General features: G+C 45.1%; 3 protein-coding genes and 2 pseudogenes across 4 annotated transcripts; 4 read left to right on the top strand and 1 right to left on the bottom strand.

Moving 5' to 3' along the window:
• Positions 1 to 5,606: 5,606 nt before the first annotated feature.
• Positions 5,607 to 13,786, top strand: LOC123132262 (disease resistance protein RGA5-like; annotated as a pseudogene).
• Positions 13,787 to 16,196: 2,410 nt separating this feature from the next.
• On the top strand, positions 16,197 to 21,496 carry LOC123129488 (disease resistance protein RGA5-like; annotated as a pseudogene).
• A 3,962-nt stretch (positions 21,497 to 25,458) lies between these two features.
• LOC123132261 (disease resistance protein RGA5) lies at positions 25,459 to 29,126 on the top strand. The gene is made up of 2 exons (XM_044552048.1): positions 25,459 to 26,679; positions 27,035 to 29,126. Exons 1-2 carry the CDS (start codon positions 25,880 to 25,882, stop codon positions 28,968 to 28,970), a joined length of 2,736 nt encoding a protein of 911 aa, XP_044407983.1. The 5' UTR covers positions 25,459 to 25,879; the 3' UTR covers positions 28,971 to 29,126.
• An 883-nt stretch (positions 29,127 to 30,009) lies between these two features.
• LOC123132259 (disease resistance protein RGA5) lies at positions 30,010 to 44,603 on the top strand. 2 transcript variants are annotated; one of them, XR_006464601.1, is made up of 4 exons: positions 30,011 to 30,899; positions 31,000 to 31,389; positions 41,072 to 42,963; positions 43,087 to 44,603. XR_006464601.1 is itself a non-coding variant. In XM_044552046.1 (3 exons), the coding sequence occupies exons 1-3, from the start codon at positions 30,493 to 30,495 to the stop codon at positions 42,801 to 42,803; spliced, it is 2,529 nt and encodes an 842-aa protein (XP_044407981.1). In that variant the 5' UTR covers positions 30,010 to 30,492; the 3' UTR covers positions 42,804 to 44,603. The 2 variants fall into 2 exon arrangements, 1 of the variants encoding a protein (XP_044407981.1); XM_044552046.1 differs by having other exon boundaries at positions 30,010 to 30,899; positions 41,072 to 44,603.
• A 1,827-nt stretch (positions 44,604 to 46,430) lies between these two features.
• LOC123132260 (probable protein phosphatase 2C 10) lies at positions 46,431 to 49,538 on the bottom strand. The gene is made up of 8 exons (XM_044552047.1): positions 49,264 to 49,538; positions 48,299 to 48,426; positions 48,092 to 48,190; positions 47,843 to 48,001; positions 47,573 to 47,659; positions 47,390 to 47,481; positions 47,069 to 47,143; positions 46,431 to 46,981 (listed from the first exon to the last, which is right to left on the bottom strand). Exons 1-8 carry the CDS (start codon positions 49,458 to 49,460, stop codon positions 46,772 to 46,774), a joined length of 1,047 nt encoding a protein of 348 aa, XP_044407982.1. The 5' UTR covers positions 49,461 to 49,538; the 3' UTR covers positions 46,431 to 46,771.
• Between the last annotated feature and the right edge of the window lie 13,372 nt (positions 49,539 to 62,910).

The raw sequence follows: 62,910 nt of genomic DNA, 5'->3' as shown, positions 1-62,910 counted from the left end.
TAGTGGCGTATGGCGTGAGTGTGTGGGTCTTGGCTGAGTGCCAAACTTTGTATAAATAGTCATCTGATTCAGTAATGGAACAGAGGCTGTGAGGGCTGGGCAAAGATGTAGCATTTGTGTCACCAAGGGAGAGAGCTCTCGGCAAAACTGGTGCTGGTTTCTTCCTTGGCGTGTGTGTGTGTGTGTGTAGAGTTTCACCCTGCGTGTGTGTCTTCTTGTCTGAGAGAAACGAAGAGATAGATAGAGAGAGAGAGAGAGAGTTGTGCGAGGCAGCTCGAGGTAGAAGAAGAAGCGGCGCTGCGATGGAGAGGCGGCGCCAACACCTTCAACCTCCTCGCTCGCTGACGTCTCCCTCCTCTCCTCTCTCTTGCGACGTTGTCGCCACCACAACGCCAGCTGGACTCCTCCCAGTACCAACATCCACCGCTGCCTCGCTATTCTACCCCGCCCGCCGCGGCGAAACCCTACCTAACTCTTTCTCCACGTCATTGATACCACCATCGTCAGCCTCCTTCCATGCCTCCCGCGCCCTTTTGTCACACATCCAAAGATATATGGATTAGATGATTGAAACTAAGCAGGAGCATCTCGTCGCATCTGTCACACACCGAGTTCCAATCATCGAGGTTTATGTGGTCTTGTGTGGTGAGCAGAGCGGTTGGATTGATTTCCTTGCCGTTGTTCTACGCCCTCCACTGCATGGGCGGGCAACAATGGCAATGCGTATGTAAGGCAAGGAAATGGATGCATCATGCATGTGTGTATGCATATTCACTTGCTTGCTCTTTCCTTGCTGTCATAGAATAGAGCAGCGGGAGAGGCTTTTTTACTGCCAATTCTTTCAAAACTTGCATATTTTGGAAACTTAAATATGGTTGCCTATTTATTTGATGTGATCTATCTTTTGTTTTTTCTCCTAAAGATATATATGTTTTGTTTGACACTTTGACTGACCAAAGCGAGTGTGCTTTTCGAAAAGGGGGGAACAAATAGAAGCACGTAAATCGGATCTGAGCCACCTACTATATATATTGCCACTAATGGAGGAAGAGAAGAAGAATTGTTGCCTCTAATGGCACGACGCACACGAACGGGTGCCCACCTCTTCCTTTTTTTTTTTGAATATTTCTTCTTTTTTGGGAGTGTCAAAGTGACATAAGTTATGTGATAATGCATGGAAAAATCATATAGAGGCATGTATGAACCAACTACACAAGCATGTCAGAGCTCATGCGGCGTGGAATTTAGGATCAATCATTCATTTTCATAGTTAATGGTTGATGCACACACAACTTTGGTGACATAGTTGGTAGTTGATGGTTGACTATCCTATGGGTGAACCTAACCCATTCGTAATTCCCTCTGTAAAGAAATATAAGAGCGTTTAGATCACAGTGATCTAAACGCTCTTATATTTCTTTACAGAGGGAGTACATATTATTTTTTGATAATAGATCAATGTTTGCGCTTGTGCTTCATTTTCATTAAATCAATCTTTGCTCATGGTATTATTCATATTCATCTGATTATTGGAGTTGGGAATTAGATTAGGGACAGTGGAAGAACTGCGGGCGGGATCATGTGCAGATGGCTTGGGGATATATGTTTGCCTTATATTTTTAGTTACTCTTATTTGCTTATGCATGTCCTTCTACGGATCAGTTTTGGATGTTTGACTTCTGGAAGTTCCCGGCTGCACATCCCAACCTCAACTGAAGTCTCACCATTGAGGATGTTCAGGTGCTTGTTGTTCTTCAATTACTGTTGCTCTTTAGATTCATGTCTTAGATATTCTTAGGACATAAATCTTATGGAGTTTAATGATCATTCATTTCAACAAATATATGTGATATTTCCGTGTAAAAGGCTACCTTCCAAAATTATGGTGATTTGATGTTTCTTTCAACATTATTTTGTTTATAATCTGAATCTGAAGCTAACTATACATCCTTAAATTGTTGCCAGTTAAGAAGTAGAAATTTAGTTAGTCCATGTTGGAACCCTAGCCTTGCCCTAGCTCACCTCTCTCTCTGTGTGTGTGCACCTCACTCTCCCGCTCTGGCAATAACCTAGAAGAAGGAGGAAGAAGAAGAACACGATGGACACGGCGAGAGTTTCTGGCGCACGAACGCCACCGCACGAACGGTATTTTACCCAAGCAACAAACTCGCCCACACATGTTACAACAATCACCGTGTCGATCTTATACCCGGGCCAACACTAGGCCATGACCCGCACATTAATTTACCCACTACTCCACCTGGTCTGGCCTGCTCCGCGTGCCCACGACGCGCTCCCGCTCGCGCTCGCCATGCTGAGCCCGCAATAGACCTGCACGATCACCTCGCCCAGATCGCCAACAGCATGGCCTACACACACACACGTACGGTGTCCACCCACACGGGCACCCCCGTGCACCACACGCACATGCACACACACAAACACCTACGTCGCAGACCCGACGCGCCCAACACGCACCCACACACACGCCCAACGCGTCTAACCCGTGGCCGCGGCTTATTTGGCCAACACTCACCCCCTAAGCTGCAACTCGAAGGATTCCAGGCTCGAGGTCGTCGCCGATCTCCACCAGGAGCGCGTGCTCCGCCGCCGGCGCCTTTCGCAGCTTGGGGCACTCGCACTTGAAATGGTCGCGCTCGCTGTAGCTGTAGCAACGTCCGCACCGCTAGCCTCCGCCGCCCAATGTGTCGTACTGCCCGCGCCATCATCGTTGTGGTCGAGGCCGCCTCCGCCATGCCGACACTGCCGAGCTGCCCACTGCGCCACAGTCAGCATGAGCTCCTCATCGTCGCGCCTACCCCCGTCCTGCCTGCGACGCCGGGTCCGTTCGTCGAATGCTTTGAGCCGCCCCAAAGCCTCCTCGTACGCCATCTCTTCTACATTGCAAAATTGTTCAATTCTAGCGAAGGCGGGGTAGAGGCGGTCCGGGAACGTGTCCAACATCTTCTTCACGAGCGCAGCGTAGTCGAGCACGGGCCCCAGACATGCATAGCGTGTCGTCATGGTGCCAAGCTTCCCGCGTAGGCTGTCCAAGTCATCGTCATCCGCCATCCGCAGCCGCTCGAACTCGCCGTGGAGCGACGCGAGCCGGGCCGCCCGCACCCGATCAGCGATGACGAAGTGCACCTTGAGGGAGTCCCATACCTCCTTCGCGGTGGGCTTCGTCGACACCGGCAGCAGCACTTCCGCCAACAGCACCCCGAGAAGCATTGCCCGCGCCGTCTTGCTCTTGTCGGCGTCGATCGTCGTGCCCTCCGTCGGAACGACCACCCCCACAGCTCCTAGGCACCAAGAAAAGCTTCCGCCTTGATCGCCTAGGAGGTGTAGTTCGTCGTGGTCAGTAGTGGGACCGGCAGTGAGAACGAGCCACCACCGCCATCGTGCGGTACGAGTGCCATGGCCGCCGGCGTTCACCTTCGAAACCGGGCTCTGATGCCAATTGTTGGAACCCTAGCCTTGCCCTAGCTCACCACTCTCTTTATCTGTGCACCTCACTCTCCCGCTCTAGCATGAACCGAGAAGAAGGGGGGGGGGGAAGAAGAACACGGTGGACACGGCGAGAGTTTCAGGAGCACGAACGCAACCGCAAGAACGGTATTTTTCCCAAGCAACAAACTCGTCCCACACATGTTACAACGATCACCGTGGCGATCTTATACCCGGGCCAGTGCTCGGCCACGACCCCGCTAGGTCCGGCCCGCTCCGCGCGCCCACGACGCACTCCCGCTCGCGCTCGCCATATTAAGCCCGCAACAGACCTGCGCGGTCACCCCGCCCAGGTCGCCAACATCATGGCCTAGGCACACACATGGGCACCCCGGGCACCACACGCACGCACACACGTGGACCTACACCGCGGACCCGACAGGCCGAGCGCGCACCCACACATGCGCCCGACGCGTCCGACCCATGATTGCGGCTTATTTGGCCAACAGTCCATCTACCGAGTATGGAACTCGGCAAACGCATGGCTGAGTTTATTTGGCTTTACCGAGTTCCCAAGAAACTCTACTCGGCAATTTTAATAGTGAAAACTATCACATGATCCGCCCTAATTGTACGGGCAAATAATATGTATGCATGGTCTATAATGAAATTTACAACAGAGATTCACTCGCTCATGATTCTACCTAACACGGTCTACTATGCGGGGAGGCGTTTTGGCTAAAAAAAATCTGAAATTTTTCATAGATGTTTGTGTTAGTGTCGCAAGCATGCTTGACAATTTTCATGCAAAACGGAGCAGCAGCGTTTCGTCATGTGTTGATTTTAATTAATGGATAATAACAATGCACATGCTTTCATGATGCAATCCATTTTAAGAACTAAAAAAAGGCATTCAAGTGTTATTATCATTTGTAATGCATTGCAGAATAAAGAGTTCAATGTTTGTGTACCACCTTCTTTATTTTGTGCATCAGGTGTATAGGGTCGAATTACATTTTTTTTATCAAAGTACATTGCAAGCGAATTAGATTCCAATTACTTTTTTATTTGTTATTGCCGATCTTTCTATGTATGTAAAATTTTATACATGCAACAAATACAAATTTTCAAATGCCCGTGGCAACGCACGGGCAGTCTACTAGTGTTTATATTTCTTGAGGCGAACTTGAGGTTTTTCTTGTACATTAAGAAAAAAAGATTAAAGGGCATGCCCACTTAAATTATATAGAATTAACAATGTGTTTTTCACAAATAAAATAATGTTTTTGATGGCTTAGAAAAACAAATGAATTATAAAAAGAGGTAGGAGTGCGCTAGATTTTCCACAATAGAAAGTACAAATAATTCCTTAGAAAATAGTCCTGTAGAATTTAATTCCATGAATCAAACAATCAACTTAAGAAATATTCTTAAGGATTCTGATCCTCCAAAAAGAATCAAGGAGCCCTAAACATATCCGAGCCTTGCATCCTCGTTCTGAAAGAACTGACGGGTAACCGCAGGTTAGCCATGCACGTTTAGTTTGTAAATTAGGATATTACTCCATCCGTTCTCAAATATAAATCTTTTTAGAGATTCCAACAAATGTCTACATAGAGAGCAAAATAAGTGAATCTATACTCTAAAATATGTCTACATATATCTATATATTGTAGTCCATTTGAAATGTCTAAAAAGACTTATACTTTCTCTTTCCCGGTTTATAGGGCTTATCTTAAAAATTTCGGTTTCCCATTTTATAAATCTCAATATGATTGTTCCTCATCCCATGCTCAGATTTTAAGATGCATTAATTCATTGCATGCAAGGATTATGAGAAACTTGACAAATGCATTTACTTCATGTATGCATGCCTTGCAATTAATGTATTGGTAAACACAATTCTTTGGGGAAAAGAGCGCATTAATTGAGTGTTTTTACAAATCACGAAAATTATTTCACCACTCATCATCTATCTTGATTGGTGAGATTTTTAAATTGAATCTTATAAATCGGAAAGAAGGTACTAGTAGTAGGTAGGAGTATTTAGGAACGGAGGGTAATCATGGGACGGGGGGCATGTCAGTCATTTCGGTATCCATTTGCACGCGCTGTTGACTTGACGTGACTCCCTCCGGTCGTCGGCTCGTCACCCTCAAATCACTACTCCTACTGCACTGCTAGTCTGCTACTGCTTGCCCGCGCGCCATCGCGTAGTCCACCACCGGCCGCGGATACGCCGCAGCCAATCCACCTCCGTTCGCAGATCCAGCACAGCCACCTCCGGGGACCTGCCCACCCCGCCTCGCCTCCCGGCATTACAAGCAGCCACCTCCCGAGCTCAGCATCGCCCACTGGACTTCGCCGCCGCGCCATCGGCTGCTCCGACCGACACCACTGCACCGTCTCGCTTACCTGCAGCACGCGAGTGTAGGAGTTCGTCAGCCCCAGATCTCACCACTGCTACTTCTTGCCCTCCTCCGCCTTGACTCGCGACGACCGCCTCCTCCCTTGCCGGCCCATATCCGGCACGGCCATCCACCTCCCGCCGCAGATCCGGCACGGCCATCCACCTCCCGCCGTAGATCCGGCACGGCCATCCACATCCCGGCACCCGACCTAGCCGACTGATCTCAAGGCATCACGAGCAGCTCCCGTCTCCACCTCTGGAGCTCCGCCTCGGCTGTTCGACTTCGCCGCCACGCTGCCGGCTCTCCTCAAATCTCCGTCAAGCTGACCTGCAGCAGGGGACCGTAGCTGTCGAGCCAACAGCGGAAGGAGGATTTGGTCGGGATGCCGGTGAGCGCGACGATGGGGGTAATGAAGCCCCTCCTCGGCAAGCTCGCCACCCTGGCGGGCGACGAGTACAGTAAGCTCAAAGGGGTGAGGAAGCAGGCGTCCTTCCTCGAGAAGGAACTGAGCGCCATGAACGCTGCCCTTGAGAAGATGGAGCTTATGGATGAGCTCGACCCGGTGGCCAAAGACTGGAGAGACCGCGTCAGAGAGATGTCCTACGACATGGATAACTGCATTGATGACTTCATCCGCCAATTTGGAGGTGCTCCTGCCAAGGCAGGCTTCATCAAAGAGACCGTTCGACATCTCAAGACGTTGGGACAGCGTCATCGGATTGCTGACCGGATGGAGGAACTCAAGGTTCTTGCACTAGAGGCAAATGAACGGCGCATCAGGTGCACATTCTCCCCCTTTTCTCAAGAAAAATATGCAGATACTGTACATTGTATATTTTGTAGAGTATATAACACACCTAGAATTACAAAGGCATATCTGTGCTATATGTTGTATCTGATCTGTGGTTGTTCATTATCGAAAGAAAAATTGTTTCTTTTCGGTTTTAGCCTTGGTGGCATTTGTTACTCATGTGTGAGATGTTGGATCTTAAAACTTTGCAATAATAGAAGGCACAGAGGACGGGAGTTTCACAATCTTTTAGAAAAAAGGAAAAAAAAAGAAGAATTTTGCTTGCCTACTACTGTCTCTAAAGGACTTAAGTGTGACTTTCTTCCTGGACATCCTCTTTCAGGTACAAGATCGATGAGTGCAATTCTAGTTCTAGTTTTGTGGCTATCGATCCTCGCATGTCGGCGATATATGTGGATGCAGCTGGTCTTGTAGGTACTGATGGCCCAAGGAAAGAGCTTGTCAATTTGTTAACTGATACCGAGAAGAAGCTCAAGGTGGTGTCCATTGTTGGATTCGGTGGTCTGGGTAAAACTACACTTGCAAAACAGGTGTATGATGAAATCAAAGGGCGGTTCAACTGTATGGCGTTTCTTCCCATATCTCAAAAACCTAATATGACATGGATTCTCAACCGTCTACAATTAAAACTTGGGATGCATGGTTCTTCTAGTGCTTGTGAGTTGCAAGACCTCATTGAGGACCTCAGAAAACATCTCACAAATAACAGGTATTAATTTACTTCAATAACCACCCATGCACTTGCATTGGCATGTTATGTTGAATTTGAACAATTGTGTGATTTAATCAATGCTCATTTAAAAAAAAATCAGTGCTCATTTATAAGCTTGTAGGATGCATGATCTAGGATAATCACAAAAAACTGTTCTGATTAGGTAGAAGCATTGTATGTATTTAAATTTCAAAGTTCTGATTTTTGGTAGTCAGTCGGCTCGGGACTCTGGAAACAGCCTCTTACAGAAATGTAGGGAAAGGCTGCGTGCAATAGACCCAAAGTGGTCGGACCCTTCGCCGGACCCTGCGCAAGCGGGAGCTACATGCACCGGGCTGCCCTTTTTTTTAGTCGGCTGGGGACTAGTGATTAGAGAGTTAGTCGAACCGCACAAGCCCACAATCCCTGTACTCATTATTTTTTAAAGAGAACCTATACTCATATATTTTATAGTAGAAATCGAAAAAAGTAATATGAGAGAAGGACTACTACTTGTTCAACCCACAACTTCCCCACCTTCCAGAAAGCCTTGCAACCTTGCCCATTTCATCGCTTCTTTGAACATGGATTGTATTGCAAAGTAGAGGCATATTTATTGGTTTTTTATGTATGGCCAAGAGACGATACATTCTATAAGACATTGTATGAAGGTATTATACTGTCTATGTACTCCTGCAGAATTGAACATACATTCTAAAATCAGTATAGAACTAATCATCAAACACAATATCACAACTTTCCCATCTAACTAACATAGCATTTAATAGAAAGTTGCTTCTATACCCATACTGTAATTGTTATGCGTAATGATGAGTGATGACGACCATTACCCTGCTTGGCCGGGCTGGCCTTCACTGATCTGCCTACATAACGAACCTCACTTCTTAGGCCTTTGGTGTGGGTTGCCGGGGTGGTATTGGTTGCATGATTGTGTTTTGGGGTGTGGGGCAGTGGTCGTGAAGCGGTCCTTGAAGGCATGTGCTCCTCCTCTTCACCATTCTTGGTTGGAGCTGTGGAAGGCGAGTCCCCTGTCGCTGTGATTGGTGTTTGGCGGAGTCTGCCGACTTGCTTTGGTTCTGGACTGGCCAAAGATCTGCCTACACGGGTCCTTTCCCCTGTCTTGCTCTTTCATTGGTTTGGTCGTGAGCTCTCTCCAGCATTAGTGTGGCTGCTGGCGAGCACTAGTGGGTAGTGGCCATAGTGGCACATCCGGCCTCGGGTCCTTTGTTCCCATGCTGTGCTAGGTCTAGGTTAGCTAGGATTCGTCGTTGGTCATTCAATGAGGTTGGTCGTTGTCCTTTTAATTTTGTTGTTATAAATTGGCCATTCGCTAATCTTTGAGCTTTCTTGATGAAAATGTGGTTTAAGTCAATTAGTGAAGTGACTTAAGAAATGTCTCTACATGATTTTTTGTGGCAGTTTACAAAATGTTACAAAAAGGGACTAAACATTGCTCATTCCATTTTCTTTACCCCGAATGTATCCAATAGTATGACCACACTTTCAACATTTTCCAAAGGAAAGAAAATGTCTTTACAGCACGATGTGGCAGTCTGTAGACACATATTAAGAAGTTTTTAGATGCCTCCGTGTGAGGTATTTGTTCTATTGTTTGGGCCCATGACAAATCTTGCATTTTTTTGGCTATAACACCAAATTTGTAGTATTAACATCAGACTTTTGTCAATGCATCTTAGTTCCACAACACATTGAGACTTTGTCAATGTGGATTTTTGGTGTGTGTATGTGTAATTACTTAGAAGGTGTGCTGATGCCAAAAAAAATGACTTGCACAATACTATGAGCAGACATATTGTACAAAACCGACAAGAGGTTGTAGCTGCACTGCTCAAAAATTAAATTGCATATTTCTTTTCTGTATGGCGCATATGTGCATATTGTTGGTTGTTCCATAACATTTTTCTGATGCACAAGCTCTTACTGTGCGGATGCGGAAAACGTCTTACCTCGTTGTGAGGGGATGACCTACATGTTTATAGGCAGGGGCGCACATCCCTGATAGGGCATACATTGTTGAGATTCTGTAGGAGAGATTACATCTTGGAGGAGAAGGGATAAGAGTATGGTTACAAGAGATAGGAGCTAACACTCCTAGCTAACAACCTGGCCGCGCTAATTACCTCGGCCAATCTCCTCTGTCACGTTATCAAGTGTTTAACACTTACATGATGCCAATCAACATGAATGCGGTTATAATGTTGCTCTATATAAACTGCAAGTTTTTTTTCTCGAATATGCATTAGAACTGTGTATCATTGCATTAAGGAGAAAAAAAGGTTACAAGGAAATCCCGACACATGCCACTCTACCCAAAACTAGAAAAGAAAAAACCCGCGCCTGTTACAAAAAACAACGACCAAAGTAACCAAAAAAAATGAATGACCATTAGGTGGTAGAAGCCAAAAGTTGCGCCATGTCCCTAGTTCTGGCCAAGCAGTAGAGGTGTCCTTCCTCCGAAATCCTACTAACCATTAGGTTGACACTCGATGTGGCTCCATTAAGCACACAATCATTCCGATGCTTCCACAACATCCAGGCCCCCAAAGTGATCAGCGAGTTGAGCCCCTGTTTGAAGATACCAGAAGGCAAAGAATTGATTCTCAATCACTAATCACACAACACATTATCGTCGGTGTGTGGCGAGAAGTCCGGTAGACCAGAGCGACGAGCACACACCAAACTTGTCTAGAGAAGACAAAGTTCGTCAAAATGTGTTGGATCGTTTCTAGCTCTTGATCACACATGGGGCTTTGACTCGGGTGGGGCAATCCCTTTGTGCCAATCTGTCGCTGTCCAGCATCTATTGTCCGCTGCCAGCCAGAGGAAAAACTTACACTTCTTTGGAGCCCAAGACTTCCAAATAAGCTTATTGCATACTTGCATTGCATCTTTCTTTTTTTGGCATGCATATTTGCATCTTACGTACCCAGCTGTGTTTTGTACAGTGAAACAGGGGACAGTTTTGTAGCTTGGCCGTTGAAGTCAATAATCATGTATTGTGAACTACTCCCTCTGTTCCTAAATATAGGTCTTTTTAGAGATTTCAATATGGACTACATATGGATGTATATAGACATAGTTTAGAGTGTAGATTCACTCATTTTGCTCCGTATGTAGTCCATATTGGAATCTCTAGAAAGACTTATATTTAGGAATGGAGGAAGTAAGTACTAATTTAGCCTTAGGAATAAGGATTCAGTTATTATCAAAACGAAAGACATAGAAATACAACAGCATATATCTATTGTAATATGCTTAGATGCTTGTCCGTGCAATCGACTGGTACAGGTCTACAGGAAGACCATCCATTATGATCCATGCATGCTTTCTTTCTTGCTTGCTTAATTCCCTGATTTTCTCTTGTGAACGGCTGATGCAATTTTCTTTAATTGCAAGGATCGTACATTTTACAATTAATGTGAAGTTAATTAGTCCTTTTGCTTAGAAGATAGAAATACAATAGCATATATTTTGTGCCTGAGAATTTAGTGAGCGAAATTAACTTGGATGTTATTGTCTTATTGAGATTATCTGATGGTGCCATTTAGTTTTGAGAAATATGTGAGCCTGCTAATCTAACCCTCGATAGCAGATTCGCTTGAATCCAATTGGTTTTAATTTCATTCAAGTTCAATAGAATGTTTTGGTACTTTCCCCTGCAACTTATATTCATATCCAATCATAGTGTAATGTCTGCATACAATTGACAGGTACCTTATTGTAGTTGATGACCTGTGGGATCAATCAGTATGGAATGCTATTAGCCGTGCCTTTCCAGAAAATGATAAAGGGAGTAGAGTAATAGTAACCACTCGAGTGGAAGATGTGGCTTCTGGGGCATGCTGCAGTCACCCAGGGTCCATTTACAGAATGAACTTCCTCGACGAACAAGACTCAAAAAGGTTATTTTATAATAGAATATATGGATCTGAAGATGACTGTCCATCCCGATTTGAAGATATTTCAGCTGAAATTCTGAAGAAGTGTGGTGGACTCCCACTTGCAATCATTACTATATCTAGCCTATTAGCCAGTCGTCCTGAAATGGACGAGTGGGAGGCCATAAGGAATTCTCTGGGCACCCAGTTTGCAATAAATCCCACAACGGAAGGGATAAAGAGTATATTAAACCTTAGTTATATGCATCTTCCTCTTCATCTCCGGGCATGTTTTCTGCACGTTGGTATGTATCCAGAAGACCGTGAGATAGAGAGGGATGATTTGGTTCGTCAATGGGTTGCAGAAGGCTTCATCAATAATTTGTATGGGCAAGATATGGAGGTTGCTGCGAAGAGCTATTTCAATGAACTTATCAACAGAAGCTTGATTCAGCCTGAACGTACTGATCATGGAGAGTTGTTATCATGCAGAGTACATGTCTACATGATATGATGCTTGATTTAATCTTAAGCAAGTGTGCAGAGCACAACTTTATCAGAGTTGAATGCAGTTCTGAAGACATGGCAAGAGAGCATGCCTGGAAGTACAAGACCCGCCGTATATCCCTGAATTTAACCGGTGGCAGCGCAGCAGATGGGACAGCATCAGAGACCATTGCCTCTAGCCTATCACAAGTTCGATCACTTGCACGGTTTGGGGAATCCAAGTACATACCTCCTCTTTTGCATTGTAAGTATATCAGAGTCATTCACTTTGAAGTTTTGGGGGAACTATGCCACAAGGAAATCGATCTGAGAGCTATTAGCCAATTGCTCCAATTGAGGTATTTAAAGGTTTCAGCTGACCAATACGTGAAACTCCCTACTGAAATGCAAGGGCTTGTGCATTTGGAGACACTAGAATTACATATCAAATGGATACAACTCCCATAGATATAGTTCACTTGCGTCGCTTGACCCACTTGGTAGTTCCAAAGAAGACAGATCTGCCTAAAGGGATCAGGAACATGAAATCACTGCGCACTCTAGATGGGTTTGAACTGGGATGGAGCTCCTTGGAGGATATCAAGGGACTCGGTGAGCTGACCAATCTGAGGTGCCTAAGGCTCTCAAAGTGTGCCATGGGTGATTTGAACACAGCAGGGGTTGATGCCTTGGTGTCCTCCATTGGAATGCTCCATGACCTCAGATATCTCTGCATCCATGGTCAGGTCATAGATACAAAAAAACGGCTGGCCTCATTATCAGATCCTCCTCGCCATATCAAGGTATTTAAACTGGATGATTGGAAGATGTCCAGAGCTCCCAAATGGATTTGCAGTCTCCAATGTCTCTACCGCCTGGAGCTGGATGTTGAAGAGATGACCATCGATGAGTTTCTTGCTCTTGGTAAGATGGCCTCTCTCGTTCACCTCTCTTTGTCTGTGTCGAGCTTCGCTCCAAGAGAAGGGAGAAAAAGGAATGTTGCGAGCATCTCCATGGGATTATTCCCAGTTCTGGAGGACTTTGCATGCTTCGCTGGTAGTGATCTGACCGCATGCCTTGCCTTTGAGGCAGGGGCTATGCCCAAACTCCGAAGGCTCAGGCTACATTTCAACGAGAGGTACTGGGGTGGTGCCGCGACAGTTGGCTTGGAGCACCTGTTAAGTCTCGAGCATGTCGCCGTACATATGGGAAGTGACTCTGATCGGTTTCCTCAACGAGTGCTCCGTGATGCGAACTCTGCGTTCAAAAACTGTATAGAGCTGCACCCAGGCCATCCGACCTTTACCGTCGATGGGTCCGGCTTTACTCCCTATTGTGCGTGAGAAAGGCATTGTATACTCAGGGATAATAGTGTTTACATACTCACTGTAGCTGAGAACGACCAGCAGAGAGCTGTTGCAGAGTCAGATTGCACAACAAGTGGAATGTTCCACTGGAAGTGATGACTAGCAGCCTGAATCCCAAATATGAAAACTGACAGTGACGAGCACCGCAGATAGCAATTTGTCTCTTTCGATCAGCCACTCTAATTTGCATCATCCCTTCGCTATTTTTCTTTTTAAAGATGAAAAGGGCTCCATTTTTATTGAAAATGAAACCAATGTCTGGATACATGAAAAGCTCGCTGACATAGGCTGGAAGTGCCTACATCAGCCTACTGGCTAAACAGGGGAACACTGGAGGTAAAAGGCAAGTTCGACTTGCTCGAAGGCAAGCACCGGGAAAAAAGAAAACATAAGGTATTCGTCACATGGACTGGCACACAGCTGAACATGGATCGGGGGAACTATAGCAACAAAGAGCAGACTCTCCCTTCGCCATTTTACCACCGTTTATTTTGTTATTTAATTTATTACTGGATATTGTTCTTATGTACCAGACCTCATCGTGTATTGCCATATTATACGAGTTTTTAGACACTGTGTCGTTGCTCCTTTTTCTTCAATAATTTGCACAGTGCCCCTGATCAATTTGGCAAGGAATGCATATTCTAGAAAAATTGACAAGGAATAGTTTTTTCTTCTCAATTTTATTGGATTTGTACACAAACACCTATCGTGTGTCTACCTCCACATTATTTTGTTATTTTAGATTACGTGTATATATGAAATTTGTAGGTAATACTCTGATTTTTTATGTTGGGAACTAAACAAAGACATGTGTTCATATTTGCAACTAAGGCTGATGTGTACAACTGAACATCGATGCTTGATTATAATCATCTTATGTGAAGCACTGAACTTTTTTTTAGGGGAAGCAACGTAACTAATATCTTCCTATGCATATATCAAGTCACAGACTATTCAAATCTACAACCTGCGGAATATGGCTAACTTGATGTCTCGTGTAACTCTGAATTCAGAAACGGTATAAAGTTGTAGTAAAGCAGCGACAATTAATATGGATCTGAGGGAGTATAATATATCATCTTGAAGAGAGATAAAACATAACAGGCCATCTTGTCTCAGCTTTATAAACCATTTTGCTATGATTGATGCACCATTCTGAACTATGGAGTATGACATTCAGAACCACAACTTTGCTCACAAAGGTATTGTGACTCTGAGTCCTGTTTGGTGGACTAGCTGCCTCTGAGGTAGCGTGGTTGGTGTCTTGCCCTCTTCTTCTTCAATAATATCATACGCACGCTTGTTTGTGTGCATTGTAGAATAAAAAAGTGAGGGTCTATTTATCATCGACAGTAGTTGCTATCTAAAGGGCACAAACAGAGGGCGCTTACGAAGTTAAATTGGTTGTTCAGCTCTGTTTTCCTCAGCGACTGGTCAAGGGAAAATGCTGAAAACTAGTACTATTCAGATACGGCGTATTTAAATAATATTCAGGTGCAAGTTTCAAAATAGAATTCACGGTTAAATCGATGTATCTCGACGTTATCAACTCTAGCGTCGGTCCTACTTCCGAATATGTTTGAAAAGTTAAAGTTCCTTTAAAAATTAAAGTATTTATGTGATTTGTACATAAACAAGTAATATTAACTAAGGATAACTTGGCAAAGCGCAACTGGACAGGATCTACTAGGTGTAGTTTTTGTGATCGGGGTGAAACTATCAAACACCTTTTTCTTGAGTGCCCGTTGGCCAAGGTTTTGTGGCGGACGGTGCACATAGCCTTTAACATTACTCCCCTGAATTCTGTCAGCACGTTATTTGGAACGTGACTTAGGCCTTCTTTGGTTTGTAGGAATTTCATAGAATTTCTATAGGATAGGATTTGTATAGGAAATTTTTCTTTGAAGCCCTTTGGTTTGTAGGAATGAATTCCTATTCATATGTAGGATAGGGATCAATCATTCATATTTTGGAGGAAAAAATATATTAGCAAAGACTCAATGGAAAAATTCCTATCCTATGCATCAAATGACATCTCTTTCTCTATAGGAATTGAGATACATGTCATCTCACTTCCTATGATCTTCTTATTCCTATAGCATTCCTATCCTATGAACCAAAGGAGGCCTTAATGGGATAGAGTCCGAAACAGCTAGACACATTCGCGTAGGAGTATGTGTTTTATTATGGGCAATTTGAAACTGCAGAAATGATTTGATTTTTAACAGAACAACAAATATTCATTTTTTGCAGGTTATCTTCCACGCCACTGCGTTGATCGTATGTGGTCGCTACTCACTCCGACGAAGGTCAGGGAGCGTTTGGTTACTAGGTCTGTCCGGTGGGAGATGGTAGCACGGGATATCTTCAAACGGTTTGGATGGCGGTCATGTAATAGGATAGGCAATTAGTTTTCCTATCTTTCTTATGCCAGCCGGTTGTGGCCTTTTGGCTTTTCTGTTTTTGGCCCTTTGGCTCTTTGTGAGCTTGCCTTTACTTTTGCTTCAGACTTTAAAATCTCGTTGGCCGTATGCATCGTTTTGATGCAGAGACCGGGGAGTCCCCCTTTTCAAAGAAAAAAAGTTTCAAAACAGAAATATCAAAGATAAGCAAGTGGCAGAAAAGGCTGCCTCCTATATACAGTGGCTTGCCGCCCAGCTAATACAACACATAGCCGAGTACAAGTCTAGCCAAATTATTAAGCAAATATAGAAGTGCAAGTCCAGCCACATTACTTAAAACTAACTGTTCAAAACACAATGACAGTGATCGTCCGTCAACTAGCTGAAGCGAACGATGATATCACACACGCATTGTGTACTTTAGTGGGAGAAGAATCTCCAGGATGAGCTTTTGATTTATGCCCATAATATGTTATACAACTACGTGCAGCCGCAGTCTCCCTCTCGAGTTCCGCCTCGCATATTGGACTTTGCCGCCGTGCCACTGTCTTCTCTAACAAGAGGAAATGGACAAAGTTGTCGCCTGCTTCATCGATAAGAGGCACCGCCTCGCTTCGGATCTCCGTCACGTACCTCAATTGCGTGAACTCGGATTGAGATGCCTCCACCAATTGTTAGCGCCACTATAGGGGTGATGAACCCCCTCATCAGCAAGCTCGCGACACTGATGGGCGACGAGTACACTAAGCTCACAGGGGTGAGGAGACAAGCCTCGTTCCTCAAGGATGAGCTAAGCACCATAAAAGCCCTGCTTGAGAAGCTTGAGCTCATGGACGAGCTCGACCCCTTGGCCAAAAACTGGAGAGATCATGTCAGGGAGATGTCCTATGACATGGAGAATTGCATAGATGACTTCATGCGCGACCTTGAAGGCACTGATGCCAAAAAGGGATTTATCAAGAAGACCGCTAAATGTCTCAAGATGTTGCGGAAGCGTCATCAAATTGCTCATGGAATGGAGGAGCTCAAGGTTCTTGCTCTAGAGGCAAATGAACGTCGCATGCGGTACAAGACTATTTTACTTTCAATATAGGAACTCCTAGCCCTCAAGATCATTCATATGAAATCAATACATAATTATTTTTGTTGTTCTGATACAAAGGTACAAGATTGATGATTGTGTCTATTCTACTTCTCGCATCGTTCTGGTCAATCCTCGGATGTCAGCGATCTACAAGGAGGCAGCAGGCCTTGTCGGTATTGATGGCCCAAAGAAAGAGCTTGTAAGTTGCTTGACAGGCACCCAGAAAAACCTCAAGGTGGTGGCTATTGTTGATTTGGGGGTCTTGGTAAAACTACACTTGCCAAACAAGTATACAATGAGATCGGAGGACAATTCAGTTGCAAGGCATTCATATCCATTTCCCAAAGACCTGATATGGCAAGCCTCTTTAGTGGTCTACAATTGAAGCTTGGGATGAAGGAAGAGTCATCTCATGCTCGTGAGGTCCAAGATATCGTTGGTTGTCTTAGAGAACATCTCACACATAATAGGTACTTCTTTTGATCTAATTGTCACTTTTGCACTTGGGTGGTTAATTACTTGTGGTAATTGTGGTATTACACAAATCCATTTTTTTGGCAAGGAGTAGTGACTTTTAAGTATCTTTACTAATGCAAGAGATATGATTTAGCCGGACGCCATACCTTGTTGGTATTTTGTGCTTGGCCATTGAAAGGATGAAGTTATCTTATTTCCAAAATTCATGATGCTTTATCTATAGGTCAGTCGACTTTCTTAATTGATATTGCTAGTTGTGTGATTAAGATCTTCACATCCCATCTATACTTACACAAATTTCGTTCTTAGATCAGATGGTGCATAGCAGAAATAGTCATTTAGCGATCAACCACATCAAAAATTGCAAAGCCATATATTTATATCTAGTTCGTAAGAAATGGTTATGGTTGATCAAGTGCAAATGATAGCATTCGTTATAAAATAGTCTTTTCAAACTATAACTTCTTATAAGCTATTGCTTAGGTCAGAGTAACAAGCATCATTTGTTTCGGAACAAAGGCCTAATTCAAAACACAACACAAATTGTAGCTTAACCATAAACCACTTATCACCTATCTTTCAATAATTCAGCGTTTTGTATATATTACAATATTTACATGATCAGTGTGTTCGTGTCTTCACAGTCCTAATATATGCTCTCACTCATTGACTAGATGTTAGTGTTATTATCAGATCAAAGATCAATTAGGTAATAAAAAACTGGACAATTGCATGTGCATGGTGACTCTAGTCTTGAAGTCAAACAGTCACCTAATATAAGCTTAGTAACTAATCTAGCATGTTTTTTAAGATGCATAAATTAACTATTAACTATAGTCCACTGATGACTATTAACTAAACAGTGTAACAGATAGTAGCTAGAGCCGCACACACATGCACGTGTATGCTGACACTTCAAACGTCTCAAATCCCGTCTCGCCTCCAAACGGTACCCTCCGTGTTGCCATGACTCCGGCTCGAGTTTCGCAACATCAAAGATGGGACTTTTTTTGCAAGAAAGTTATTGTTATGGAATTTGAAATAAGTAAAGAGTAAATAGCAAATTCTAAATAGCAAAGTCATCAAATAAAATAAATGCCAATAAAATATAGAATTGTGTGTTTGTCGCACGAGCCTAGTAAAAATGACCAAAATGAAAAGATAGGCAAATTCTAGATGAACGTATATGAAAGAGATAAATTTTGGAAGATTAATTATCTTAATTTTCCATTGATTATGTAACTAAAGCTGAATTAGCATAGGCACAAACTTAAATTGATTCAGGTTATAGATAGATTGATGGCAAATAGTAGTTGGATCCAAAAAAGTGTATTACTTACATAGGTACATAAATGTACGGGCTCATGTCACTATCTTCTATGTTATATAATAGAAGGTTGTGGTCTTTTTGTTTTTGAGCATTGAAAGATAAGTTAAATTTCTTTAGAGAGTTATAACAGATTGTACATGAATTGATTTGGTTTGGACAACGCTAACGCCCACACGTGTGGTGGGAGCCAAATCTGCACACACGCCCTATAACACACAGACTGTGTCACGTCACCGCATGCATGAATGTGAGAATCTTTTTGGATTTTAATTTTTAAAATGTTTTATCTCTTAAATGAAAAATCCGATTGAAGATCCGTTTTCATCATTAAATCCCTCGCGATGAGATCATCGAAACTAGATCTCATATCAATATATTTCAATGAATTTTTTTTGGTTAAAAGTTGTCATGTCTATTACACATGAATTGCCATGGTGTTACACTGAAGTTGCCATGATATGTTTCAGCTAGTTTCTTCTACATTTCAAAGTAAATTTTGACATATTATAAAACGGAGAATTAAGAAACTAGACTTGCCATGAACCATCAACTAAAATTGCCATGATACATGCACTTAAAATTGCCATGATTCATACAAAAAATAATTTTCATGGTCAAAATACTGGAATTGTCATTATCAAAATACTAGAATTGCTATGCTCTACAAACTAAAATTGCCACATGGAAACTTTAGTTTAAGCACTATGGCAACTACAATCTAAACATCATGGCAACTTTTGGGCAAAAAAAAATTCGTCTAAGCATATCAACATGGGGTCTAGTTTTGAAGATCTCGTCGAGACGAATTTAATGGTGAAAACGTATTTTTAATTGAATTTTTTAATTAGGAGATAAACGTTTCTAAGCTGAAACCAAAAAGATTCCTGCTGACGTCATCTATTTTGACGTGACAAAATGAGTGGTAATGAAGGCGTGTGGGCGATGTGCAAAATGACACACGTGTGGACGTTAGTTTTTTCTTTGGTTTAGGATTGAATGTTATGCAAACATGCTAATTAATGTAAGGAATATCATCTTTTTGCTTGCACCTTTTTTTACTTTATTATTGGTATATGTGCTTTATCAGGTTTGTGTGCTTTCATTGCTTCTGCAATCATGTAAACATATCATAATTTGACATATCTAACATGAACAAATAATTAACAGGTACCTAGTTGTCATTGATGACTTGTGGGATCAATCAGCATGGAATATTATAAGTTGTATCTTTCCAGAAGTTGCTAATGCAAGCAGAGTAATAGTAACCACACGAGTCGATGATGTGGCTATTTGGGCATGCCACGGTGACCGTGAATGTGTTTACATAATGAGACCCCTCAAAGAACAAGACTCAAGAAAGTTGTTCTTTAAGAGAGTATTTGGGTCTGAATATGACTGGCCACCCCAACTTAAAGTGTGGAGGATTGCCAATTGCAATCATCACTATAGCCAGCCTATTAGCTAGTCACCAAGCAAGATCAAGGGATGAGTGGGAGAGCATAAGAAATTCTCTCAGTGCCAAGTTTGCCGCAACTCCGGCATTGAAAGAGATGAGGAGTATATTAAACCTTAGCTGCATGCATCTTCCTCTACATCTCTGTCCATGTCTGCTATACCTTGGCATGTATCCAGAAGACCACGAGATTCTGATGCGTGATCTGGTTCTACAATGGGTAGCTGAAGGCTTTGTAAGTAATACTCATGGATCAAATATGGTGGGTGTTGCGAAGAGTTATTTTAATGAGCTTATCAATAGAAGCATGATTCAACCTGAAAAGAGCATGGGCGATGAGGCAGTGGTGTCTTGCAAAGTGCATGATATGATGCTTGATTTGATCATCAACAAGTGTGCAGAAGAAAATTTTATCAGTGTGGCATATAATTGGGAAGATGTTACAAGAATGCATGCCTTTGAGCACAAGGTTCGTAGATTGTCCTTGAATCCAAGATCTAATGATGTATCACCAAGGGTCATTCATACTAGCATGTCACATGTTCGCTCATTTTCACAGTTTGGGGAGTCCAAGTACGCACCTCCACTGTCGCTATTTAAGTACCTTCGGGTTCTGGTGTATGAATTCTCATACAAAAGGGGTACAACTCACACCTATTGGTCAATTGTTTCAACTAAGGTATTTGAAAGTTGTTGCGTTCCAATGCATCGTACATCTCCCTACCGAAATTCAAGAGCTTGTTCATTTGGAGACACTGCAAATAGCTAGCCGATCTGCGCAAAACTTCCCGTCAGATATAGTTTTCTTGCCACGATTGTCTCAACTAACACTTCCAAAGGGTATAGGGTTGCCTCAAGGGATCAAAAGCATTAAATCATTACGTGATCTAAACTGCTTTGATATTGGTAAGAGCTCGCTAGAGGATATTGATGGCCTTGGCAAGCTGACCAATCTGAGGGTCTTGGTGTTCCTCGGCAAAATGACGGTGGAGGTAGTTCATGCTTTGGTATCCTCAATTGGAAAGCTTTGTGACCTCAGATTACTTATTGTCCATGGGGAGCCTTCTAAGCATTACTGTGACCTGATATACTCATTGTCCAACCCTCCTCTCCATATCGAGAAAATTTATCTACGAGGGTGGTTGTTGAAGAGAATTCCTAATTGGATTGGTGACCTCCATTGCCTTGGTAGCCTGTCATTGTCGGTTGAGCATTTGTCGACTGAAGAGGTTAATATCGTTGGAAAGTTGCCCTCCCTCGTCGAACTATGTCTCTGGGTGACACATATCACTGAAGATAGTGGTGCTGCCATTGCCTGCACAGGATTATTCCCAATACTAGAGGACCTTAGATTCTTCTCTGAAGATGGTGATGATGCTACAATATGCATGGAGTTCGAGGCAAGGGTGATGCCCAACCTTACGGCTACTCGGCCTAGAAATATGTGACAGGTGGGGTGGTGCTACACCACTAGGCATGGAACACTTGCTGGCACTCGAGCACATCCGTATAGGTGTGAGATCCTCCATCCACAAGCGACGTGATGTCGAGACTGCCTTCCGGACTGCTGCGGAGGTGCACCCGAAAAGCCCTTCCATTAGTATGTTCACTTGATCGGCATTCTCTATAAATAATGCCTTGTTTTTTTAACTTTTTATTCAATATTGTTCCATCTATTTACCATACAGGGATTCTGTTTGTCAGTTAGTTACGCAACATACATTGTACTTAATTTACCACGCAGAGTTTTGAGATATTTGGTCATGTCGGAATCTTGACCACCTACATATTCTTTCTGGATGATCTGAATAGACATGTACTACAGCTTGTTCTGGACGCAGCTTTGATGCCTTAAAGGCACCTGCCTTTGGATCACTGACATGTGGGCCAGCCACCTGTTGGGCCCACATGTCATAGACACAAAGGCAGGTGCCTCCGCTTGTTCTGTATGCAGATGCCCATTTGGTTGTCCACTTTAACTGTTCCTTTAAAAAATAGAACTAGAGTATATGCAAGCGCTGGACATTGGTAGAGTTGTTAATGCTTGCAACTAAACAAAGAGATGTGTTTATATTTGCAACTAAACAAAGCTGATGAATGCGGCTGGCAGAGAAAATTGATGAATCATCTGCATCCTCCTTGATTTGGTTATCCTCTGCGCTATGTCTATGTGAAGCACTGTAGCTCACAAGTTATATGTAACCATCAGGTGGCAAATTTTCGTGTTTTGACCTTTTTCTGAAAGCTATTTGAGATTTGACCATAGTTTGAAAAAAAATCGAGATCTGACCCTTTTGCTACCGCCAGAGTCCATGGCGGTAGGGTCTAACAGCCTACCGTCAGGGACTTTGGCGGTAGAAAACATCACTACCGCCAACTGGGCTGGCGGCAGCCTGCACAACCCTGCCGCCAAGGTGCTTGGCGGTAGGCACGAGCACGCACTGTGTTCAATACTTAGGAGGTTTTTGACGGTAGTGCATACAACCCTACCGTCAGGGACCTTGGCGGTAGGCTGTTCTACCCTACCGCCCTGGTCCCTGGCGGTAGCAAAAGAGTCAGATCTTGATTTTTTTTTTAAACTAGGGTCAAATCTCGAATAGGTTTCAAAAAAAGGTCAAAACACGAAATTTAGCCCCATCAGGTTACAGATAACATGTGAAATATGGCTAACTTGCTATCCAGGTGTAATTATGAATTCATAACCAATTCCAAATGTTTTAATAACAACACTCTGAAGAGAGATAAACATGTGGGTTTAACTGGTTTATTTACAGAAACGGTTATGATAGATGCATCATGCTAGAACCCAAAGTATACACCGGGAGTACAACCACTTTGTTCAAATCATTCAAATTTTATGAGGGAAGCTTATGTTGCTATATCAACACTCTGAAGAGAGTAGGAGAGTTGGTTTTGACTGCTTTACTAAGATAAAGCTTAGATAAGATCGATGCACCATTCTGAACTCTGAAGCATGACATTAGGAGCACATCGACTTTGTCCAAATCATTCAAATAATAGATTTTTATCCTTCTAATATAATCTAACTACAAAAACAAGTGAAGGTTGTGAATGTTAATGTCTTGAAGTTAGGATGATGTTAGGGCATCTCCAGCCGCGCCTCCAACAGGCCCTCCCCAGGTGATTTTATCGCGCCGGCGCCAAAAAAACGGCCCAGTCGCGTCCCCAGAAACCCGTTTTTCGCCGACTCGGGCAAACACTGGTGCCGGCGGACCCAGGCCGAACCCGGCGCCCTGGGGGGCGCTTGGGGAGCCGGCGCAAGCGAAAAAGGCGCGTGGGCCCGCCCTGGCAGCGACCCGAGGACCTTTTCCCGTCGTTTCTTGACGCTTTTCCCTCGCATCTCTCCCGCTCGCTCGCCTTCCTCCCGCCATTCTCTTCATTTCTCCCGCCAAACCCCCTCCAGCTCGCCTTCCAGTCGCCGCCATGCCGCCGAAGAAGTACGTCATGCCGCGCGTGGCGGCAACCACGACTGGCACCGTGACCCAGCCGAAGCAGAGGAAGCCGAGGGCGCCGCCATCGAAGCCACCGGGCATGTCGAGCGCCGAGTGGAGGGTGGAAGTTCAGCGACGCGACGCAGTCACCACCGACCGGCGGAACAGGGCCATTGCCAAGAAGGCCCGCGACAACGCGGCGCGTGCGGCGGTGTCTTCCTCATCGGTCGACCACGCGGGGATGATGAATCCACCCGCCGTCAGCCACGCCCAGTACGCGCCCTGGGGACAGCAAGGCGTTGGCTCTTCATGGGGATCATCGTCGCCCGGCTACGCCGACGGCGACGCGCACGGGGGGTTCAACCCAAACGTGACCTTCCCCCATGGCCACCCCGCGACGCGCACACCCTCGCCCGCCTTCGTCGGCGTGCAGTACCCTCCATACAACTACTCGCCGCCCGCCGCCTACGCGTCCACACCGACGCCCCATCTCCGACGTGGACCGCTGCCCTTCTCGCACCTCGGCGACGCCGACGACACAGGAGCTGACATGGACGACATCATCGCGACAGGATCGACCGCGGCCGCCGTGTCTCCCGGGTTCGCCACCCAGGACGAGGTAGTGGATCTCAACGGCGACATGGAGGTTGAGCTCGGCTACGTCTACGGCGAGGACGCGCATGAAGCGCAGGAACCCGAGGAGGAGGAGGAGGACGAGGAGGAGGAGGAGGAGCCGGCTCCTGTTCCGATGAAGGGGCGCTAGAAGAAGAAGAAGCGGGCGGCTAGGTCAGGCGAACCGCGCATCAAGTGGACGTTCAAGGAGGAGGAATGCCTCGCCGAAGCATGGAAAGTCGTCTGCCTCGACCCGACCACCGACACGAACCAGAGCTTGGAGACGTACTGGGACCGCATCAAGGCCGAGTTCGACGAGCGGAAGCTCGTTGACCCGTACTTCAAAGGCGTCTACATGCAGCGCGGCTCCAAGGCGATGGCGAACCATTGGGGGCGTATCCAGTTGGCGTGCAACAAATGGCATGAAATCGCCGAGGAGGTCGCGGCTCGCCCGGAGAGCGGCGCCAGCGTTGAGGATCAGGTACGCACGCCGTTCGCCCGCATATCTTCGTCGTCTACGCCCGCCGCCCGCCAACTGTTTGTTCCTCCGCGCAGCTGCTGCGTATGTTCGCCATGTATCGGGGCGACAACCAAGACGCCGACTTCAAGCACCTCCATGTCTACAAGCGCATTGACAAGTGCGAGAAGTGGGTGGAAGTCCGACGTGCCCTCGACAAGGCCAAGGAGACATACAAGTCGGACGCGACGACTCCGGACGCGAGTGAGGGGCGGCCGGACGGCCACAAATGGGCAAAGAAGGGGAAAAACGCCGACGCGGCAACCGCGCGAGTGCAGGAGTCCATCGAGCATTGCCTCGCCGACGCCCAGGCCCGGGCCGTCCTACGTGAAGAGAAGACCGAGGCGCGGTGGTCGTCGCTGATGAAGAACATCGCCATCAAGCTCGACCTGCTCCGGACGAACGTCGCTGCGAAGAAGAGGAACACCGACATATCTTTTCTGATGGGTGGGGCGGACATGCTCCAGAGCGACGACGAGGAGCTCAGGGCGTGGTACATGGCGGAGCGCGGCCTCATCCTGAACCAGATGCGGACGGCAACGCCGACGACGCAAGCTCCCGCGCCCACGACCACACGGACGCCAAGCCTGAACGACGCCTCTACGTCGCCGCCCAGCAGTGCTGAAGCCGCGCCGACACAGCCCAGCACCGAAGCAGCTCCGACACCGCCGAGCCCGCGCACGCCGACTCCGCCAACGCCTGGAGCCGACCCCGCCGAGTGAATCATGCACGCGAACTTGCGGCATACGACGCTCTGTTTTTTATAACGCCAGACTACGTCCGATCGCCGGATTTGTGGCGTCTTTTAAGAGCGGGAACGATCAAGTTTTAAATTTCCCGCATTCTGAGGCCAGCACTTGGGGGCGTGACTGGGAGCTAGGTCGTCCCCAAGAACCGAACTAGCGTCGGCACACCCCCAAATCGCTCTATTTAGGCGCCCTCGGGGGCCGAACGGCTGGAGATGCCCTTAATCACGGAGCATTTCGTTCCTTCAGTCCACAAATCACAACCTGTCATTTTTCCCACTCTGCATATCCAGACGCGTCTCTGACTTTATCCTTCTCCCCCAAATCGCAACCCGCTGCTGCTCCGGTACTACTCTCACCCCGCCATCACCGACGGCAACCGCCGCCGCACCTCCCCGTAGCCCACCTCCGGCCGCAGATCGATCCGGTGCGGCCATCCACCTCCCGGTTCCCAACCACGGCGCCCGGCCTCCTGGCATCACGACCAGCCACCGTCTCCAGCCTCGACCTCCTGAGCTCCGCCTCGACTGGCCGCTCGACTTCGCCGCCGGCTGCTCCGGCAAATCGCCGTATTCTACACCCCTCGCTTCGAATTGCCGCCCCGCTCACTTGCAGTTGCAGTACACGTAGCTGTTGGGCCAGCCAACACGGACAGGAGGCTCGGCTCGAGATGACGTCAGCGTCAACCGTGAGCGCGACGATGGGGGTAATGAACCCGCTCCTCAGCAAGCTCGCCACGCTGATGGGGGACCAGTACAGGAAGCTCAAGGGGGTGAGGAAGCAGGCGTCGTTCCTCATGCGTGAGCTCGGCGCCATGAGAGCTGCCCTCGAGAAGCTGGAGCTCATGGAGGTACTCGATCCGCTGGCCAAGAACTGGAGAGATCATGTCAGAGAGATGTCCTACGACATGGAGAATTGTATCGATGATTTCATGCGCCAATTCGGAGGTGCCGATGCTAAGGCCGGCCTCATCAAGAAAACAGCTCAACGTCTCAAGACGTTGAGGGAGCGTCATCGCATTGCTGAGCAGATGGAGGAGCTCAAGGCTCTTGCTCTGGAGGCAAATGAACGACGCATGAGGTACAAGATTGACGATTGTGTTGATTATAGCTCCACTGTTGTGCCTGTCGATCCCCGAATATCTGCAATCTACAAGGAGGCTGCAGGCCTTGTGGGTATTGATGGCCCCAGAGAAGAGCTTGTCAGTTGGTTGATTGATGCTGAGAAAAAACTCAAGGTAGTGTCCGTTGTAGGGTTCGGCGGCCTTGGTAAAACTACACTTGCCAAGCAAGTGTACAATAAGATTGGTGGGCAATTTGAGCGTAAGGCATTTGTTTCAGTTTCCCAAAGGCCTGATATGACAAGCCTTCTATGTGGCCTGCAACTAAAGCTCGGAATGGAGGAGTCTTCTCACATTCATGAGGTGCAAGACATAATCGACCGTGTTAGAGAACATCTCATGCATAAGAGGTACTTTTTTATTCTAGTTGTCATTGCTGCACTTTTATGGGCTAGCTAGTTTCTGAAGTTGAAAACATTTGGCATAAATTTAAATAGTTGTTTTAATGACGCGGAGATTTCTTTTAGGACAGTGCCAAATCTTGTGTTACTTATTGGCCATGAAAAGTTCAGCTCATAAATACTCCCTCCGTTCCGAATTACTTGTCGCAGGTATGGATGTATCTAGATGTATTTTAGTTTTAGATACATCCATTTCTGCGATGAGTAATTTGGAACGGAGGGAGTAGTTAATAGCGAAGTTTTTTTATAAACATAAACTTTTCCAGAGGCAACTTATAACCAGAATTGTACAAAATTTCAACAGGTACCTTATTGTAGTCGATGACTTGTGGGATCAGTCGGCATGGAATATTATTAGTTGTGCCTTTCCTGAAGATGGTAATGGAAGTAGAGTAATCGTAACCACACGACTGGGTGATGTGGCTTTCCGTGCGTGTCTCCATGACCGTGAGTGCATTTACCAAATGAATCCCCTCCAAGAGCAAGACTCAAGAAGTTTATTCTATAATAGAGTATTTGGGTCTGAAGATGGCTGTCCACCACAATTTAAAGAAGTTTCAGCTGAAATTTTGAAGAAGTGTGGTGGACTGCCGCTTGCAATCATCACTATTGCTAGCTTATTAGCTAGTCGTCAAGCAAGATCAAGGAGTGAGTGGGAGAGCATAAGGGATTCACTGAGCGCCAAGTTTGCCACAAAGCCCACCTTGGAAGAGATGAGGAGTATATTAAACCTGAGCTACATGCATCTTCCTCTTTATCTCCGTGCATGTTTTTTGTACCTTGGTATGTATCCAGAGGACCGTAAGATTAGCAAGGTTGATCTGGTCCGACAATGGGTGGCTGAAGGGCTTGTCAGTAATTTACATGGATCAAATTTGGAGGATGCTGCAAAGAGTTACTTCCATGAGCTTATCAATAGGGGCATGATTCAGCCTGAAGATACCATATGTGGGGAGGTGTTGTCATGTAGTATTCATGATATGATGCTTGATCTGATCTTAAGCAAGTGTGGGGAAGATAATTTTATCTGTGTGGCATATGACTACAAAGACATGGCACAACGTGATGCCTGCAACTACAGGGTCCGTCGACTATCTCTGAAATTAAGTGCTGGTAGCGCAACATCGGGGACCATTGCTACTAGCTTAACACAAATTCGATCATTTGCATGGTTTGGCGAGTCCAAGTACACACCTCCTCTCTCGGAGTTTAAGTATCTACGTGTGCTTCTCTTTGAATTTCCAGATTACCGGGAGATGGTAGTCGACCTCACTGCTGCTGGCCAGTTGTTTCAACTTAGGTATTTGAAGGTTTCAGCAGCATCAGGCAGCATAGAGCTTCCTACTGAAATCCATGGGCTTGTTCATTTGGAGACAATTGATATAGATTGCCGAACAGCACAAAACATCCCGTCAGATATAGTCATGTTGCACCGCTTGTCCCATTTGATTCTTCCGCGTGATACAGGACTCCCAAATGGGATTGGGAACATGAAATCGCTACGTACTCTACGTTGTTATTGCATGGGCAAGAGCTCATTGGATGATATTGAGGGCCTCGGCGAGCTCACTAATCTGAGGGAACTGACACTCACTAAGTCCTACAAGTTTGATATGCTGAAGGCAGGGGTTGATGCCTTGGTCTCCTCCATTGGAAAGCTCTGTGACCTCAAATTTCTCTACCTTGCCTGCAATCTTCAACATTATGTCGACCTGCTGGACTCAATATCTGATCCTCCCCTCCGTATGGAGAATCTACGTCTGGGAGGATGGCCATTCTACAAGGTTCCAAAATGGATTGGTGATCTTCATTGCCTCCATAGACTGTCTCTGTGTGTTGAGCGGTTGCGGACTGACGGTGTTCATGTTCTTGGGCAGCTGCCATCCCTCGTGTATCTCAGTCTCAAGGTCTTGTGTATTCCTCAAGACAGTGCTGTCATAATCTGTACAGGATCATTCCCAGTTCTGGAGTGTCTTGCTCTCAGGTCTCGTGATGATGATGCAACGGCATGCATGGGGTTTGAGGCAGGGGCTATGCCCAAGCTTCGAAGGCTCGTTCTAGGAGTACATGATAGGTGGAGTGGTGGCAGTGCTATACCAGTGGGTATGGTGCACCTCTTATCCCTCGAGCAAATCCATGTAGATAACATGTCATCCGTCCATGACGACCGTGATGTCGAGTTTGCCTTCAGGAACGCCGCACAGGTGCACCCAAGATACCCTCCTGTTACAATCTACTAGTAGTATCTTGATTGGCCTTCTCTGTAACTTAAGCTGTTCTCCGTTTAACTTGTTTTATTCACTATTCCTTGTATTTACTGGCTCATGATACCATGTAATTTATCATGTCAGAGTGTATATTTGGCTGTATATCTGAATCTTGACTTCCTGAGTACAGTTCCTGCATGATCTGAATGTACTACCTCCGTTCTAAGATATATGACGTTTGTATATTTGCCTGTACTAGCCTACTAAAACGTCATATATTTCGGAGCGGAGGTAGTATATATGTTATCTCTATATTATCTTGTGAACGCAGGTGATCACTTGGTTAAAACCTGTAATAGTTGAGTCTTGTACATCCAGAATAACGCTTGGCTGTGAACTCTAACATTGATGTTCATTCCTGATCATTGATGTTTGAGGAATCATCTCCGGCAGCCTTATTTGATTAATCTTCTGCGCCATTATAGTCAAGAGTGCACTAGCTGTTTCCTTTCCAATGAGTAACAATTCGGTACTACAAAATATGCAAGCCTACGACCTGTCCTTAGGAAAAAAACATAATCCTTTAAATATGACTATGTGGGAGTGTAATTCAGAAATCAGAACCGGTTCGAAATATGTTAACGTCAGCATTCCGAAGAGAGATAAAAACAGGTGGTGGTTTTGGGGCTCTACTTTATCTAGGGAAAAGCTTAATAATAGATCCCGAAGAGAGATAAAAACAGGTAGTGGTTTTGGGGCTCTACTTTATCTACGAAAAAGCTTAACAATGATCTATATATGCACCATTCTAAAATGCGAAGTGCGGCATCAGTAGCACAAAAGCTTTGTTCAGACCACTCAAATGCTTGCAATCCTATGGCAACAGGGAGCATGGACCATTGCATTGAAGCATTGGAGAACGGGAGCAGCTAGGAATTGGTCGTCCGCGACGGCGACCTCACCCAACCGGTTTGTCTCCGGCTGTCGTTGCCCTTCCAGATGACAATGGTGATGTTAATCTGTAAGATCGACTCCCCTTTGTTCGAGTCTTTGAGGGAAGCTTCCTGGAATTGCCGGCGACGACCTCCTTGCTCGGGTCGTCTCCGGCTGTCGTTGTCCGGGAATTGAACGCGGAAAATGACAGTGGCGATACTAACCTATAAGATCAACCTCCTCCTTGAGTAGCTTCCAGGAATCGTCTTCTTGGCTGCTTTCCAGGAAACAGCACAATGGATTCACAGCCTTGCAATCTCCGTGTACCTGTTTTTTCCACGCTGAATTTTCCAACGCGTTACTCCCCACGCTGCTATTTGCCGGGGCTCCTCATATCCCGCTGGCCTACAACCGCATCCCCATATCCCGCTGCACCACCAGTCCACCACCTATTCCACCTCCGGCCGCGGATACGCCACGGCCATCCACCTCTTGAGCTCCGGCTCACCCAGTTGGACTTCTCCGGCACCACTGCAGCTCCTCCCTTTGAATCGCCGTCACGCTCACTTGCAGCACGCGAGCGGGCTGCTGAGCCAACACCAGAAGGAGCCTAGGTATTGAGATGTCTGCACCGGTGGTCAGCGCCACCATGGGGGCGATGAACCCCCTCATCGGCAAGCTCGCCGCACTGATGGGCGACGAGTACAAGAAGCTCACGTCAGTCAGGAAGCAGGCCTCGTTCCTCAAGGACGAGCTTAGCGCCATGAAAGCTCTCCTTGAGAAGCTTGAGCTCATGGATGAACTGGATCCCTTGGCCAAGAACTGGAGGGATCATGTGAGGGAGATGTCCTATGACATGGAGAATTGCATCGATGACTTCATGCGAGACCTTGGAGGTGCCGATGCCAAGTCGGGCTTTATAAAGAAGACGGTTAAACGTCTCAAGATGTTGCGAAAGCATCATCGTATTGCTGATCGGATGGAAGAGCTCAAGGCTCTTGCTCTACAGGCAAATGAACGACGCATGAGGTACAATATTGACATTTCTTCATTAATATAGGAGCTCCTCACTTCCAATACTATTCACATGAAATTGGTAAATACCTAGTTTTGTTGTCTCCGTGCAAAGGTACAAGATTGACGATAGCATCAACTCTACTACTCATGTCATTGCTGTTGATCCTCGTTTGTCGGCGATCTACAAGGAGGTAGCGGGCCTTGTGGGTATTGATGGCCCAAAGAAAGAACTTAAAAGTTGGTTACAAAATACCCAAGAAAAACTCAAAGTGGTGGCTATTGTTGGATTCGGAGGTCTTGGTAAAACTACACTTGCCAAACAAGTGTATGATGAGATAGGAGAGCAATTCAATTGTAAGGCATTTGTATCGGTTTCTCAAAGACCTGATATGACAAACCTCCTCCGTAGCCTACAGTTGGATCTCAAGGTGGAGGAGTCATCTCGTACTAACGAGGTACAAGATATCATTGCTCGTCTTAGAGAGCATCTCACACATAAAAGGTAATAATTTTCTTCTAGCTGTCGCTTGTGCACTTCAGTGGTTAAATACCTGTGAAAATTGAATCATTTTACAACATTCCTCTAAATTGGCATAGTTTAGTGATTTTTAAGTATAGTGGCTACACTAATGTCAAAGATGTGTTTTAACCTAATGCTAGATCTTGTTGGGCTTTCTTGCTTTTGAAATCATGACCTCATAAGAAGTATATTATCTGTGTTTCAAAGTACATGATGGTTTGTTTATAGCTCAGTCAACTTAAAGTTAGTTATATTTTGCCTTCTACCCAATATTTTCTCGTCCCGCCTATACTTGTATGAGTACCATGTTCAGGTCAAATGGTGCTTAACGGTGATTCAGTTAAATATATAGTTATTTCTCTATCAGTAACCTCAGAAATCCTCAATTGCAAAACCATAAATTTATATGTAGTTCGTAAATTTTGCTTATGGTTGGTCTTTTAGACAATATTGCTTACAACAAAGTAGAAAAACACCTTCTGTTTTGAAATAAAGGGTTTAATTAGAAACACAACACAGATTGTAGGTTATCCGCAAACCCTCTTTCATGTGTCATACTGTACTCTTTAGTACATTAATTTTTTGTAAGGCATGCAAGGGAGGTCATCAATATGACTGGCGAACATCGAAAGTGCTATTCCGATCCCGTGAGCTTGGATGAACAGTAAAAACAAAAAAAAGGGAAAACATTTAAAAAAATCTGAATTGTTTGTGTGCCAAACATTGACAAATGTTTTCATTGCTTGCAAAGCTTCATCATGAAATGACATTTGTGGAAGACATGGCAAAAAAATCGATGCTCCGAAATGCTTTTGAGAATAACATTTTGGAGCATCGATTTTTTTCACGTTTTCCACAAATGCCATCCAATGATTAAACTTTGCAATTAATCAAAACATTTTCAATGTTTGGCACAAAAAAATTCAGATTTGTTTTTGAATTTCTTTCCCATTTTTTTTGATTTCACAGTTCACCAGAGCTCACATGAACTCGGGATCAGAACAACCGCGTCCAGCGAGACATGTGTTATATGCCACTAAAAAATATATCATTGGATTTTTCATCAAAATTTCTAAACATACACATTTTGTGTCATATTACACACATTTCGTTAGTTAAACTGAAGACATAAAAACCCATGCCTGCCTATTGCTGGAAATATTGGCACCTTATTGATTAATCTAACCCATGAGTAAACTGTAAGCATGACAATCATAGTATGCAACTCATATCGATACCTAAGCATGTGAGCACGTATACATAGACACAAAACATCTATCAACGCATCATATATGGCTAGCACATGAACTAGTAGGGATGAACAGATCAAACACTCCAATTGTCCATGCCAACGCGGCGGCGACAACAGCAGCCTTGGCGTCGTATGTGGATTTCTTCTTGGCAGCGGCGTCGTCAGCCATGCTATCAATGTAGGGGAAGTAGTGGAAGCAGAGGAGGACAGAGACAGGGACGGATCGGGAGCAACCACATCGAGACACTCCCTAAAAACCTTATTTCCGTTCTTCTAGGCAGGATATCGAACGACATGGAGGCACATGCTCTCTAGGGTTGTGTAGAAGGGAGTGAGTGAGTTAAGGTTCACTCCGCAAGACAGGACTCAAGCCCGCGAAGAACCCACGGTCCAACATCTTTTTTTAGGACAAAAACGCTAGACATGTCCAGCTTTAAATTAGTAAAGCCATCAGGGAGCATCCACATAAGTTTAACTTACACAACCATATAGTTCAAACAGGCCCCAAGGCCAATACGAGCGTTGCATAACAAGGTCCAAACTAAGGTGACAAGACATGGATTAATATAGGCGAACTGAAGCATCACTCCTTGCCTCCCCAAAACGCAACCGACGCCAACAGAGCCAAGATCCAGCTACCAAGAGTGGAGGAGCCTCGAGATATTGTTGCTGATCTTCTCCATTGTGGCCCTCGTGTGTTTAGCATCGTGTTGTTTCCCCAACGGTGTCCACATCTGAAGAAATAGATGACATTTAAAAATTACATCAGCCGGATGAGCAAGGTTTTTTTCTCTCGATTGTAATCTTATTCTGGATCGTGCATAAGGACCACAATAGCGCACCCACGCAACGCCACAGCATCCTAGCATTAACCCCCTTCTGGGTTTGTAGCACTGCCAACAGATCCGAACCCGACATTGGGTTCCAGTTCTGGTGGAATACATCCCTAATGGCACTCCACACAAACTTAGCTAAGACGCATTGAAATAAAGCGTGGTTAGCGTCCTCGTTGAGCCCGCACACTACACAAGAGCCATAGGAGGGGCCATTGCGCTTGGCCACATTGTCAGCCGTTGGGAGGCGATTTCTGAACATTTGCCAAAGGAATATCTTAATCTTGAGCGGAAGCCCAGCCTTCCAGAGCCCCCTAGCTATGTCCAAGGCGCTTCCTTCGGTCAGTTTGTCATACAATGATTTGACCGAGAACTTTTCGGACGTAGCCAAGTCCCAAGAGACCACATCAGCCCCCAAGCTGAGAGGTCGGTTTGCTATCTTTGGCTGCAACACGTCCCAACTAGTCGCTTCTTGCGTTGAGAGGGGCCGCAGAAAGTAAATCACCGGTGGTGAGGTATGCAAGGCGTCACCCACCATTGTGTTGATGCCCGTGGCTATACGGTAGAGTAACGGGACGAACTGCCACAGCAGGCTGTCCTTGAGCCATTTGTCTAACCAAAAGCGCGTTGACATTCCGTCATTTACGGAGAAATGGGCCCCTACCGTGAACGCCGGACGTACTGCCTGAATCCCGTTCTAGAAAGTCGAACCCAAGGGTTTAGCTTTAAACTAATTCTCGTCCGGGAAGTACTTTGCCCACAGCAGACCCGCCCAAAGTCCCGACTCATTTTGGGCGAGTCGCCACCATCACTTGGTAAGCAAGGCAACGTTCATGAGCTTGGAATTGATGATCCCCAAGCCGTCAGATTTTTGGGGTCTATATACCGCCGCCCACTTAACCAGGTGGTATTTCCGCTTTGTTCCTGCTCCTTCCCAAAAGAACCTAGAGCGCGGGGTGTCTAGTTTCACATGCACCCCATCCGCCAGTAGGAACATACCCATCGTAAAGAGTGGGAGGGAGGAAAGGCTGGAATTGGTGAGGATCAACCAAGCTGCCGACAACATAAACCTTCCTCGCCACGGGCTAACCCTGTTTGCCACTTTACACCATATAACGGTTCCGACTTGGAGATTGGAATCTTCCGATGGGTGACCGGGAGACCCAGATACTTAATCAAAAATCCCCCAAGCTTGCAATTAAGTAGGTTTGCAATCCGCATACTCTCTCGCTGGTCCATCCCCATAGTGATAACTTCGCTTTTCAGGAAGTTGATTTTCAACCCCGACAAAATCTCGAAGGCGAGGAGCAGCGGCTTAATGGAGGCAATACTATGGTTGTCAGGCTCGAATAACAACATAGTATCGTCCGCAAATTGCAAATGAGTCATCCCCCTGGGATGAGGTGGGGCACCAACCCTCTGATGTGCCCCGCTGCTCTGGCCTTTGCAAGCATAGCCGACAATGTGTACGCTACGAAATTGAAGATGAGCGGCGAGCTAGGGTCGCCTTGGCGGAGACCCCTCTTATTTCTGAAAAACTTGCCCGTCTCTCCATTAATTGTCACCACGGTCTGCCCACAACTGACCAGGTGCATAATGCGGTGACCAAAGCCCACCTCAAAACCCTTTTGAGGAGCACCTCCCGAACGAACTCCCAGTTCACTCGATCATATGCTTTCTCGAAGTCGAGCTTAAGCAGAACACCCTTCCCCTTGGTACATTTTAGCTCATGTACTATCTCGAGAAGCATGATCGGACCCTCCAAAATATTATGGCCATTGAGGAAAGCAGTCTGGCTTTTCAGGATCACATGTTGTGCTATGGGCTCCAATAGTGACAATGGCACTACTGTAGCGACTCATCAATTAATCCGAGATTAATTAACCATTCCTGAACGACAAAAATAAGGCTAGGCTAGGCTCATTCCTGCAACCCGCGGCGCACGTGTCATGACGAGGCAAGGTGGGCGGCGACGAAGGAGGCGCGTCTACAACTCCTCTTCCCAAGCACCCAATGGCATGTGGTAGAGAAGCCCTTGTAAAGGGGTCTCACTCTCACTACACTAACAGTATGGTACTAAACTTCCCACCACTTGCCATGCACCTAAATGGGTTTTAGATATTAATCAGGGATTATTGTCTTGTATGGGCCAAAGCTCATCTATAATCCAACAATCCCCCACCAGATCTCGAGGCACATAAGTTTATCAACTGTTCCAAACAATGTTTTGATATACCAGAATTTTCAATTGAGACTGTTAACTTGAACTTCCACCTAGAGCAACAGGATTAGACTTCTTCATAAATGAACAATGGACTATACCTTGAATTTTCAGTTTAGCGTGCAGAAGTTTCACCTAGTGTCAGCTGATATGTGGCTGCCGAAGGGTAAACCCCATGGGTGGAGCTTATTAGTCATACTCCTGGCCTTCTCATGAGCTTCCTAGAGATTACCCTATCTCATAGACTATGGTCAGTAGTCGGGTTCACATAGGTGTGTTCCTTCCAAAGATTGTTATGTAGGATATCATCTTGCTTATACAAGCTTTGGAACACATTAAGACAAAATTCATCATGCCTTACATATTATGAGAGTATTGCATCTTCAACGGAGTGGGTTAGTAAGGATAATCTCCCCAGTTGACCGCTGGATTGCTTTCTCAGGTTCTAATTCACGGGATCTCCGATCACATAGGTTGGGTTACCCCCATGGCAACTTACCTGGGTCTCATGCCCATCTCCCTCGATGCATTTTCTATCACAATCCTGATAGCCCTTTCATAAAGGGATCTACCAGGTTCTTAGCCGTCTGGATATAATCCAACGCTATTACTCCGGAGTTTCTTGAATGTGTGGTCGATTTTAATCTTCTTCTTATATGCTTTGTGGATTGCATGTTGTCCTTTGAACTCTTAGCCTTGTAAATCACTATTTGATTATCATAGTTCATAAGGATAGCCAGGACTAGCTTATCAACCATTGGCAAATCCATCAAAAGCTCTCGAAGTCATTCTGCTTCGATGCATGATGTGTCTAATGTTGTAAGTTATGCTTCCATAGTCGATCTCGTTAAGATCATCTACTTGCAAGACTTCTAGGAAATAGCACTGCCACTAAGTGTGAACACATATCCACTTGTCGCTTTCATCTCATCGGCATCAGATATCCAATTTGAATCACTATACCCTTCAAGTACCATCGGGTACCCAGAATAGTGAATTCCATAGTTCACAGTACCTTGCAAATAACGCATCACTCGCTCAACAGCATGCCAGTGCACATTCCTGGATTGGAAACAAACCGGCTCGGTTTGGAGACAACAATATGAGATATCAGGTCGAGTAGCACAAGCTAGGTATGTGAGTGAACCAATTACTTGAGAGTATCTCAATTGATCTATAGCCGTGACTTCAAACTTTCGAATCCGCACGCTAGGATCATATGGTGTTGCACAAGATTTGCGATCAAAATATTCAAAATGACTCAAAATCTTTTCAACATAGTGCGATTGCAGAAGTGTAATTTCATCCTCATTATCTCTCAGTAGCTTGATGTTCAAGATAACATCAGTCACGCCAAAATCTTTCATCTCAAAGTTATGATATAGAAAAGTTTGACCTCCTCAATGACTTTGCGGTGGGTCCCAAATATCGGCATGTCATCAGCATACAGACACAGTATAACTCCTTCGGCCCCACCATAGCGATAGTATACACATTTATCAGCATCGTTAACAACGAAGCCAACAGATATCAGAGTTGTATTGAACTTCTCATACCATTACTTAGGCACTTGTTTCAGGCCATACAAAGATTTCAATAACTTGCACGTCTTTCTTTCCTGACCATTTACTACAAAGTCATCTGGCTGTTGCATGTAAATTTCCTCGTCTAGCTCTCTGTTAAGGAAAGTCGTCTTAATATCCATCTGATGGACGAGAAGACCATGTGAGGCAGCCAACGAGAGTAACACTCGAATGGTTATCAGTCTAGCCAAAGGTGAATAAGTATCTAAAAAATATTCTTCTTCTTTCTGGGTAAAATCCTTGGCCACAAGTCTAGCCTTGTACTTCTCAATAGTACCATCGGTTCTAAGCTTCGTTTTGAACACCCACTTACATCCCAATGGTTGGCAACCATAAGGACGATAAGTGATTTCCCATGTCCCATTAGCCAAGATGGAAACCATCTCACTACGGACCGCACCCTTCCAATAGTCAGCATCTGGTGATGCATAACCTTCTGAAATGGAACTAGGGGTGTCATCCACAGGTACACGAGGAAATCATCATCAAGGACTTTGCAGTACTTTGTATCTTGCTTCTAACAGGAGCTTCCTCGTCATCCTTCATGGAACTTTCATCACCTTTGTGCTCATAATATTCCATCGGAATGGCAGGTTCAAGAGTCTCATCAGATTCTAGTCAAGAAGTGCTTTGCATATCTCACATGGGGAAAATATCCTAAAAGAATGTAGCATCTTTAGGCTCCATGATCGTACCAACCTTCATATCATGTACATTAGATTTCACCACTAGAAATCTACAGCCAATGCTATGCTTGGCATAGCCTAGAAAAACACAGTCCATAGTCTTCGGACCCAACTTACGCCTTTTAGTTATCGGATGTTGACTTTCGCCAAACAGCCCCAAGTGCATAAGTAAGTGAGTGTAGTTCTTTTCTTCTCCCATTGATCATAGGGAGTTGTCTCATTATCCTTCGTGGGAACTTTATTCAGGACATGACATGATCACAATACAACCTCCCCCCACCACACCATGCCTTGGATAAAACCTATGTATCTAACATGGCGTTAACCAAATCTGTTAGAGTGGGATTTTTCCGTTTGGCAACCCCATTTGACTAGGGTGAATAGGGAGGCGTCCTCTCATGAATAATACCATGTTCCGCACAGAATAAATTGAACTCATTAGAAAAGTACTCTCCACCATGATCAGACCGAACTCATTTTATTTTATTTTCAAGTTGGTTCTCAACTTCTGCCTTACAGATTTTAAAGTAGTGCAGAGCCTCATCCTTAGTATTTAACAAATACACATAGCAGAATCTAGTGGAATCATCAATCAACATCACGAAATACTTCTTTCCTCCTTTAGTCAACACATTCATCTCGCGCAGATCTGAATGTATGAGCTCTAGTGGTGCCAAGTATCTCTCCTTCGCAGGCTTGTGAGGCTTACGAGGTTGCTTTGCTTACACACACGAATGACACTTAGAGCCTTTGGCTAAAGTGAAACTCGGGATTGGATCCATCTTGGCTAGCCGCGTCATACAACCGAAATTAATGTGACAAAGACGTGAATGCCAAACCTCAGATTCTTTCACACTAGAATGAATTTGGTTCATGTCTTTATTATAGAAATCCGCTAGGGAGAGGCAAAACAAACCTCCGCAATCAATCATTTTCCAACAAACAGTACATATCGAGATATGACTACTTTATTGGACTTGGATACTAACCTAAACCCTTCTTTACATAGAAGGGAGCCACTAACGAGATTCTTCTTGATGGCGGACATGTTGCACGTCCTTCAGTTGCATGATCTTTCTCGAAGTAAACTTTAGATCTACCGTGCCAACACCATGAACAAAAGCATGCGAGCCATTCCCCATCAGGACGAAAGCATTCTCGTGTGACCTGGTAAGAAGAGAACGAAGACATGTCAGCACACAAATGAATATTTGCATCTGTGTCAACCCACCAATCCGTGGACTGATAAATTGGAAGTGCGGTAAACAGATTACCATACCTAGATGCTCGATCATTGTTGCTCATAGTCACATTGATTGGCTTGGAGTCCTGTCCTGATTTCTTGTACTTGTTTGGACACTTGTTTGCCCAATGTTCCTCTCAACAACAAGTAAAGCAGTCATCTCTCTTTTTGACTTTCTTCTTACCCTTGTTCTTGAAGGTAGTATTCTGCTGTACAGTGTTCTTTCCCTTGAACTTGTGGAAATTCTTCTACACCACATTGACGCTAGAAGAACCCTCTGCCCCTTTTATGTGTGAGTCATTTGCTCTTTTGCTCAACACTTAGATGACCGATGACGTCCAAAACAGAGAATTCTTGTCTCAAGTGCTTGAGAGAAGTAGCAAAGTTCCTCCATCCAGGAGGGAGTTCTAACCATCCTGTAATCATGGAACTGCTCTGTAGCATATAGTTCGCTTCCAGCATCGGTTGTGCCGAACTTAACTTCAAGTGCATCCCACAAGTTTTTGGCAACTCGCATATGAATATATGTTTCAATCAACTTGTCTCCAATCACACTCAGAATTGCTCCCACAAAGATGGTGGTTGCCTCCCTAAACGCCTTCTCCTGTTCAGGAGCAATCGTTTTCATGGGGGACACACCACCAAGCCAGGACACGTTCATTGTTGTGAGCCACAAGGTGGTCCTTGTCTGCCAACCCTTTGGATTGCTGGAAATATTAGCACCTTACCGATTAATCTAATCCACGAGTCGCCGTCCATGGTGTCGATGCGGGCAGGATAAAAAATAAGGCTCGGCTCATTCCCACAACCGTCGGCGCGCGCGCGTCATGACGAGGCGAGGCGGGTGGCGGAGGAGGAGGAGCGCACGTGTAACTCCTCTTCTCAAGCTTTCAATGGCATGTGGTAGAGCAACCCTTATAAATGAGTCTCACTCTCATTTCACTAACAGTATGATACTAAACTTCCCGTCACTTTTCATGCACCTAAATGGGCCTTAGAAGTTAACCAGGGATTATTGCCTTATATGGGCCAAAACCCATCTATAATCCAACACCTACAACCCAGATGGAGGGGGTAGCATGTTTTAAGGGCAATCACGGTGCATTGTATCTTAACACGTCATCCTAGGTAGTGAAAAAATCTTAGAGACAATCAACTCAATGCACTATATGTTAAGGGTCGTATCCAAACGATATTGTATCAATTATATTATGGATCTTTTTCTGCATCTCAACATCGTGGCCTAGTAGTGGAGAGAAGGAAAGAAGAGAAACGAGTTAAAAAGACCCTATCTACACTAAGCATACTGCAACTCTACTCTCTTTCCTCTTTGATTACACAGTGTCACGTCAGCATTTATCTATGCTAATTGTCATTGTGAGTGCCCTAAGTATTTTATTGGCCTGCTGTAACTATAGCCAACTCGTGACTATTAATTAAAAGCATAAGAGCAAGGTTAATAGTAGAGCAAAGTGTTGGCTATATCTTGTTGCCATGTCATCTATAGGCAAGCTAATAGCCAACATGTATAGTAGTTAGCTACAAAGAAGTACTAATTTATTAATCTATGTCACGCCTCACACTCTCAAAATGTTTTTTGGAGTCCCTGTTGCAGTTGTCTCTTAATCTACAACTTGCTTTCCTTCTCTCTTATCCAACTCAGCGAAAATATAATATTTTAATCTTTATAGCCTACTTACATGCTAAATTGACGGTGGGACTATCATCAATTTGCTTGAACCCTTGTTTTTTTGTCTATGTTCACTTTCATGTTTTGGTGCTTTCGTCTGCAACTTGTAGTCATATCATAATTCAGTATAGCTAATGTGTAAAAGAAAATTAACAGGTACCTTATTGTAGTTGATGACTTATGGAATCAATCAGCATGGAATATCATGAGTTGTATCTTTCCAGAAGTCGGGAATGGAAGTAGAGTAATAGTAACTACACGAGTGGAGGATGTGGCTATTTGGGCGTGTCACAATGACCATGAGTGTGTTTATAGAATGGAACCCCTCAAAGAACAAGACTCAAGAATGTTGTTCTGTAATAGAGTATTTGGTTCCGGATATGCCTGCCCATCACACTTAAAAGAAGTTTTGGTTGAAATTTTGAAGAAGTGTGGAGGCTTGCCACTTGCAATCATCACTATAGCTAGTCTATTAGCTAGTCATCAAACAAGGTCAACGGACAAGTGGGAGAGCATAAGAAATTCTTTGGGCGCCAAGATTGCCACAAATCCCACCTTAGAAGAGATGAGGAGTATACTAAACCTTAGCTACATGCATCTTCCTCTTCATCTTCGCCCATGTCTCCTGTATCTTGGCATGTATCCAGAAGACGAAATGGTCAGGAGGCATGATCTGGTTTTACAATGGATAGCTGAAGGCCTTGTCAATTGTTCTCATGGGTCAGACTTGGAGGATACCGGGAAGAGTTATTTTAATGAGCTTATCAATAGAAGCCTGATTCAGCCGGCTGAGACCTCAAAGTCTGGAGAGGTGGAGTATTGCAGAGTACATGATATAATGCTTGATCTGATCGTCAGCAAATGTGCAGACCAAAATTTTATCAACGTGGCATATAATTGTGAAGGCATGGCAAGAATGCATGCCTGTGAGTACAAGGTCCGTAGGTTGTCCTTGAAATCAAGCACCAATGATGCAACATTGAGGATCGTTGATACTAGCATGTCACAAGTTCGATCATTTGCACAATTTGGAGAGTCCAAGTACACACCTCCTCTTTCACTATTTAAGTACCTTCGGGTGCTGGTGTTTATATTCCCATTTACGAGGAGTACGATAGTCGACCTCACTGCAATCGGTCAATTGTTTCAGCTAAGATATCTGAAGGTTTCTACATTCCCAAGCTCAATAGATCTGCCTGCTGAAGTTCGCGGGCTTGTTCATTTGGAGACCCTGGAAATATCTGGTGGTGCACGAAGCATCCCGTCAGATATTGTTTGCTTGCCACGGTTGTCTCGTCTGATCCTTCCGATTCAACCATGTCCTCCTCAAGGGATTTCCAACATAAAATCATTGCGTGCACTACACTGTATGAATATCTCGCTAGAGGATATTAAGGGCCTTGGTGAGCTGACCAGCCTGAGGGAGTTGAGGATTTATACTGATGTGGTGGCGGGTGAAGTTGATGCTTTGGTATCCCTAATTGGAAAGCTCCATGGCCTAAAATACCTCAAGGTCAGTGCTTTGTCTTCTCAACATCATTGCGGCCCGATGTACTCATTATCCAACCCTCCTCTCCATATCGAGGATATTAAGGGCATTGGCGATGAGCTGACTGGTCTGAGAATGCTGAGCTTCTCTGGCAAAATGGTGGCGGAGGAGATAGTTGATGCTTTGGTCTCCTCAATTGCGAGGCTCCGTGACCTCAAATACCTCTTTGTCAGTGCTAATGGTGTGTTTTCTAAACATTCTTGTTGCCGGATGTACTCGTTATCCAACCCTCCTCTCCATATCGAGGTTCTTTATATGCTAGGATGGATATTGAAGAGAGTTCCCAATTGGATTGGCGACCTCCATTGCCTCCGCAGCCTGACTTTGTCGGTTGAGTAGCTATCGACTAATGAGGTTCACGTTGTCGGAAAACTGCCCTCCCTCATTGACATGTTTCTCTCTGTGTCGAGTATCACTGAACATAGTGGTGCCGCCAATAGTCCGCACAGGATTATTTCCAGTTCTGGAAGACCTTAGACTCGTCTCTGATGATGCTATGGTGAGTAAATTGCAAAAAAACATCACAATTGGGGACCCTAATTCAGAAAACCACCACCATTCGATTTTTTTTCAAAAAACCACCATCATTGTGCTAACAGTTTTGAGAAAACACTTATCACAGGATTAGAGATGTTTGACGCAAAATCTGACTGCTGGATCCCACTTGCAAGTGATGACATGGCATGAAAAATTGACTCCGTCCGCATGGACCGTTAACTTGATGTGAGCCCACTTGTCAGCATCTCCTATCTCTCTTCGTCCCTTTCTCTGGCATTCCATCGAGCAGTTCGTGAGCTCTCTGCCGGCGGCATCCGGACAAGGAAAGAGAACTGCCTGGGTGGCCGGTGCCGTTTGGATCCGTCGTCGGAGATGTCACGGATCGCTGGAGGTCGGCGGCAAGCGAAGGAAGCAGCAGGTGGCAGGCTACAGCCAGCGAGGTGGCTGGTCGTGGCCGACCCGGGCGGCGCGGTGCGGCAGGCGCGCCTGCGTCCCCCGGCGGTGGCAGCCACCGCCTCCAGTCATGCCCATCGGAGTGGAGCCGGGCTGGATCTCCTCATGCCCAGGAGCTGCCCCACAACGCCGGCGAGATCACGAAGTGAAGGAGCCCTGGCGCACAGCAGTGTGCAGCGGGGAGCCACGACGGTCTCCACTGGATGTCCCTCCCGTCGACCTGCAGGTGGGGGCTCAGGCGGGAGGACGAGGCCGGAGAGGCCCTGGTGCTTGCTGCCGTCGTGAGCTGGTATCCGCCGTTGCCCTCCCGCGTGCTGGATCCGGCGGTCGGCATGCCCGCTGGCACAGCGGGAGGTCGCATCGCCCCGGATCCGCCGTCGGGGCTGCGCTCGGGGCCGACACCGCTTGGATTCGTCGCCGGGCGGCGCACGGAAGCCGGCAGTGCTCGAATCTGTCGCCGGGACATGGAGAGTGGCGGCGGTCATGGAGCGACGGGGCAGTTGCCGCGCGGTGCCAGGCCGCGGCGGCTTTGCAGCGACGGTGTGGCGTCTCCGTTGACCCGGCCATATGAGACCTCCTCGTTCAGGCAGTGGGCGCCGCCGGCAGTTGGATCCTGGACGGCAGCAAAGGGTGAGTCGGGGTGGGGAGAGATGCGTGAGGTGGGAGGTGGGCCGGTTTAGTTTAGTAGCGGCGTTATCTCGTCCTCGCTACGTGGCACCTGACCATGGGACCCAGCGGTCAGTTTTTTGTCAAACGTCTCTAATACAGTGATAATCCAGTGATAAGTGCTTTCTGAAAATTGTTAGCACAATGGTGGTGGTTTTTTGAAAAAAATTCGAATGGTGATGGTTTTCTGAATTAGGGTGCTCAATTGTGATGGTTTTTTGTAATTTATTCTGCTATGGTATGCATGGAGTTCGAGGCAGGGGCGATGCCCAAGCTGCGACAGCTCCATCTACAAGTACATGATGGGTGGGGTGGTGCTACACCATTAGGGATGGAGCACCTGTTAGCCCTCGAGCACATCCGTGTAGGTGTCACATCCTCCGTCCACAAGAACAGTGATGTCGAGTCTGCCTTGAGGAGGGCAGCCGATGTGCACCCAACATGCCCTTCTGTTCAAATGTATTTATATGATGATCGGCCTTCTCTGTAATATAAATCTCCCCTTGTTGTTCTACTTATTCATTTACTCTTCTTGTATTTACCTGGTACACATTCTGTTTATCGCATAACTGCACTACATACCTTGTGATTTGTGATGTCAGAGTTTGCAATGATTTGGGCGGATCTGAATCTTGGCTAGCCGAATGCGGTTATTCCTGCATGATATGAATTGGTCATATTAATATCTACGTACATCATGTTGTACTATATGCAGATGATCTTGGATGCGTAGTCTGCACACTGTGTACGCAATTGCTGGATAATACGGTGCGAGCTGTCTATGTTTGCAACTAGACGAAGGCATGTCCATCCTTAATGTAAGCAGTTGAACATCCATATTTGAAGACTCGTCTTCATCATCCTTAATTGATTAATATACTGTACTAAAATAATCCAGGCGCATCAATCTTTTTGCTTTGAAATCCATAATTATTCGGTTCTACTGTTTTTGTGAAGCTTACCGGGTTCATCGGCATGCATTTAGTTTGAGAATATTCAGGATATAACCTGTGAAATATGCCCTAACTATCTTGTGGACCTAACTGTAATCCCGGTAGATCCCTCTAACCAAACAAGGCTTGAGGCACAAACCTGATGAATCACTGTAATAGCAGCGAAAATCCATGAAACCGAATTTTTCCTGACTCTAGTTTACCACAAGTTCCTGATCAATGCTTGCTTGGGAAAGCCAGACAACACCCTATGAACAGTCCCCCTTTTTCACATCATACGAACAGGCCCGTTCCTAGACTAAAAAATCCAAACAAGAAATTCAACAGCCATAGCAAGAAGACTTAGTAGACTCCGATAAACACGGAGAAAAAAAGATTAAGATTAACCTGTACTGGAGAGCACGGAGCTAGGCTTCTTGGTCGGCCCACGATTAGTTCATGTACTGCGCCCCCACCTCAAGTCCCACGCTATCGCCATCACAGGTAGCGATGAGGAGATCGGAGGAAGACCATCATTTTTTTTGTGGGAATTTTCTTTCTGGCAGACCTGGCGGCTAGGGCTTTGGACGAGCAGAGCAGAGCGGAGCAACCGCTGAATCGTCGCGCGTCTTCCAACCAAGGGCGATCTCCCTCGCGTACGCGCAGTGCGGCATCATACGCTTTGGGCCAAGCCCAGCCCAGTCTAGCATCACCGGCCGAACGATTTGGGCGTATACGGACCCTGTCCACCTGAATACAATTATTTATTGGTGCACGAATTTCTCAAAAAAATATTATTGGTGCACGATCTAGTAAATGGACATATTTAATCGCTACATGCTGTTTTATGTGCAGATGACATTGGATGCGTACCACTTCTTTCATCAAAAGTGAAACCACTGTATACGCAATTGCTGGATTGTGAGAACTGTTAATGTTTGCAACTAAACAAAGGCATGTGCATCTTTAAAAATTGCTGTTTAAAATTGTAAAGCCACTGTATACGCAATTGTAAGCAGTTGAACATCCATATTTGAAGACTCGTCTTCACCATATACTGCACTAAAATAATCCAGGCGCATCTAACCTTTTGCTTTCAGATCCATAATTGTTTGGCTCTACTGTTTATGTGAAGCTTAAAGAGTTCATCGGCATATGCATCAAGTTTGACCTTTTGCTTTCAGATCCATAACTGTTTGGCTCCTGTTTATGTGAAGCTTAAAGAGTTCATCGGAGAATATTCAGATCACTACTTTAGTAATCTAAACGCTTTTATATTTGTTTACGGAGGGAGTACTTCTGAATACGTAACTGGCTCCAAATGTGGCTATATCGACATTCCGAAGAGGGATAAAAGAGTTTGTTTTTGGCTCCGCAAGGAAAGCTTAAATAAAATCGAGCTCCGAACTCTGTAGTGTGACACCATGAGCACAACTTTGTTCAAATCATTCAAATAGTCAGGTTACATGCATTTACTGCTAAAAATCACTAGCATGAAACACCAGCATAGAAGCTACACAGTACAAGGTTCAGCATGAAGAAAGAAAAAGTACCCCTTGGATCATATGGTAACAACACTGCCTCACCATCCCCCTGTGTTCCGACATTACCTACCATCTAGGATAGCCGGGAGCATGGAACAACGACGAAACTCAGGCCAAGTCAGTTTGGTTTCGCAGCACGGGAGGGCGCCGCCACATGACATCTACTTCGAGCATCAGATACAACAGCAGATACAACGCCGTGGAGGAACAAGAACTATGAAGATTGGTCCTTGGCGGCCTCCTCACTTTGGTCCTTGGCGACCTCCTCACTTGGTCCATCTCCGGCAGACGTCGTCGTTCCGTCCAAGAAGCGAACAATGACGACAGTGATGTTGTCAGCACTGCCCCTTTGAGAAGCTTCTTGAAGTAGTCCCTTCGCCGCTTGCTCAGGATCTTCTATTGGCTTGACCATGGCAACAGCTTCCTGGAAATTGAATATTTGGGTTAACCCATTGAAACTACAGGGAACTAGCACCATGTCAAGGAGAATCTTCAGTAAATATGCACTTACATCGTTAGTTACAACATCCCATAGCCCATCACTAGCAAGGATAAGGAATTCAAGTGAGCTGTCAACTACCTCCTCCTGTAAATAAATAAATAAATAAATAAAAGGCTCAATCACCAAGTGTATAGCCTTTATCTTCCCCTTATAGTAAGAAGGGGTGCCCATTGTTTCTTCCTTGCACAAAAACAATGAAGAACTTGGATGAAAAGTTACATTGCACTGGTCAATAAGAAATCTCTATAAAGAGACTACCTAGAATATCTAATCAAAAATCTGCAAGTCTAGGTTGTAGTTGAGAACTAGGCAAGGAAACAAAAGCCAAACCTTGATCTCTGGATCAGCGACAACATACTGCTTTAAAAGTTTGTCACCAAATGCTCGAGAAACAGCAAGAACACCACCAACACGCCATGTCCCTGCAAAACAAAGAGCAGTAAATAAACAGGAATGATGCTAGTAATAAAGCACTTGCTGAAGTAGGGAGTTTTTTAGGCCTCGTAAAAATACCAGCCCACATCACAAAGCCTCCAGCTTCCTCAATTCTCTGTCTCTCGTCTGTCTGGTCAGGTTTGTGATCCCTGGAAACCGCAATAGCTGAAATGGTGGGAAGCAGAAAACATCATGATCGTCTAACGCCAGTGAAATGAGATTACATGAGATTATGTTATGCAGTCAGTTTCAACTGCCATGTACCCATGGAGAAAAAACACAACCATATGAACTTTCCGATGAAACCAAGAGTGCACGAATCACAGTATTACAGACAGTGGGACTTACCCTTCCCTCCTTTAGAAACAACAGCTCTAGAATCACCAACATTTGCAACCACCAAGCGACCACCGACAAGAATAGCTGTTGAGGCAGTTGAGCCAGCATCTCTGGTGTGGCTACTATCAGCTTTCAGGAACTCTGAATCGGTATGATTGAATGTTTCAGCTGCAGAGAAGAAACACAAGGAAATCATGATCACACTCTGCCTGGGTAGAAATATTTAGGTTCACAATAGTTTATGAATGATAGGCATACCAATAGCAGCCTTTGTATCTGTCATGAATTTCGGATGCTTGATTAAATTGCTGAAAAGGTGCTTCTTCACATATTCAGCTGCTCGAGCTCCGCCGTGACCTGTATGAAAAGCCAACTATACTAGTAAACACAATTGATCAAGGAGCTGCTGACATATGAAAACCCTGAACAATTAATATAAAAATACTGGCACAAGGCAACACATACCATCAAATACGCCAAACAACCCAACAGTCTCTCCATCAACATCATCCACTCTTGTCTCGTAGAAATCCTCCATAGATGCCCTTTTCCCAGCACAGCTTGCAAACCCATAACTGAACCTGCCTTTTTCACTGCAATGGCAATTGGGGAAAAACAGTTAACAGAAGGTCCAAATTCACGGGCTCACAGCACCAATTATACAGCATTTCGTGTGAAACCAGATGTGTCATACTTCTGAAACACGACTACTTTCTGTACTTCCAATATATGAAACAGAGTATTTTGAGGTAACAAATTCCCATATTTGTCCTCACTTTCATCAAATTTTCTTCCGAGGTAGAAAAGCACATATGAGTAAATTGGTGGAGTCTCATAAATTACATGATTAAGTATCTCAGTATCTCACATAGATATGGTTAGACATGCCATGGATTTCTATCTGCTCCAATGATTATTTAATGAATCTCTTAATATATATCTCACTGTAACGCCTTTAATTACACTTATTCAAGACCGTGTGGACACGAAGATGTTAATACAGCAGCCAAATCAGATCGATATTTCATTTCCCCAGATCCTCACGGCAGGACTTCTCGCCCATGTGGCATGTGATCCCTCGGAGAATTTAGTACCCGAAAACACGAGCATGAAACTAAAATGACCCCCGAATTTATTTTCGCCAGTTGGACAGATCCAATCGAAAGGGCTGCCTGCCACCCGTAACCCATGCCCCAGACGAATTCGCCCATACCCACTCGACGCCCAGACCACCAGGCACGGCAGAGGCAAGAGGCAACCTACCGCGGCACGCTCGCCTCTCAACAGCTACGGATCTCTCCTCCTCTCCCTCACAGAGAGGCTACGGAACCACGCGAGCACCCATAACGGATCAGCGAGCCCCGCCGCGAGAAAACCAGCCACGCAAAGCAACCAGGACGCGCGGGCAGGAGAAAGGGCGGGCGGCTCACCTGATACCGCCACCGGTGACCGGCAAGTCGTCGCCCCTGAACCCCATCAGGGAGCACCCCTCGTCGTCCTCGCGGCACCACCAGCCGTGCGACCGCCCGGCGAGCAGGGACAGCGAGAGGAGCAGGAGCAGGAGCAGGGAGGCGGGGGAGGGGAGGCGCGTGGCGGCTAGCGATGGCCCCGGCGACCTCTCATGCATGAGAGGGGCGAGAGGGGGGGAGGGAGATCGGGATTGGGGGCGGAGAGAGGGGGTAGGGTGGGGGTGGGGTGGGGAAGGAGAGAGGAAAGGTGGAGAGAGAGAGGTGAGGTGAGGGGAGTGGATGAGAACGATCGGCGGGGTGGGTGACGTGGCGGGAATCGGGGAGGGGAGACCCCCGCCCGTGCCCGGTCAACGCCCTGCTTCCGTCCCCTTCTATTATTGCGTGTACACCTCACCCCGCTCTGCTTTATGTTTCTGGTTTTCTTTCGTGCCATTATTTTGTCGCCTTTGTTTCTGGAAATTATTGTTTCTGTCACAATCTTGGCTTGGATTTTGGTGTATTGTTTGTCGTAGATTTAGCAAAGTATAGTCATCGTTTTTTTTGAACGGAAAGTGTTGTCACCGTTGATAGAAACTACTCACTCCGAATGGGAGCATAGAGCGTGCGAGTACTCCTTTACAACCGAGCACTTAAATGTTCATTTAATCTTTGCGGATAATTAATGTGTCTTTGGTTGGAGCTTAATTTGAGTGTGATGATTAGAGCTTGAATGTACTGAACAAGTTTGACTGGATTGCACACATCTTATGTACTACTCCCTCCGTCCGGAAATACTTGTCGGAGGAATGAATGTATCTAGATGTATTTTAGTTCTAGATACATCCATTTTTATGCATCTCTGCAACAAATATTTCCGAACGAAGGGAGTATTTATTTAGTCTTTATCATGAACCACATATACAAAGCAGCAGTGGCGGCGCCAGGATTGCACCACGCCCTCGTCCGTCCCAGACCACCTTCGAGGACCGTAGCTACAGTGTAGCATTGTAGTTACAATGATGCTAAACGAAGGAATCAACCTTCAAACCACGGGCAGTGCGATCCGAGTTGCCTGGGGCTGTCTCCGCCGTTGCATAGCAGTGATAAGCAACCCAACACTCAATGTTAAACCTTTGGATGAAAAAAAATCTAGCCAAAATACTTTAGGCAAATTAGAGTTATTGATTTGAGAAACACCCTAAATTTTTTTGTCATTATCATCGGTATGGATCTTCTCGAGTTTGAGCAACTTGGAATTCACAACATCTCGAATCCAATGATAGCTCACATCAATGTGCTTGGTTCAAGAGTGATAGCTTGAACTCTTGGAGTTATTGATTTGAGCAACATCCTAATTTTTTTGTCACATTCTTGTGTCGCGTCTCTGACATGTGTTGCCCAACTAATGGTGACAAAGACATTTCGACACCAATACATTATCTTGTATGCACACACAAACCAAACCCCATGTATAGAGAACCCGAATGGATATGCACTACGTCGAGCTCATCTGCAACCAGTACTTGGCCCTAGCACAAACATATAGGAGGCATCCGGTGGATCACTGCGATTGGCTACCTACCGGCTTACCTTTAAGCTTTTTGTGTTTTTCCTTCTCTTTCGCTTGCCATGTAATGATTTGAACCATATTAGTTTATGTGTGTGTGAGAGAGAGAGATAATATATCAGGTACCATAACTTCTGGTATCATAAACCACCCCACTGCCATTCCCTAGCACTAGCCCACTTTTGTTGAAAATTTGTGTGTCCGTTTGATTTGCAGGCCAATCGAAGACATGGAGCCATCGTTCAGGGAATTCATCGACAAGTGAACCACTCCATCAATGAAATGCGCCAGAAGATGCGTCCTAACACCCCTGTGGTCTATGGAGATCGATAAACTAATGGTGTTGTTGTTGGGGAACACAGTAATTTTTAAAAAATTCCTACGCACACGCAAGATCTGTCATGGTGATGCATAGTAACGAGAGGGGAAGAGTGTTGTCCACGTACCCTCGTAGACCGTAAGCGAAGCGTTATGACAACGCGGTTGATGTAGTCGTACGTCTTCATGATCCGACCGATCCTAGCACCGAAGGTACGGCACCTCCGCGATCTGCAGACGTTCAGCTCGGTGACGTCCCGCGAACTCTAGATCCAGCAGAGTGTCAAAGGAGAGTTTCGTCAGCACGACGGCATGATGACGGTGATGATGAAGCTACTGAAACAGGGCTTCGCCTAAGCACTGCAACGATATGACCCGAGGTGGGGTGCGCCCCAAGGGGGGAATCCTACTCCTACTAGGAGTAGGTTCCCCCTTTTCTAGTCCAACTATGAGAGGAAGGAAATAGGAGGGGAGAAGTAAAGAGGGGGCCGGCCCCCAAAGCCCTAAACCAATTCGGTTTGGGCCTAGGGGGCGCGCCCCACAGCTCCCTTGCTGCCCTCTATTTCCACTAAGGCCCATGAAGGCCCATTGACCCCCAGGGGGTTCCGGTAACTCCTCGGTACTCCGGTATTTATCCGATGACCCCTGGAACCTTTCCGGTGTCCGACTATAACCTTCCAATATATTAATCTTTATGTCTCGACCATTTAGACTCCGAACAACCTTCGGTACATCAGAACACATAAACTCATAATACCGATCGTCATCGAACGTTAAGCGTGCGGACCCTACGGGTTCGAGAACTATGTAGACATGACCGAGACTTATCTCCAGTCAATAACCAATAGCGGAACCCGGATGCTCATATTGGCTCCTACATATTCTACGAAGATCTTTATCGGTCAAACCGCATAACAACATACGTTGTTCCCTTTGTCATCGGTATGTTACTTGCCCAAGATTCGATCGTCGGTATCTCAATACCTAGTTCAATCTCGTTACTGGCAAGTCTCTTTACTCGTTCTATAATGCTACATCCCGTAACTAACTCATTAGTCACATTGCTTGCAAGGCTTATAGTGATGTGCATTACTGAGAGGGCCCAGAGATACCTCTCTGATACACGGAGTGGCAAATCCTAATCTCGATCTATGCCAACTCAACAAACACCATCGGAGACACCTGTAGAGCATCTTTATAGTCACCCAGTTACGTTGTGACGTTTGATAGCACACTAAGTGTTACTCCGGTATTTGGGAGTTGCATAATCTCATAGTCATAGGAACATGTAAAAGTTTATGAAGAAAGCAATAGCAACAAACTAAACAATCATTGTGCTAAGCTAACGGATGGGTCAAGTCAATCACATCATTCTCTAATGATGTGATCCCATTAATCAAATGACAACTCTTTGTCCATGGCTAGGAAACTTAAGCATCTTTGATTAACGAGCTAGTCAAGTAGAGGCATACTAGTGACACTCGGTTTGTCTATGTATTCACACATGTACTAAGTTTCCGGTTAATACAATTCTAGCATGAATAATAAACACTTATCATGATATAAGGAAATATAAATAATAACTTTATTATTGCCTCTAGGGCATATTTCCTTCAGTTGTAGCCCGAGACGTGAGACGCCAAGTTGAACGTTGACGTGGATGCACTCTGAGAAACTCCCTGGCAACGGCGCCAAAAATCTTGCTTGCTCTCTCGTAAGAGTGGCTAGCTAACCCCCAAGTGTAAGGGTGAAGTAACCTAGCAATATGTATTTTCCTTAGTAGAGAACCAAGGTTTATCGAACCCGAAGGAGTTCTTCTGGCAAACAAAATCACTGGCACCTGCACACAAAACAAACTTCACCCCAAGACGTCAAGAAGGTTGTCAAGCTTCTTGTCTTGCTAGTTACATCATTAAATTGCAACATATGATAATTGATAGGTAGATAAAAGAAAAGAAACAGTACAACAAAGAATTAATATTTCGACAGAGCTTTCAGCATAAGAAGATAGATCTGAGGGCCATAGGTTCACTTGTGGCATCTCTCCAAACATAACAGTGTAGGGTGGTGGACAAATTACAGTTAGGCAGCGATTAAATTGCAATTTTTATATTTATGGCTATGATCATTCATGGTATAATCTCATATAGGCATTATGTGTGTCATATGTAAACCGCTATCCAACTTCACCTACAACTAATACTCTACCCAGGACCACTATCCAACATGCATATCAAAGTATTATGTTCATAACAAATAGAGCATTGCAATTAAGCAAGATGACATAATGTAGACAGTAAATCATCCAAGTGTGATAAAGAAACCATCATTTTATCCTTAGTGGCAACAATTCAATATGTGTCTTGTACCTTTCTGTCACTGGGATATAGATCACCGCAAGATTAGAACTCACTACACCGCACAACTTCCTCTGAAGAACTACCCATCAAACTTGGCCAAAGAAAACAACTAGATTGGAGAGCATACAAAGCTATTCAATTATACAACAAGGAAAATTCAAAAGATTCAATTTATTTCAATGAACAATCTGGTCATAAAGTGGAAATTCCTCAATCCCAACAAACACACCACTGATTACATCATTTGGATAATGATCATGTGAGGCAGCTCATGGGAAATTTGTATTAAATCACAAGGGAGAGAAGATGCCATCTAGCTACTGGTGTGGACTCTAAGGTCCTTCAAGAACTACTTACACATGGTCATGGAGGCATCAAGGTTGATGAAGAAGCCTCTTGTGATGGATTACCCCTCGGGCAGGGTGTCAGAACGTGCTTCCAGATTGGATCTCCTCGGAAAAGGAACTTGCGGCGTTGGAAAAAAATGGAGAAATTGGTACCGAGGGTTTCGTGAAATATGGGATTTATAGGCAAAAGAATGGAGCTAAGGCAATGCACAGGGGCCCAACAAGGCCTTGGGGCGCATGTCCGTCCCTGATTGCGGCACTTGGCTATTGGGAAACGTAGTAGAAAAAATCAATCTGCGATCAAACTAGGAACACTATGAAGATGCATTAAAGGTTTAGATCGGATCATTACCAACTCTGAGTTGCAGCGGAAGAAGAATCGGTGTAGATCGTACATGAAATCACTTGAACCATTCATGAACAATCCCTCAAATGGAAGACCGAAAGCACGGCTCTCCATAGTTTGCATGCGTATGGTCTTCACAATCCGGTGGCGCTTCTCCGTCTAGAGCTAACCGATGCCGGAGAATTAGAGGGAGAAGATTAGAACCACACTAGGCTTCTAATTATGAGGACTAGAGAGGATTACATCTAGCATTAATTGGATCAATTAGAACCAAAACTAGAACTAGAGAACTAGAGGAGGCTCCCAAATTTATGTCTAAAAAGGGCCAAAACCTCTAGTCTATATAGGTGTATGGGAGAGGTGAGGGGTGGCCGACTTGGGAGGGGTTTCCCTCCCCTTGCGCTGGTATAGTGGCTGCTGGAATCCAACTCCACCTCCCCAATTCGGCCTCCACTCGTGGCACCTCCACTAATGGGCAATAGGGCCCATTAACTCTCCCCTAATAGGCCTTTTAGTATTTTCTTTAGCCTGTTGAAATTAAATAAATTCTAAAAGCCTCCTAATCAATATTAGAGCCTTTTATCATTTATTTAAAGTCACTATAAATATTTTCGTCATGTATATCATTTCCCGGTATTACCCAGTAAACTCCGACCTTCCGGTTCCTCTCAAAATTATTTCGAATAAATAGTTTCTCATAACTCTTACTCCACTAACACTCAATAGATTGTGATTACCTTAAGCTTGTGACCCTATAGGTTCGCTAAAATGTAGATATGAACAAAACCCCTTTCGTTCAATGATCGATAGCTGAACCGTGGACATTGATGACCCACAAGTATAGGGGATCAATTGTAGCTCTTTTCGATAAGTAAGAGTGTCGAACCCAACGAGGAGCAGAAGGAAATGACAAGTGGTTTTCAGCAAGGTAACGTCTGCAAGTGCTAAAATTGTAAGTAACAGAGTAGTTTGATAGCAAGATATTTTGTAACGAGCAAGTAATGATAATAGTAACAAAAAGTGGAGCAAGGTAGCCCAATTGTTTTGAGGCAAAGGACAGGCCAAAACGGTCTCTTATAGTAAGCAAAGCGTTCTTGAGGGTACACGGGAATTTCATCTAGTCACTTTCATCATGTTGATTCGATTCGTGTTCGCTACTTTGATAATTTGATATGTGGGTGGACCGGTGCTTAGGTGCCGTTCTTACTTGAACAAACATCCTACTTATGATTAACCCCCTCGCAAGCATCTGCAACTACGAGAAAAGTATTAAGGATAAATCCTAATCATAGCATTAAACTTTTGGATCCAAGCGGTCCCTTACGGAATGTCGCATAAACTAGGGTTTAAGCTTCTGTCACTCTCGCAACCCATCATCTAATAACTACTCCACAATTCATTCCCTTAGGCCCAAATATGGTGAAGTGTCATGTAGTCGACGTTCACATGACACCACTAAGGGAATCACAACATACATACTATCAAAATATCGAACACATATCAAGTTCACATGATTACTTGCAACATGATTTCTCCCGCGACCTCAAGAACAAAAGTAACTACTCACAAGTGATAAACATGCTCAAGATCGGAGGGGTATTAAATAGCATAATGGATCTGAACATATAATCTTCCACCAAATAAACCATATAGTAATCAACTACAAGATGTAATCAACACTACTAGTCACCCACAAGCACCAATCTATAGTTCTGGTAACAAGATTGAAAGCACAAGTGCTCCCTGGGTGATTTTGGTAATTAATGTCAACATATCTCTTGTTGGACTAATATTTTTTATCTAGTATATTTCAGATAGTTCAACAAAGGCGTGGCATGGACAAGGGGACGTGGAACCCCTTCAAGAAGCTAAGGACAGAAGATTGGCAAAAGGTCAAGACTCTTCATTTCTATTTTAGTGATCTAAGATCACACTGAGTCCATAGGAAAGCCAATACTATTAAAAGGGGATGAGGTGTTGCTTAATGGTCTACGTGCTCAAAGTGGATATGCTCCAAAGCCCTCAACCACTTTCTCATTTCCAGATATGTCCTAAACCTAAAGTCAAACTCGGCCTCACTGATTTGATTCATCTGGCGCCACCGAGTTCACTTGACATAGCCACTGCCAGAAACCCTAATCAGTTCGGTCTCACCGATGGGATCTCGGTCTCACTGAGATGGGCTTGCAAACTCTCTGTTGCACTACAAAAAAAAGACACTTCCGTGATGATATGTGTTTGTCACAGTACAGTAGGTCACGTTTTCTGTCATGCATGTACATCCATGACGATTTTATGACAGAATCAAGATAGTCATACCTGTGCTGTCGTAGAAGTGTTCCATGACATTACCAAAATTATCATCATGGAAGCGTCCACTTCCATGACGATAAATCGCGCGTCATATAAGTGTTTTCGTCAAGGGTGACCAACATGTGGCATCCATCATAACAGGTCGCCGTTAAGCTATCGGGTCCGGTTTTGGATTCGATAACCCGTTAATAGCCCAGACCAATGGCGATTTTCCACGTGTAAAATTCTCATTGGCCAGAGGAAACACGTGTTGGCTCACCATTGGGACAGATGGCATCCACTCATTGGACAGGAGGTGCCTATGATACGTCGACACGTGGCACGACCCAACAGAGGCCCATTCCAGTGAAAAGGCCGGCCCGTTTGACTTGGTCAAAAGGTAACGGGCCGGCCCACGAAAAGCCTATTAATGGTCTGTTCGTATATTGCCCATTTACGACTCGCTAACTCCCGGCCCGTTATGGCCTATCGGAATTAAGCCCAGTAGCTTCATATGGGCCGTCCAATATGATTCCAGCCCGTTGTTACTTCCGTCCCATGTATGGCCCATGATGTCTTTCGGCCCATATGAGGCCCTTCGTAACTCTGGGCCCAATAAAGGCCCAAGATGAAACTGGCCCATAATGAGTAGTGTATCACTTTATACCCATTAACGACCCATTATTCTGTCGGCCGTTTACAACCCGTGTTAACTTTCGGCCTTCTAAGGGCCCATTTATTCTTGGGATCATTTCTAGAATTCGGTTAGTTACGATCTGTTACTGGCCTGTTCCATTTGTGGGCCAAATTCAACCCGTGGTTACATTGGGACCGTTTGTGACCCGTTAATCCGTTGGGCTGTTTCCATAGTGAAATTGCGTTATATCGACTAGAGGGGGATGAATAGGTGATTTTTATGAAATCTTCACTAAGGAATTTCAGGTTGACAAAATTCCTGAATGAAGAACTACTTGCAGCGGAATAAGTACTCATAGGTAAACATAACAGTGGATGAGCATGGTCTTCATGATGAAATGAAAACAAGCACAGAGTACAGAAAGCGTAAACACAGGATAAGACAAACAGACTGAAGAAATTGAACTAAGGAAATAGAGAAACTCTTCGGTCAAAGTCTTCAAACAGATATGAACAAGCACACAACACAGAAATGTGGAAATGGAACCAGTTAGCTCAGTGAAGACAATGATTTGGTAGACCATTTCCAACTGCTGTGACAGTTGTACGTATGGTTAGGGCGGCTAGGTATTTAAACCCGAGGACACACAGTCCCGGACACCCAGTTCTGAACACACAGTCCAGAACACTCAGTCCTCACCGTATTCCCCTTGAGCTAAGGTCACACAGACCTCGCCCAATCACTCGTGGTAAGTCTTCAGGTGACTTCCAAACCCTCGCAGACTTGGTCACTCGGCAATCCACAATTTCCTCTTGGATGCTCTAGACCATGACGCCTAACCGTCTGGAAGATGCACAGTCTTCAAAGGTAACAAGCGTCGGATCCACGCAGGATCAATCTCTTCAGTGATGCTTAATCACTTGGGGTTTGTAGGTGTTTGGGTTTGGGTTTTCCTCACTGATGATTTTCACTCAAAGTCCTCGGAGGATGGGATGCTCTCAAATGACAAGTGTCAGTTTCTCTCGGAGCAGCCAACCAGCTAGTGGTTGTAGGGGGCGGCTATTTATAGCCTAGGGAGCATCCTGACATGATAAGACATAAATGCCCTTCAGTGATATGACTGTTAGGTGGGTAGATATTTTGGGACAGATGGCGCATAGCACAGCAACGATCGGAATTTTGGGTAGCAAAATCCTCAGGGCTATCATGTTCCTCACTGTATAGGTAATCCGCACTGGCGAATTCCTAACTCCTCAGTCAGAACAAATTCCTCAGAGACCAAAAGAACTTCGTCTCTGTCACTGAAGAAATTGACTGAGTTGTATGAGATTTCCAATGGCTTCACTCGAAGGGATTGGTAGGTGTAGGATTTGAGTTGAGCATCACATGGAAATTTTTCCTTAGTATTTCCTCGACCCCCTTTAATAGTACGGTGTTTCCTATGACTCAAGAAAGAGAAAATGAAACTACGAAAACAAAAGTCTTCATGCTTCATGTTCCTCGAATGAATACCAAGTCTTCAGGATTGCACCAATTTCTTCATCTTCAAATTCTTCAGAAATCCAAAGTCTTCAATCGAAGAACTTCATTTTTAGGGGTCGACTTTCTCTGTAAATATCAAACTCCTCATAGACTTATGGACCTGTGTACACTCATAAACACATTAGTCCCTTAACCTATAAGTCTTTAATACACCAAAATCACTAAGGGGCTCTAGATGCACTTACAATCTCCCCCTTTTTGGTGATTGATGACAATATAGGTTAAGTTTTCAACGGGGATAAACATATGAAGTGTAAATACTGGAATTGAGGAATTTGATTGCAAGATATAGGAGACTCCCCCTGAAGATGTGCATAGTGAGGAATTTTCTTTAGAAGCAATGCACACTTGAAGAGTAGAATCATGGAGATCTCCCCATATATCTTGTAATTCATACACACATTGACATATAATATGGAGAATTTGAAATGCATGATGAAATATGGTGACTGATGTAATTCAGCATGCATGCATTAACATTAATGAGAAATAAGCATGTAGGAAAGCACAACAAAAGTATCAAGCCACCATAGAGTTTAAGATTACAACTCGATCCAGCAAAGTCTTCAAAAGAACGAGAGTTGTAACTTAGAAAAAAAACGCCCATATAAGTAGACCCGCTTGAAGACTAACTCAAATTTCTCCCCCTTTGTCATCGAATGACTAAAAGGATCGAAAATGAGGACTAACGCCCCTGAAGAATATCAAGTTGATGGAGGAGCACCAGCATTGTTGGGGTCGTTTGTCGTTGTAGGGCCTGCCGCAGTGTCGTCCAAGTCTTCATACTCGTCGGTGTCACGGGATGAAGAATATGAACTAGTCACCAAAGAAGGAACCTTGACCTTCTTGAATTTCTTCGGAGGAGGTGAAGACCAGTCAAAATCTTCCTTGATACCCATTTTCTTCAAATCTTCTTCACCATACAGATGTGATAGGACAACCCAGGTGCGGCCGAAGACTTCATGGAGGTAGTAATGGTTTTTCTTCACTGCATTATGTGTAGCAGTCATGTTGTGAAGAATAGAACCAAACTGATGCTTAACCCATTTATGATTTCAATCCACCTTCTGGTGAAGACTAAGAAGCAGCTCACGGTCAGTCATCACACGTGGAGCTGTGGCTTGAGGAGTAGACTTGGGTGCATTGGCAGCAGAATCATGAGTGGCAGAGTCATCATTGGTGAAGTAAGATGAAGCTTTGCGAAACTGACCATCCAATGGACGAATGCCTTCATCAATGACAAGAGGTGTCTTGCTCTTTTCATCAGTTGAAGTAAAAGTCTGGTTGAGGACTTCAATCGGGGGCAGATATCTGAGGTGATTCTGAAAATCATCCTTTTAGTTGAGTGAAGACCTTGTTCTGAGGAATCTCATAATCCAAGGAGCATAAGGCTTCAACTCAAATGGAGAGAGTGCAACATTTGCCAGAGTCCTCATGAAGAAATCATAATAATTGATTGGAATGCTATGAATGATGTTGAATAGCAGATTCTTCATGATGCCAACTATTTCCTCATCAGATGAGTCGTGGCCTTTGATGGGACTCATTGTCCTCGTTAGAATGCGATAGACTGTTCTGGGCGCATAGAGTAAGTCCTTTACGAGGAATTTGGTCCTTGGGGCTTGACCGGGCTTCAGAGGCTTCATTAACACTTGCATGTAATGAGCAGTGAGTTCAGGTTCTTGGTATAGGCAGCGAGCTCCTTCACTGGGTGGACTAATGGGCAGGGCGTGAAGCAATTCAGAGGCTATTGCCTTATAATGAGTATTATCGGTCATCCAGTCCAAGATCCAGGTGTTGATATCTTCAGGATCACCTGCGATATGCAGTGTAGCATAGAACTGAAGAATAAGCTCTTCATTCCAATCAACAATGTCAGAGCAAAAGTTGAGGAGGCATGCGTCATGAAGCACACTGAGCACATGAGTGAAACAAGGCAATGATTCCATGTCCACATGAGGAATATGCTCATGGTAGAAGATTTTGTCCTTGTTGAAAAGCAATGAAGAATAGAAATTGGCCTGGCTGGCAGTCCAGAAGCGCTTCCTCCTAAGACGAGCAAAGTTATAAGGATTGTAGTCAGTGAAGAATACATGCTCGCCAAAGAAGTCATCAACCTTGAATTTGTGCTTCTTCGAGAAGGGATCCTTTGGCTTGGGGTGAGGAGTGTCAGTCAATTGCATCACAACCTCAGGGATCTCGATCTCAGGCTGAGGAATTCTAGGTACTTCTTTAGTGGCAGCCTGGGACTTCAATTCTTCGTTTACATTTGCATCAGCACTAGTGGCTGGAATTTCTTCATGGATGGACGGAGTTGCACGAGGTTCTTTAGATCCCATTTGGACTTCAGTAGTTACTGGGGACTGAGGAATTTGTTGAAGAGGTGTGAACAGAGGAGAGTTGGGGTGCTGACTTTCCCAAAAGTCATCATTCAGTACTGGCGTGGTGCATCCAATGTCCGCATCGACTTCTTCATCCATTTCTTCAACGCCGGCCTCTTCAGCAGTGAATCGAGGCATGGGTGATGAGATAATTGGGGTTGAAGGGATTTCATCCACTTCAATTTCTTCATCCAACTGCTCTAACGAAGCAGCAGAAGGATTATCTTCATCAGATTCACTTGGAATCACATATTGTTCATCAAAATGAACAAGGTCCTTTGATGGCATGGTTGAGATAGGAACATCATCAATTGGGTTGTCAAATGAGCTGGTCAATGGTTTCATCTTCTTCGGGGCTGAAGAATCTGATGAAGTTGATGCCTTCCTTTTCTTCACTGATGCACGCTCTGCAGCCTTGGTCTTCTTCACATCTGATGCAGATAGAAGGATCGGAGTTGGTGTAGGCGCAGGAGGAGCAGAGGAATTTGGTTGAATTTCTTCAGGCGCAACTGATGCAGTTGCCCTGACGTCTTCACTTTCTTCAAGCACAACACTAGTGGTTGCCCTGGTAATTTCTTCAGCGGCAGGAACGCAGTCATCAGCCCTGGAATTAGCATTTCCTTCAGCATCCTGATTGTCATCAGCGGTGCTGGCATTTTCTTCAATAGGCTGAGCAGATGCTTCAGCCTGAGAAATTTCCTATTGCGTTGAGGCTGCAACATTTGAAGTGAATTGATCAGTGAGTTTCACAAAACGGACCTTGGCTCCAAGCCAATCTGCGCGGTAGGCGTCAAATTCATCACTGAGTTTCTTGATCTCAGATTGAATAGTGACAAGTTCTTCAGTTGTCATAGAGACAACGTTTTTCTTCAGGTAGCGCTCCTTTTTGTACTGCGCTTTCTTGATCTGCCTGGCCTTCTCAAACTTCCATTTTTCTTCCTGAATGAAGTGAGTCAACATATGACTTTGGCCAGGAGTCTGCTTGAAATCAGGCATAGGAGTATTTGGGTCCTTGTGCCATAGATCAATGTACTCAAGGATCAACTTTGGATCCAAAAGTGGAGGCACACTTGTGCCCTTGGCTCATAGCGGCCTTGACCTGCCCTGTCTCTGATGATTTCTGCAAGTTCATCATCATCAGCTTCGTCTTCATGAGACGGCACTTGAAAAGCGACCTGCTTCTTTTGAGAACTTGGTTGAGAGCCTTGACCAGTTGAAGAATGCAGTGGTGCTGAGGAACTAGCAGATGCTCCTGAGGCAATAGAGATGCCCGTCATCCTTTGGCACGTGGAGAGATGCGCAGGTGCTAAGGATTTGGTCGGAGCAGCTGAGGACTTTGGCGGAGGAGCTGAGGATTTTGGAGTGGGAACAGCTTGAGGAGTTGGCCGTGAGGGCTTTAAAGAATCTGGCCGTGAGGGCATTGAGGGTGAAGCACTTGGCTTGTGAGCAGGCTTCTTTGGCATGGCCTTCTTTGGCTTGCTTGCAGAGGCCTCAGAAGTGGCAGCAGTAGTGGCAGCAGCAGCATTAGAGTCTTCATTGAATTTCCTCACTGCTTCTCTTGCTTGTCTGGCCAACTTGGCCTGGCGCTTGGCCCATTCATTAGGATAATCCTCACCGCGCTTGAGCCTGGTGGGATCTGCTTCTTGGCTAGGTGCCAACGGAGGTCTTGGGCATGGAGGATTTAGAGAAAATTTCTTCATGTACTTGGGAGTAACATACTTGTACTCCCTCCACTCTCTTGCCCATCTCCTCTCTATTCTTTGAATGCGCACTTTGCGCTCATTCTTGGTTTCCTTTTCCATGAGTGGCCTCATCAAGAGTGCAATAGTCCTTGTACAT

This window comes from Triticum aestivum, chromosome 6A (assembly GCF_018294505.1).
Source record: "Triticum aestivum cultivar Chinese Spring chromosome 6A, IWGSC CS RefSeq v2.1, whole genome shotgun sequence".
Classification (NCBI taxonomy): domain Eukaryota; kingdom Viridiplantae; phylum Streptophyta; class Magnoliopsida; order Poales; family Poaceae; genus Triticum; species Triticum aestivum.
Note: the sequence above shows the minus strand (reverse complement) of the source record. Positions and strands in the feature narration are given on the sequence as shown.

What these genes read in the sequence shown, in the direction of transcription:
- LOC123132261 (XM_044552048.1), top strand. Translation starts at nt 25,880, where the DNA reads ATGACGTCAGCGTCAACCGTGAGCGCGACGATGGGGGTAATGAACCCG. An exon ending in GAACATCTCATGCATAAGAG is followed by an intron (nt 26,680 to 27,034) that starts GTACTTTTTTAT and finishes AAATTTCAACAG; the next exon opens with GTACCTTATTGTAGTCGATG.
- LOC123132259 (XM_044552046.1), top strand. Translation starts at nt 30,493, where the DNA reads ATGTCTGCACCGGTGGTCAGCGCCACCATGGGGGCGATGAACCCCCTC. An exon ending in GCAAATGAACGACGCATGAG is followed by an intron (nt 30,900 to 30,999) that starts GTACAATATTGA and finishes CTCCGTGCAAAG; the next exon opens with GTACAAGATTGACGATAGCA. An exon ending in GAGCATCTCACACATAAAAG is followed by an intron (nt 31,390 to 41,071) that starts GTAATAATTTTC and finishes GAAAATTAACAG; the next exon opens with GTACCTTATTGTAGTTGATG.
- LOC123132260 (XM_044552047.1), bottom strand. Translation starts at nt 49,460, where the DNA reads ATGCATGAGAGGTCGCCGGGGCCATCGCTAGCCGCCACGCGCCTCCCC. An exon ending in GTCACCGGTGGCGGTATCAG is followed by an intron (nt 48,427 to 49,263) that starts GTGAGCCGCCCG and finishes TTGCCATTGCAG; the next exon opens with TGAAAAAGGCAGGTTCAGTT. An exon ending in GGGATGTTGTAACTAACGAT is followed by an intron (nt 46,982 to 47,068) that starts GTAAGTGCATAT and finishes TTCAATTTCCAG; the next exon opens with GAAGCTGTTGCCATGGTCAA.